The sequence below is a fragment of the Eumetopias jubatus genome, unplaced genomic scaffold (assembly GCF_037043125.1).
Source record: "Eumetopias jubatus isolate StellerSeaLion01/CBP00866 unplaced genomic scaffold, mEumJub1_p1.0 scaffold_1, whole genome shotgun sequence".
In the NCBI taxonomy this organism is placed as follows: Eukaryota; Metazoa; Chordata; class Mammalia; order Carnivora; family Otariidae; genus Eumetopias; species Eumetopias jubatus.
The window spans coordinates 87,182,612-87,254,700 of NW_028274807.1; positions in this window are offsets into that span (position 1 = coordinate 87,182,612).

Genomic DNA, 72,089 nt, shown 5'->3' on the forward strand with positions numbered 1-72,089 from the left:
CCCTCCTGGCCTCAGTATGTCACTTTGCACGTCTCCAGCCCTCCTCATGCCTTCTCATTTCTCCTGAAAAGAATCAGGAGTTCCTATGCTGCCCAAACTCTAGAGCTGCTGGCCAAATACTGTAGCCATTAACCACATATGGCTTTGTACTTCAAATGCGGCTAGTCCAAATAGAGATCTCAAAGATGTTGTAAAAAAAATTATAATGTGGCTCACATGATATTTCTATTGGTTGGCTCTAGAGCTCTGATAATCAAAGCATGCTCCAGACCAGCAGCGTCAACATCTAAGCAGCCTCTTAGAAATAAAGACATTAGGGCTTCCTGTATGCTTCCTCTAATGGGCGTTTTAACCAGATCTCCAGGTAAAGCTCTGATCTAGAGCAGTGCTGCTTAATCTGAGGTCTGGAAACTCCACGCTGATCCCTGAATAGTCCGTTACCAATTCCTGACAAAATAAGTACAGAAATCAAGAGTACTGTTTACAAATTTTTATAGCAATTTGACGTTCCTATACAGAATGTGTGATCAGTGAAGATTTTTAATTTCATTTTTCTAGAAATTCAGTTCTATCAAATGTTATCCAAGTCTGTGTCCATTGTGAAGCATTGCTCTAGAGGACACATTTAAAATTCTCCCAAGAAATTTCTCACATTCTGTAAGACAGCATCTACCCCGCCAGCAAACACCTCTCTTTTATCTTTTCTTGAAAGGTGTTTCTTGCAGTCTCCTTCCTTGACGTGAGGTGAGGTCACATTGCTGCTTACCCTCCCATTCCACAGTGCTCTCTGTTGCTGCAAATTTCCTTCAAGAAATTATCCTCTAATGAACCTCCAGGCTGTTAAAAGCATTCTATGAAGTGACAGTACTTGACAACTGGGCCACCTCTCAGCACATCTAATAAGGACCAAATCTAGTACATCTCTTAGAATGTGGAACAACAGTCACTACTTGCCTTCAGTTTTGGACCTTAGCCCAAATTCCAAAGCGCTAGGAAAATTCCCATCCCACATCCTATCAAAGCCAAGACTCCCAAATTCTCTGGGGAACTTATTTTGGGCTTTGGCAATCTCTATTTTCATTTTTGTTTTCTTTTCCCCTATTGAAATCTTCCAATTTCCTCATATTGGTTGAAGTAGTCATGACAATTGATCCTGTATTGAAAGTTTTAGATGGAGTAATATACAATCTTTTGAAAATATTATACCCTATGTTTCTTTTAAAATCAAAGGAAAATCTTAGAGCCATGCCCAACACATTCTATTAAGATACAGATACACTTAATTTTGTGCATATCACATGTTCTTGGCAAATAGACATTTTAAATCTTTTTTGGTCAATTTACTGTCTATAAACAGTTCGCTTAAAGAGATCTTGTGGCTTATTTTGTAAAACAAAGGCTCCTTTGTTAAATGAAGAATCATTTCCAAATTTTCCATTTTAACCACATAAAAACGTATGTCTATATACCAAGTTCATCTAAAGAAAAATGTACCTGAATTTTCATTTATATCTATTTCAATATTTTATTAATACATTTTTTAATATTTAGTGGAAACCAAATTTAAAAAAAAAACTGAAAATTCCATAATTTCCTTATGGCTTTTTTAGAGCTTTGCTTCTTGCCATGACACTTTCAATACATTCATAAGTATAAGCAATTCAATTTTTAAAAATTCAGTGGGTATTTGTAGAGTTTTTAATATGCACTATGCACTCTACTACACCCTAAAGGTACAAAAATGAATAAAATATGGTCCTTCCCTTGTGGCACTTAGAGCATAATAGATGAGATGGACTCCTACACAGACAACGTCAGGGGCCATAAGGCAGCATGATGTGTAGGGTTCTCTGGGGGGGCGGGGGAGAGAGGGGAAAGGAAACCCTTTCTGAGGAAGAAGATGCCTGAACTCAAAATAGATGGAGCCAAAATAGGTTTTTCAGGTAAAGACAAAGTTTGAAACATTCAGGGCAGAGGGTACTGCATGATCACATACACAAAACTCATGAAACAGAGCACAAAAGTTTTAGAGTTAAGTGGGATAAGCTGAGGTTGGAGAACAGACACCAGGAACTAGAGACCCCTGACTTACACCCAGGAGCATGAAAGGGACTCAACGGGTGTCACAGGCCAGGGAAGCGGCTCGAGCCCCAAACATTATAGTTTCCAGTCTCTTTTTTGGTCTCATTTTGCAATAATTTCTCTTTTGCGGGGGGAGGGAGGAAAATAAAATTTGTTTATTAAGGGTCTTAGAAGAATGAAATAAGATTATGCATATTAAAAATAAATGTTTAGCTTAGTATCTAGCACATAGTAAGGATCCAATATAAAATAACAGTATATCATTTTTAAAAAGTATCAAAACTATAGTTATTTTAATATGCTCATTAATATTCCTATTATATATCCACATATTTAATACATATATAATTTTACAAATAGTGTATGTTAGTTTTACAAATATTACTATTTGCATATAAGTATACAATAGATGGTTCTTTTCTATTTCAAATTAAATACTTTTTTAATTTAAATTCAATTAATTAACATATAATGTATTATTGGTTTCAGAGGTAGAGTTCAGTGATTCATCAGTCCTTTATAACACCCAGTGCTCATTACATCATGTGCCCTCCTTAATGCCCATCACCCAGTTTCCCCAGCCCCCACCCCCTCCCCTCCAGCAACCCTCAGTTTGTTCCCTATGATTAAGAGTTTCTTATGGTTTGTCTCCCTCTGATTTCATCTTGTTTTACTACTCAGCCATCAAAAAAAAAAAAAAGAAAGAAAGAAAGAAAGAAAGAAAGAAAGAAAGAAAGAAAGAAAGAAAGAAATCTTGCCATTTGCAATGACGTGGATGAAACTAGAGGGTATTATGCTAAGCTAAATAAGTCAATCAGAGAAAGACATGTATCATATGATCTCACTCATGTGGAATTTAAGAAACAAAACAGAGGATCATAGGGGAAGTGAGAAAAAATAAAGCAATGATTTCTGTAGAAGATCTTTCATATCAACCTTTGGTGAGTTCAAAGTCACATTTGAAAATCAGAGAGAATGACTGTGCTGGTAAAATAAGTGATAAATAAAAAATAGAAGCAGTAATATTTTCTAGCTTCATTCATTGATAATGATAATTGCTTTAACTGATTTTGGCACTTGGCATTTTTTTTTAAGATTTTATTTATATATTTGACAGAGAAAGACACAGCGAGAGAGGGAACACAAGCAGGGGGAGTGGGAGAGGGAGAAGCAGGCTCCCCAGCAGGCTCCCCGATGTGGGACTCGATCCCAAGACCCCAGGACCATGACCTGAGCCAAAGGCAGATGCTTAACGACTGAGCCACCCAGGCGCCCCAGCACTTGGCATTTTTAAAGACCCTTTCCCAAGTAGTATTTCATTTTCTAGAGCAACTTTATGACATACACAAAGTGGGCTTCATTCTTTCTCCGAGGAAATCAAAACCAGGAGGGTTAGGCAGAGCAGTTGTAACTGGCAGAGGAAGAAGTGGGGACCAGGATCGTAAGCATTGTCAAATTCTTTGCTCTTTTCCTTCACCACGAGACAGAATTTATGCTAATGAAATTCCTTGTCAAGTTTAAGAATGGTCATTGATCATGAATACTATAGGTAACATTAATCTACTGCACAGGTAATTTTTTGTAAATTTTTCTAAACTGTTTGCCAAGCTTTCTATGTAGATGGCACCATTGGCAATGACTAAATACTAATTATTGAGCACCAAGAAGTGGTTCATTTTTAATATTTTTTTCCATTGTAAGCATTTTAATCTACACATTTTCTGTAAGAACCAACATAGCTGCATCTCACAAATTTTGATGTGTGATGCTTTTCATTATCACTTAGTTTAACATATTGTCTGATTTCTCTGGTGAGTACGTCTTTGATCCATGGATTATTTGGGATTAGTTTGTTTAATTTCCAAATATATGAAAGTTTACTTGATTCCTAATTTAGTTACATTGGTCAGGGAAACATATGCTGTACACTTTTAGTCATCTGAAATTGAGATTTATATTAAGTTCCAGAAGATGATCTAGGTGCATATACCGTGAGTACTTGAAAGGAATGTGTATTCTGCAATTATTGAGTGTAGTGTTCTGCAAGTAGTCATTAGGTTCAGGTGGCTGATGATGTTCAGAACCGTATCTACATTCTTTTTTTTTTAAGATTTTATTTATTCATTTGAAACAGAGAGATACAGAGAGGGAAAGAGCATGAGCGGGGGGGGGGGGCAGAGGGAGAGGGAGAAGCAGACTCCCCAATAAGCAGGGAGCCCGATGCTGGGCTTGACGCGGGTCTCAATCCCAGGACCTGGAGATTATGACCTAAGGTGAAGGCAGACGCTTAACCAACTGAGCCACCTGGGCACCCCTGTATCTATATTCTTGTTGGATTTTGTTGTCTTTCACTCTCAATCACTGAGAGAAGACTTCTATCTAAATATCTAACTGAAATTACAGATTTGTCTATTTTCCCCTAACTTCATGTATTTTAAGTGCTCTGATTAGATAGATGCCTATACATTTAAGATTTCTATGACTTACTGGTGAAGTGGTCCTTTTATCATTCAAAAGGACTCTCTTGGGGCGTGGGTGGCACAGTCAGTTAAGTGTCTGACTTTGGCTGAGGTCATGATCTCGGGGTCCTGGGATCGAGCCCCGAGTCAGGCTCCCTACTTAGTGGGGAGTCTGCCTCTCCCTCTCCCTCTGCCCCTCCCCCTGCTTGTGCTCACGCTCTCTCTTTCTCAAATAAATAAATAAAATCTTAAAAAAAAAAAAGGTACTCTCTTTACATCTGGTAATGCTCCTGACCTGAAGGTACACTTTGTCTGATATTAAGGTAGCCACACCAGCTTTCTTAAGCTTTTGGCATGGTTTCTCTTTGGCCATCCTCTTATTCTCAACCTGTATCATTGCGCTGAAAGGGCATCTGTTGACTTCCAGATTCTACTCAAGATGCAGAGTTGGAAGGAGTGATGCTCCCAGTCTTACTATAGCAACAACAGCAACAACAAACAGGACAAATTTATACTTTTGAACACTAGTCATTCAATCTCATGGATCTGGTTTGTTTTCCCTTCACCTGGAAGAACTTCCTTTAGTATTTTTTATAGCTTAGTTCTACTGTTGACTAGTTCTCTCACCTTTTGTTTGGTGAAAATGCCTTGTAATGCAGGTCTGCTAAAGATGAATGCTCTCAACCCTTACTTATGTGAAAATGTCATAATTTCACCTTCATTTTTGAAAGATACTAGTTGTCTGTTGCTACCATAACAAATTACCACAAACTTTGTGGCTTAAAACAACAAAAAATTATTATTTTGCAGTTCAGAAGTCCAGTGTGGATCTCACTGGGCTAAAATCAAGGTCTCAGTAGGGCTGTGTTCCTTCTGGAAGCTCTGGGAGAGAAGCCACATCCTTGCCTTTTCAAACTTCTAAAGGTTGTCTGCATTCCTTGGCTCATAACCATCTTCAAATCCATCAATGTACATCTCTCTGATGTGTCTTCCAGAGTTCTATCTCTCTCTGGCCACAGGTGAGGAAAATTCTCTGCTTTTAAAAATTATAATTATATTTGATTATATGGGATCGTAGATGACCCACTTAGATACCCCCCCCCATCTCAAAGTCTGTAACTTTAATCACATCTGCAAAGTCCATTTTGTCATGTAAGACAACATATTCAGGTATGGACATTTCTCTGTATCCAGGCCTCCACTATTCTGATGAAAAAGCAGCTACCATTTTTATCAATGTTCCCAGTACCAATATTATTTTTTCTCTTTAACTTTGATTTTCATCCGTTTGCATAATATAGCTTTGGTGTGGTTTTGTTTGTAGAGATCCTCTTAGGATTTGTTCAGCTTCTCAGATTTGTAAATTGATGTGTTCCTTGAAATTGAGGGATTTTTGGCCATCACTTCTTCAAACATGTTTTTTTTACTCAGCTCTCTTTCCATTCTTTCTCTGGGATTCACTATATATGAGATCAGTCACTGAGACCACCACTCTACTTGGCTCCAGCTCCCCGCTCGGTGGCAAGAAAGTATACCCAACCAAGGAAGCTGGGTCCATGATCAGGCTGACTTCTTAGGGCCTGTAGTCCTCTACTGACTATTTTTTATGCCTAGAAAAAGTTGTCTCATGCATTTTGTTCAGTTTTATAGTTGTTTTTAGCAAGAGATCTAGATTTACAAGTTACTCTCTCGTGGATGGAAATAGAAGTTGCCAAGAGTAGTTTGCAATGAACAATTCTACACCCTGATTTTAGGGTCAGAATAGAAAATCTTTTTTTTAACATTGTTACCTTTGGTTCAATTCACCCAAGCAATCTCTTCATTTTGTAACACTGACAGGAAATGCTATAGATAAGTGTAAATTGAAAATTAGCCTAAATATAGTAAATTCGTTGCAATGATATATGAAATTTGTGTGTATATTTTATCCAACTCCATCAAAATTATTGTGCTTCTTTGTATCTCAAAAGGCATTTTTACCAAAAATCTCTTATAAGCAAATTTAGAGACAGCCAAATTTTTGGTTCATCTCATCTATAATTTATATTTAATGCTGCCAACCTAGTAACCTACCTTTTATTTCTCGCTTTAACCAAAAAGACAAATAAAATGCAATATCTGACTTTCAGAGAGCTTGTGGATGCAGTTTAAAAGGTTTTATTAAAGGCAATCAACAATGCAAAATAGATCCATCTAATTTATTAAACACTGCGCTACTCTCCAGCTCAACACTGTGACCTTTGACTCAATGTGCAATGTGTGAGCACCTATTTTTCCTGAGACATAATTCTAGGGGCTATGGTATAAACACGACTGGGTTTCTACCTCAGCAAAAGCATAGTCTTTGGAAGCAAATCTTAGTCGGGATACTGGTTCCATTATCCAATACAACCTAGTAATGTAACTTCCTTCAGCTTCCACGTTCACATCTGTGATATTTTTACCAAAACACAACTCCCCTGTATGGTTATTGTACAGTTTAAACATAGTGACTTCTGCACCATGTCTGGCATAGAACAGATGTTCTTAAAGTGTTAACTCGTCCTCCACCCTGCTGTCTTCTCACCTCTACTCCCTTCCTAGCCACAATCCCATAGAAGATGTGGTTAGCATAGTGAATGCCATTCCATTCTTTGTTGAGTCCTCATATTCCTTTTAAATAGTTCTTGGGCCACTGTCAAAGAATGAAGGTGCTATTTCAAACTTTTATCTCTTTTATATACTGTGGGTTAGTGTAAAAGTTCCTTTGAGAAATAGGTCCCGTTCTTTTCTTCCTCTCTCCTTACTTCCCTCCCTCCCTCCCTTCCTTCCTTTCTTTGAAAAACGGATTCAGAGAAAAAATCAGTCTTACATCCTTTCCTCACTATTATCCACTTCTTTTTTAGCAGCAAGTATTTGCAAGAAATTTAGAGATAAGGGGAAATAACCTTCCTCCTGTTTCCTCCATTACAATCTCTAACCTCTGCCTCCCTCATGGCTAAGTGGGCTCCTCAAATCGTCCTGCTACCATAGATGATGCATAGAGGCTCCACTTGGCTCTACTTGGAGTAAATGAAGGAGTAAAAAATTACTTTGAGAAGAGGAAGGTAAGTGATAAGACTATATTATTCAGCATTAACGATAAGTTCAATATAATTTTATAATTGTATTTAAAGGTATCCATAGATGCCATGTTGGGAGAGGGCTACAGTAAAAATGACTGAAAAAATATAGAAAGCTTCATTATCGCCACTGAACAAATGGGAAATTGAGGTTTAGTGGCATCAACTGCATAAAGAAAAGAGAAAATAGAGGAAGGAAGGCAGCTTTGCTCTCTCACAACTAAGAGATCTTTGGCATATCCTGCAAAATATATGTTAATCAACTGAAGCATTTTCAATGTATTATCAATACCAAGAAACTGTGAGAAATAAGTACATCTCAGGAGTACTTTTACTTTCATCATATTTTAAATATTTATCATGAGACTGCAGTAAGTACAGATTCTTCATTCAGTCTCTCTAGAATGAGAATTTTTCATAAAAATCTTACCTTTAAATTCTTATTTAAAACAGCAACAGTATTTTTTGGTATTTCTCTTGAGCTATTTTTCTTTTATTTCTCCATGTTACTCATAGACTTTTAAGAAAAACAAATTTAAACACAAGTCCCTAATTTACCAAAGCAGGTAAAGAATACAAAGTATATTTTCAAAATGACAACAACCAACCAAGAAACCTCAGTTAATGCTTAGACAGTGTTTATAGACTAAGAGGAAATGCTGCCTTTGGCATGAAGAGGAGTTTTTAACATGATCCATTTTCAGTGAAGGTACATAACTGAAGTTTAGGTCCAAGTTTATTGTAGTTTGTTATCTTTTTAATTAGGTAATTTTAAGTTTATAGTTTTGAATCATCAGGAAAAAAATTGCAACATAATCTGTTTAGAGCCAAGGCATGCTGCTGACACATTCAAAAAGTCCTGAACCTTCATAAATAAACACTGCCAGTGTTTATTTCAAAACATCTGAGAATAAGGGAAATACAGTGACTCTCTGAATATTTCAATTTGGAACTGTTTGTGCTGATTCATCATTATCTGTGGATCCCTTCTGAGATACAATGGAGTGTGTTCAGTACCTGCCAAATATACAGATATGAGTAATTCTGGAAGGAGGATCATATTATAAAACTTATTTTTTTTTCCTACCTAAAACACTGCCAAAAAAATCTGGAAAAATAATTTTCTCCATAATTGCATATAGTGGCTTTTACTTTCAGTGCTCATATAAAAAACCTTTTCAAAGAGAAAAATTATTTAAATTGAATCTGGAATCTTGCTTCATTTCTTTTATATTTAAAGAGAAGAGATTTTCTGAAACTTGCCAAGACTTTATAAATTGGGTTTATAAGACTATTTCTCTCTACCTTCATAGAAACTGATTCATTGGTTTTCACCAAGTAAATGGAAGTGATGATTTTGAATTCAGAGGCCAAATCGCTGGACATACCTTAGACTAGGTAAAAAGGAAAATAGCAACATTTTTCTGTTAATTATGTGTTATTTCACAGGCATAGATTATTAAAGTTTCAAAGTTTGTCAATCCATAATAACATAAAATATTTTGACACTTAAGCATGTGTGCATAGTCTCACAAGTATTGTTAGTGTTATCTCTTAACGCTTAATCAAATATTATGTCCATGTCCAGAACTAAACAGAAAATAACCCTCCACACCCTGAATTTTTCCCTCTTAAGCTCTCCAAAGTTATATGCGCTGTGCTCAGGGTTTGAGGCTTGAAAGTAGCTTGTGTGACTCTCATTTTCCTCATTTAATCCAGTCTGTCCATGAGTATTTATTACCCAAGTAATATGTAATAGATACCATACTAGGCCCTGGGGTTGGAGACTGGGATATAACGACTGTCATCAAGCTTGTTATTATCTAGCATACAAACAGACACATAGAGAAATAAATTAAATGTACATAATAAATGTACAAGACACAATGGGGACCCAAAGGAAAGGCATTTTTGTTGGTACCATCATTGACTCTAAATATGGAAGTCTAGGTCTTCTTTTTCATAATTACTTTTGAAAAAGCTCTCTTTTTTCTCAGTCTTAAAAAGATGACTTAAGTAAGAAATCATTTTAAAATAGGACAAACTGTAACAAACTTATATTAAAATTTTAGTGTCAACTCATCCAAAAATCACACCATTTACTACTTCTATTTTATGCAAAAATAACACACATTTTACAAAATATAAATTTATAAACATGTTTTTCATTTTTATAGTATAAGATGGAATTGTTTAGGGCCCATCCCACAAGTTAGAGTCAAGAAATTTGTCCATAAGAAATGACACATGAGCTCTGTCGAGCAGTTTGAAGAGAGAGCCTAGAATAGCATTCGAGCAGAGAGAAAAGAGTGATAAAAATTAACGAATCAAAATATATATTCAGTTCACATAACTACAAATTGAATTTTCCTTTTTGCTAGCTAATGTTCCTCACACCAGATAATAACTTTTTGTGAAAAGTGTTAGACTGTCCTTCCATTTTCCTACTTCATCTCAATTCATGGCTAAAGGGAAAAATAAAAGAAAAAAATCATGCCATGGCATGACTCTTCAGATGTTAATTAAAAATCTTCAGTTGTGAAACTTTTTTTTCTGTCCAAACATAATATTTTTTCCTTGGAGTCCTTCTTTGATGCTTAGTTCCCACTTCTTTGATTAGAGTAACAGGTACATAGTCTTGAGCACATCAAAACAAACATCCTTCCCTGTAGAATAGCTACAGTTAAAACCACTAATACCAAGTGTTCTCAAGAATGGAAATCATCTGGAACATTCTTATATTGTGGTGGAAGTGTAAAATAGTGCAACCACTTGGAAAATGATTTGATAGTTTCCTAAAAATTTAAACACACCTTATGACCCAGCAATTCTATTCTTATACGTACAATCAAGAGAAATTAATGTTTATGTCCATTAAAAAAAACTTTTTCTTAGAATGTTTATACATACAGCTTTCTTCATAGCCAAAACTGGAAAAATCTAAATCTCCTTCACGAACTGGAGAATGACTAAGTATCATATATATCCACACAATGGAATACCATCAGCTTATTCTTTTTTTTTTTTTTAAGATTTTATTTATTTGACAGAGAGAGACACAGCGAGAGAGGGAACACAAGCAGGGGGAGCGGGAGAGGGAGAAGCAGGCTTCCTGCGGAGCAGGGAGCCCGATGCAGGGAGGGAGGCTCGATCCCAGGACCCTGGGATCGTGACCTGAGCCGAAGGCAAACGTTTAACGACTGAGCCACTCAGGTGACCCCCCCATCAGCTTAATTCTTAAACAAATTGAAAAGAAAAAACTACTAAGGCACCAATATAGATATCCTCAAAAGTGCTAAGTTGAGTGAAAGAAATCAGAAGAAAATCATATACTGCATTAAATCATTTAGTTGAAGTAGAGATAAAACTAATCTATGGGGATAGCAGAAAGAATAGCAGTTTCCTCTGTGCTGGTACCTTGCCTGCAAAGGGGCATGGTGGGACTTGCTGGGGTGATGGAAATGATTTGTATCTTTACCCGAAATGGTTACAGGAGGATATAGATATGTTATAAATCATCAACTTGTAATTTAAGATGTGAGCATTTTACTGTAGTAAATTATACTTTAATAAAGTGCTATTAAATCTAAAATAATATTCTCTATTAACCTCTCTGTTTAAGAGTCTGGTGATGGCAAAATTCCTAAATATTTTTAGAGTATAACTTTTATATTTAAAAGTATCTTAAAACATAAGAACAATGCATGACTAAAATTTTAATCAAAGAACAAAAATCTCTTCATGTCAGGCCAATCCCATGACCCAACTGGAAGGGCCTAACTATGGCTATTTCCTCCTTTAAAGTAGATGGTTGAAACTGGCAAAAGAATCGGTGTTGACATTAAGTTAAATATTAGGTTACCTGTTCAAATCAGACCTTGTTAAGAAAAGCAACCCAAGATATCCAAGAAGAAATATCTGAGCCTTGCACAATAATCGGAAGAGGCCGGTGCTGGCACTCAGATGTGGCCCTAAAGGACTCAGACGAGAAAGATGACCGGCACCAAAATTTCTAGATCATCTATCCACTTTGCCTGAAAGAAGGCTTGGTTGAGGGAAGAAGCCATACTTATTTGAGCAGAAGCTAACGGACTGCCAGTGACCTTAAAGAAGCAAGACTGAAAGGCTAGGGACAAGGTTTATCTCCCCATTAAATAAACTTTACCACTGGATACGGTAGTCCACATAGCACCCCAGGGCAATTCCTACATTTCATCTGTGAAGCCCAATACAACCCTACTATCCCCTGAAAATTCAGGTCTATTGTCCTAAGCAACAATGAAAACTCTTTCCTCCTTCCTCTTTTTTTTTTTTTTTTTTCCCCTACTTTGAACAGTGGCCTGGGAAGCAGGAGGCCAAGAGAGAAGCTCATCTTCACATGAGTGGAGTCTTATTTCTGATTCCTGGTGGCTGCACTCTTTCATTGGGTACAAAGACCATTAAAATAAAGAACCCTGGGGTCACAGGGCTAGAAAAAATAATTGGCAGTCGGTTTTAGGTGTTATCAGCAAACACATCATTCCTTCCTCTAGTCCTTGTTACCCAATCTGTCCTTTCTAATGACTGGGGGAAAGCACCCATACCCCCACCACCTTGGGTTCAGTCAAAGGAATGGCAGAACATGTCTAAGACTAGGGCAATGGAAAATGCAGCCAAGACCCCACTTCTGTATCTTTTCTGTGCCCTGCATTCCCTTCCGCCATGTTTTTCCATCACAGTCACACTGTGAAGCAACGGTTTATTCCCCCAGCTATTATCACACAAATAAACCTTGGAGATACTGGGAAGAAGCAGAGGATCCTCAGTCTCTCTGCCCAGAGGAATCTGGGATAAAGCCAAGAAGAAAAGGACAGTAAAAGTAGAAGTCCACATGGCATGCTGATGTCCACCACCTGACTTTTCAGAGGAGGGAAGAATTGGGGATTCAATATTAAGCCCCTAGATTAGAGGAATAAAGTAGAAAATAATTGGCAGCAGTTCAGGTAAGGGATTGACAGAAAACCCTGCAGAGAAACATCCTGCCCCAGAAACCAAAAGTAGGGGATATGATTCAAAGTATCTAGCAGCTAGGGCATCAGAATGAGTGTGATGGAAAGACAGCATGGTCCAAAAGGTAAGCTTGCCCTTGCCCTGTGATGACTGTCCAGGGAATTCCATCAGAATCATTTCACATGATCCACCCTCAGATCCCACTCTCGCTATGCCAGCAACGTGCAGGGAAATTGACTCTGGCCTCTACTGCTGACTCTACGATGAAGAGCTCTCTGTGTTAATACATAGAACTCTCTGCTCTGAGCTAGCTTTTCATGTTCCCTCTGCTGGAATGCTCTTCCCCCAAATATCCACATGACTCATCCCTTCACTCCTTGAGTCTCTTCTCAAATGTCTCATTTCCAGGAATGTCTGCACTAACTACCCTACTTAAATTTGGAAATACCCAGCCCTTACAGAAACACACACTAAGCACCCATGACCTACCTCCCTCTCTTCCATTGTGCTTCCCTGCCCTGACATAGTCTAGCGGACTGTGGAATTCACTTAACTCATCATCTTGTTTACTTTCTGTCTCCCTCTACTAGAATGTAATCCTCATCTGCTTTTTTCACTGATGTACTCTTAGTCCCTGTAACTGAGCCTAGGACACAGCCAATGCTCAACAAATAATTTGTTGAATTATTTGGTGAATAAATAAATGAATACCGTAGGCTGTCAGCTCTGAGGTTACAGGGACTAATATGCATTCATCTTTGCCTTTCCTGCAATCAACACCATACTTGGCACATGCCAGACTCTCAATAAATGCTTGTTAAATGAGTGAACATATGAAAAAATTAATTCTAAATTGAAACATCTGAATTTGTATCCCGGGATGGAGTGGAGATTCCTGTACAGGATAGGTGGCAAATCAAAGGAAGGGGAATATGATATTACGAGAATAGTAGTAGTAGTAATGGGAAAAATCATAGTATCAGCCTGTTAGTGGTAATATCAATCTGTCAAGTATGTTGTTTGGTAGAGATTATATCTGGTCCTCCCAATCACCCCACAAGGGAAGTATTACTCTCTTCATCTTTGAGATATGGCTATTAGGGCTCAGAGTCTTTTACCAACTGTTTCACAGAGAAGGTAAAGACAGCTGGGATTTAAATCTGGGACTGGCTGAACTGACCCTAAAGCCAAGGCACCATTCCGGATAATGCACATTTTGCTCCTCAACTACAGAAACTAAACAATGGTTTTCTTCCCATCACAGGTATGCTGATATAGGAGATTTAACAATGCAGACAGCTTTTACTACCAGATTTTAAAGCTGACCAGGACTTTTGGAACACGGGCTAGCCCCATATGAAAGTATTGCTGTTTTGAAAAGCTAAGTGACATAAACATGACATTGAGAACTGAGGGGAGTTGAACTCCATGTGGCAATTCAAGAAAAGCTTCCTGGAGGGAAGAGGTAGCTAGGAAATATTCAAAAGAATGTAAGAGATGCGGAAGGGAAAAGGCAGTGCATCACCAGAAAAAGAAAAAAAAAAAAAAAAACAGACTATAGAGAACAACAGTATTTAACTAACTGAAATGCAGTGCTTTTGCACTTTTTAATTTATCCATTCACCTACCATATGGAAGTGCAATTTCTATGCGCAAGATACTTTTTCTTGGCACTGAACACACAGCACAATGGTCACAAACTCTCTTCTTTCATTGAGCTTCCATTCAGGTGTGGAGGGGGAAGCAAAATCAAATTGAGATGAAATATATGGCATATTAGTTGGAGTTAATGCTAAATATAAAAATAAAGCAGAGAAAAGAGGTTAGGAGTGTCGGGGGTTGTAATTTAACAGGGTGCTATTTTAATACCATTTGAAGGTCTCAAAGAAATTGTTACATTTAGGGCAAAATTGTCAGATTTCTGTAAGACAATTCAACCTTGAGCACTGTTTGGCTGTTTAAGATTTTCTAGTTCTTCAATTGAAGCTGGCAGTTTCAAGAGGGCAACGCACCCTGTCTCTGTACTTGAGGCTCTCCACCAATTGCTCTGGATCGAGAATAATAGCAGAGCTCCAGCCAGTTTTCAGTCTGGTGAGAATCTTGGGAAAAGAGATTTTTAAAAATATTATGCCCCACGGAGTCCCCACAGTTGGTGAAAAATAACAGTGTCTCACTAGGCTGGCCAAAATTCTTGCCTGACCACTGATTTCCGCTGTGGTTGCAGAGCACAGGCCTGCGTTAGGGAAAGAAGGAAAGAAGTGAAATAAAATGCAGATGGTGCACAAAGAACTTCATCATACTTGATAGGTCATTTCTAGAGAATTACATGATTAAGGAACGTGGGAGAGCAGAGTAGCAGATGTATAAGGACTTGAGAAAAACATTTTGTGTGGGGCTTTAAAATTACTTAGGAGCTTAATAAAAATTGACATCTGTATGGACACTATCTCATGGTTGAAAAACCAGCTGAAAGATTGAAAATCCTGTAAACAAATGAAAATAAATGGCTTGCAGCTCACACTGGGAGGGGCTTTGGGGTTGGCATTTGAAGAACTCTTAGTTAGCATGAGAGCTCATGACGAAGATACTACGCTGGATAAATAGACTGGGAATGAAAAGTGCAAATGAACTACACTGGCTGGAGTCATTGGAAAGGTAGGGACTCTTATACCGTGGCGTTGTTTGTATTCAGATTTAGAAAAGGCCTGCTTCTGAACATCTGTTTTTTCAGAAAATAGAGCAGTGTCATTTTGGCTGGGAGAGCCAGGAGAGCACAGCCATGACCATCTTCAAGAGTGGCTGGTGCAGGACGGGAGATGCAGGGCTCTGTGTTCCATTAGGCACACTGATGATGAAGAAGGAAACAATCCACGGACACTTAAAAGATGTAAATTCCAGGCAGAGTGTAAAATGATGTATCCCAATACCCCAAGGCAGAGTCACACAAGAAAATTCAAGAAAGGATAATTACAGCCAAATTCTTTCTTTCAAAAATCAAGAACTCGGTCAGTCAGTTAGACTAGGAAATGCTTCTTTTAGACTTCATATTCCTATTTCAAGACCCAGTTCAAGTGTCACCACGTTTTTTGGCTTTCTTTGACTTCTCTCCCACACCTCCAAGGCAGAACTAGTCACTCCCTGGCTCCTCTTCCACAGCCTTTAAGAAATGCTTTCACTGTAGCACTAACCACACTGTATTTTAGTGATGCTTTGATCTCTACTTAGTAGGATATGAGCTTCTTAAGGACTGGGTTTGTGTCTGATATTTTTCACCTCCAGCACCTAGAATATTGACTGGTCTATTAAATGGTTAGTGAAGTGAATGGCACACCCTTACACGTTTACCTGGGATTTGATTATCCCAAGTGATCACTTGTTACCTTGACAAAGCCACACTGCATTCCAAAACGAGAGCGAGTATGTTATGTAATGATATGAAAAGATGACTGATGTGTTCATTTTAAGAGAAAAGGCCAAGGTGCCAAGCAGTGTCTATGACTTGCTACCTTCTATGTAGAATGAAAGAAAAATAAGGATATATTCCTGTTTGCTATTATATTCCTAAGTGACATCTGAAAGGATACTTAAAAGGCTAATGACTGGTTCCCCTTGGGAGAGACTGTGTAATAGTATGATGGAGACAAAGATAAACACACAGTTTTTTACTGTATACATTTTTATATTGTTTTGACTTCTTAAACATTCATTCACTAAGCATCCACTATTAAAACATTTAAAAATTTTTCTTCAAAACTAATCACATGGAGAATGAGCAATAGCAACAGTAATAACAAGAAAGCTGACAGGGCTCCATGGCTAATTAGTTAAAGCAGAAAGTTACTGCCATGTATTGGTTGGTTGGTTGGTTTTAACAAATGAACTCAATTCCAGTTGTGGGCCAAAGTGTTGTTGAAGAAATTAAAGGAATTTTTTTAAAGATTTTTATTTATTTATTTGAGAGAGAGAGAGAGATCGAGTACACAAGCAGGAGGACCGGCAAACAGAGGGAGAAGCACACTCCCTGCTGAGCAGGGAGCCCAATACGGGACTCGATCTCAGGACCCTGGGATTATGACCTGAGCCGAAGGTAGGTGCTTAACTGCCACCCAAGTGTCCCGAAATTAAAGGAATTTTTTTTTATTTTTCTCATGCAAGTCATGGTAATCACAATTCTTTTGGAAAGCTTGCTGGATAAAGGTGGCACTTCACTCTGCTTTTGCTAATTGCACTACTAGGGCAGCATGCCTTAAGGATTCTCCATCTGTCACATGGAGCCCAAGACAATTCCTTAACATATTGTTAGAAAATCAATATTTTAAATAATAAGACTTGGTCTGTCCTTGAAGTAGTGCTGGGTCCCTAAAATAGACTTACATGAAGTCTTCATTTGTCTAAACTAATTCATGATTGCTTTCCTGACATTACTTTCAAACATAAACTATCACATTAAATATACATATATATAAATGCAAAATGTGTTATATATATATATGCATCTTGGACATATGTCAAAGTATAATTTTCAAGGAGTTATCAAACATAATTCCTACAAATATAAAATAAGCATGTGTTAAACAGTTATTCAACTCATTAATGAGAGAATGAACTGGATAGTAAAGATGGTTCAAAGGAGAAGTAAAGAACAGGGATTAGAGCGTGGGAGAAAAAAAATCTTTGAATAATATGGGTTTAGATACATAAATAAGATGGTTACACAAATAAGATGTTTAATAAATCCTATCAAGCAATAAAACCATAACCTTTAGTGTCATCTTTTCTACCAGGCAGAAATCATTTGTATCTCTACCAGATAAAAATCTACCAACAAAAAGGCAACTTCACAGAAAATAGACTTCTAGTCAATTATTAGATAGAGTCAAACAAAAGTATATTCCCCTGAATGATCAAATAATCGTCAGGTGGTCCTGCTAAACTACACTCTGATATGACAATGAAAGGGCATACCATCATCTCTTTGCCTTACTTCCAAGTTAGGTAATGTTTCTTAATACATGTTAGTGAAAGAATGGTATGAACTAAAGCTCCTGTCTTTGTCACCAGGCCTGGGAACAATGGGGTAGTAGATACTTTAAGAGTAGGCCTTTTCCAATAGGATTCTGAACATATGAGTTAAAGAGAGTGAAAGAATTATTAATTAATCTATTTTACAGCTAATATGTTGAGGATGAAGACAATGTTGATACCACTAATAAAGATGATAATAAATTTGACTTCAAGCAGAAGTAAAATACATCCATAATCTTACATTTATTCCCTGAGATGAGGAAACATCCTCACTCACAAAACTACGAGTGGTAGAAGAGCATTTTATATTTATGCAAACCGAGGATGCAGCTGTAATACATGAAAATATCTCCACAAACCAATTAACAAGGAAACTTGTCTTTCTGTGTTAATTGGGAAGCTAGAAGCTTTGTTGCTTCAGAGTAAAGCAAAGGGTTTATCACTAGAAGGCACATTTTTGATGCATTCAACCCAGCCAGCCAGACCTCCAAATTGTAAACAAAATAGTCATACGGTAAACGGCAAAGGCTCAGCCAGAGCTCTTCAGGAAAAATAAAGGTCCACAGAGAGACCAAAAATACAGAGTTCATGTTGACAAAAAGACAATTTTTTGAAGAACAGTGCAATCTATATTTTTCCAGAAACTAATGTAAGACGTAATCTCAAGTATCACTAAGTAAAACTGGCTAATTTTTATAGTAATAAATTAGTCTAGGAAAATTCTTAGAAATAAGAATCAAACCAGCAATTCATAAGCAACCTTTTTACCCTTGAAATCCATGGGCTAAGCCCAGAGTAAGAACAATTCCATTTATCTTTGTCCAAGACACTACTGACTTTTCTACATCTTTTTCTTTTTGCTTTGTATAATATCCTAAGGAATTTTAAGTTGGAAAGTTTACAGTTGGCATAAACATTTTTATGCTTCCCCATAGGAATATCAGAGACGTTCTGCTTATATAGGAAATTTGCCCTTAATAAAAGAAGAAGAAAAAGAGCCGCTGGTTATCCAAATATTTCTCTTATAATGGCCAGATGATTTGAAAAGGGAAAATGTTGTGAAGAGAAACACATGCAATTTGAATTATTTGAAAGCTCTACAACTACTATAGGAAGAAAAAAATCTGGCCCAGATAGAAGGGTCTCCAATACTATTTAGTATTTTCGTACTTATCCATTAAAAAGGGAGGTACTTTTGGGGGGGCGGGGAGGGTGGAATAGGAACTGGAAAAAAAGACCACTTAACATCTTCAAAGTCATGTCATCATTCTTTATATTTTCTGTGCCCGAGGCAGGCTTCTTCTTTGTTCTTTTCTCAATTGGTCTCTTAATAAAGCCTGAGGAAAGACTATACTTCTCTATGAAGATAAGGCTGTTAATTAACTAGATTTGCCAAATAAGATTGGGAAAGTAAAGTATTAAGTAGCAAATTTAAATGCTGCAAAGTCATAACTGTGATAGAAATGAGGGAAATTTCAGTGTTAGAACCATCTTTAATGCTTCAACTTCTACGTGGGTAAAGCTCCAAGGACGTTTTAACATCGGATTGCTCGCAATCCAAACCTCGGCTTTGGGGTCTCCTTATGGTCATGGTAGACAACTACATTTTTATTTATTTATTTTTAATTCCTGAAAGATGTCTCCATATCTGGTCTTGATTTAAAAACAAAACACAAACTAAAACTCCTCTCTGAAGGGAGACTATAAAGGACCTAGGAATGTTACATAATAATGCCAGGGAATCGGGATTGTCCCTATTGCACTGATCTCACTGGACGTGGAAAGCCTTGCAGGAGGTAAACCCTGGTTTGAGATGAAGCAGAAGGAGAAAAGGAAAACTCCCCAAAAGAACTTTTATTCACAGAGGCAGATGGGGCTACGGTTTCCCTCTGGCAGATCCCATTCTCAAAGATGCAGCCTGGAGCTCAAAAGCTACCAAGGAAGTCTACAATAGAGGCAGAAAAGGCACACCTCAATGGAGAACTCGGGAGGAGAAAGTGTAGAAACTCATCAAAAAGGAAAATTCTATAAAAACACAGGAAAGTTTTCACCTAAAATGGAGTCTTCATACATGTAAATAAGTACATTCAAACTAAGAGGTGGTCCTCAAAGTGCAAGCCACATGGAGAGGAAAGTGGTTTCCTGGTCATGCGAATGAAGTTCTCAGATGTGGCTTGTGACCTTGAAGACGAGAAATTGCAAGTGTCCTAGACCATTAGAAGTCTAAAATAGTGTTGTACGTCACGGGAGAGAAAAGGTTCCCAAATATATAAGGGATTTGATGTACTCTTCAAACTCCCAGACAGAGTAATTTTATCATTCTTATCTTAGTCTTCACCTCTGAAATTTCATTCCCTTTATCCTATGTAATGGTCCAGCACACTGTAGCGTTCAGTTAGAGGCAGTGTGGTTGGGTTATCAAGTCAAAGAAAAAAAGACAGAGGTCAGATTCTTGTTCTGACTCCAGTTTTCCAAGTAACGTCAGGAAACCAAATCTTAAGCACTTAACTTCTTTTCCATATCCTAGTCTTCTCCCATTTCCGTAAGTGGTCCACCTCTTAAACAAGTATGCTGAATCCTTAATTGAAAGACTAAGCAAATGGAAAAGATGGATTTAAAATTGTTTTCAGAACCACTAAGGTTTGCTAAAGCGAAAAATCTATGACAAACACACTGGAAAAGATTCTAAAACAAAATCAGATCAAGGATTTTCGCCTTATTGAATCCCGCATCTTGGAAAAACTGAGATTCCAGAGTTGTTCTTTACATGGAAAGAATGATCTTAGATACTCTTGTATAAATGCTATTCATGATTTCTTAAGAAGAAGGAAAAGAATTTACTCTGGCATTTTGGTTTTTCATATCTAAGTCTTCTTAGCCTGAAAGAAGCCTTTGAGAGAAGTGCTATTTACTGTGTACCAGGGGGCCGGAATTTGCCTGCTGTAAGGAATTGCTCGGGTGTGGGCATAATTTGTGAATGAAGAAAAATATATAACTAAATATATAAAATAATCAAGTTTTTCAGGTTCCTTCAGCTTTTGAACAGAAGGAAAATGTTTCTTATATAGTTGCAAATTAAATAATTTTACCAAAGTTTTATCTAAACATAAAGATTGACTGAAAAAACAAAAGGAGGAGGAGGAAGAAGGTGGGGGCGGGGGAGAGGGGAAAGAGAAGTTGGGGGAGGAAACAGGAGGAGGGATCCAAAGCTTTATATTTTCAAAACAGACTGTGATTGAAGTCCAATTTTCCTTTCCTAACCCAGTTTGCTTTGACACGGATACAAACAACCGATATAACCTGAGGGTGAGAGCATGTAGTTTAAACATTGTTAATGAAGTGTATCAATATCTTCCTCTCATAAATCAGCCTTGGTTGATGGGGAAAAGTGGGGCATGCAGTTATATCTGAAATGGCACATATTTGGTACATGCAAAGGCGGAAAGGAAACTACAATTTATGGAGCACTTAGTTGGGGCAAGGTCCCTTACACCGGAGACAGGATTTACCCTTACACTAATCTTTGAGGCAGGGGTTTTGTCCCGTTTTTGAGTAGGAGGATACAGAAGCTCCAGAACGGTGATTCCCCAAGGTTTCGTGGCCAGTAGAGGCAAAGTCACAATTCAAATCCAATTTGGCTTGACGCCAGATCTTCCTCTCTTTTGCTGATGATCTGCTGCCTCCATGGACCCAACTGGCTCCCTGTGGGCATTTGACTTCATCCAAGGTTTGATAAAATCAGCCTTTTTCTACTGGCGGCATAACCAAAAGAATTCTTATCAAATTTCAAAATACCAAAAGTCTAATAAAATACTAAGAAGTCTTATAAAATTCTTATAAAATAGAAGTCCTTCATGTGAAGGAGTCACACACATGACGGGTCCTTGGTTCCCGACAGTCTCCTATGCTGATAGAAATGCCTACCTACAAGGATGCTTGCTTCTCATTCTGACACATATAAAGCCTTCGTTACATTAAAGGTAAACTTTCAAGTCAAAGATCTGGTCCTGTGAACAATATAGCCTTATATACTTTAGTGTTTTTCACACAAAACATAACCTTCAAATATTCTAAGTAATATATGATTTATAATCTTTTGTGCTCCCCAAGCAAACTGCCAACCAAATGGCTTGGTAAATGCCACCAGAATGGTCTTTCCTGTCCTGCCTATATTGCTTATTCTTTTCCTTTCCAAGTTAATTCAATCTGCTGACACTTCTTAGAAGGTTGGAAGAGTGTAGGTTACTGTAACTCAAAATCGAATGAGAAACAAATATAACTCATCAGGAATAGTCTATCTTGAAAGACCAAAGAGAATCTGCATGAAATGTGAATATTTCTGAAGAGCAAGAAGAAGAAATATTGATTCCACCCTAATATACAGGACTTACGGAGAAAAAACAAGACAGCATGCACCCACCCCAAAAAAGAGAAGAAGAAAAAGCTGTGGCTTATTTAACTTCAAAACCAGAATGACGGCTACTTCCTAGAAGGGGATGAAATCAGTCTCTCTCACTTAGCATTACCACCCATAGTGCCTGGTGCCTGGTGCCTGGACCAGCAGTCTCAGCATCACTGTGGGATGACAGATCATCATACTGACCCCACCACTGACATGCTGAATCAGAATCTGTGTACTGAGAAGTCCTCTCCTCCCTGTTGACTCATATGCACAGTCATATACATAGTGATCTATTGAACTTCGGCATAGAAGAGAAGTACTCCTTTTCTTAGAGATGATACTAGAAATAATAATCCCACTAAAAATAATAATATAATAACAGGAATAATTATAGAATAAAATATAAATAATTTCAGTACAGTAATAATTCTACTAAAGTTATATCTACATATAAAGACTGATCTTTAAAAAACTGGAGAGGATTTTAAACTTTTTTTTTTTTTCAAAATAAGCTGTGTGATTGATTTCAGATTTTTCTTTTCTAAACTGTTTTGTTGACATTGATGTAACCAAAGTTTGAGTGAATACATTTCCCCATGTGTAGATAGGGATAATAGTGCCCACCTCACAGAACTGTGTTGAGAATTAAATAAGGTGTGAACAGTGCCCAGCAGAGGGCAGGTAGTCAAAAAAATAGTAGCACTCTTAGTAACCATCATTACTAAATTTTGTGCCAGAGCCCAAGTAGGTTAACTGGCCAGTTTAACTGACCTCCCACTCAATTTTATTTTCTCCTCTGTTTTCTGTTTGTTTTTAGAGATGTGTGGATCTATAATCACAGCAAAACTTGATTTTATATTCCTTAAATTTCTAGATATGTAAATGATGAATCCAGATAAAGGAAATTCTCCAAATATGCCAGACACTAGAATATTGAGTCTACATTCTCCTGTAGCTCAAAAATAAACAGTACAGTATTTACCAGCACTATTATAATTAGAATAGGAAATGCTTCACTTAGACTTCTCACGACAAAGACTTCCATCAGGTAACCATTCCCTTAGCATTCTCTCTCATGTGACAAACCCACCACAATCTATATCCATCACCATGGTTGCCGTTTCTAATCCTACCCGCAGAACCGTGAGCTGTATAATTACCACTATGCCATATTAGCATCTGTGGGTTCCCTCGATACTAATGGGATGCAAAAGGTGACACGTGTATGGATTGTGTCAAGTTGTCACACTGCACAAAAACCTGGTCCTAATCCCACAGGCTGCAATATCCACCTAATGATACACTCATGTCACAGAAGTACATAAATAGCATTCTGCTGCCTGTTAAGGCTTCCTGGCAGTAGGATGAGCTCAGGGGGATATGTGTGAATGAGTGATCACATGTCATACGAGATGATTAAAAATGAGTAGGTCCCTTTTAGAGATTAGTGATTGTTAAATTATTTCATTCACTTGCTATTCATGATGAATAATAAATCACTCTCAGTGTCTGCTGTTCTATTCATTTATTACATAGGGATGTTTAGAAGCTAATTACTCAGAGATATCCACCCCCCAGCACAAAGGGAGTGAGGGGTTGGGGAGTTCCAGCTCTGATTGCATTTTTTTTTAATGCTGGGCCTGACATTTAGCCAGATTTTTTTTAGGGTTACCCATCGTTATATCCATTTCCTAGTTTTCTTGTAGACTTTTGCTCAGTATGTCCTAATGTTTTAAAGGCTGTTGGGGACTCCTTGAAGGTCAAAAAGTCCCTTGCACTAACCTAGTACTTCCTAGAACTGTATAAATTGTTTTTTCTTTTTTGTTCTTTTTTGGTAGGTGTCTGGGGGACTCATTTCCTTATTGAGCATTTGCTAAACTCCTCACAGATTGTGCAACAGACTCAACCCCTTCCCTCTAAGCTTGCAATTAATCAATTCCTTCAGCCAGTGTTTACTGAGCACCTATTACATGCTCAACACTTTAATAAAGATTGCGAAAAAGAAAAAGATAAGCCATGTTCTTGGCTCTAAAACAGCCTAAGATCAAATCAGGGAGACAACTGATATACGTAAGTGATAAAAGATTCAATAAATATCTATTTCACATGAATCTTGGACTACGCACTGTGTTAGGCACTTCTGCAAACATAACGTCATCTAATTAATCATGATGTTTTGAGATGAGTTTTCTCACCATTACAGAGATGAAGAAATTGAAGCTCAGAGATGAGACTTGCTTGTGTTTGAACAGCTGCTTGGTAGATCTGAGACCCAAACCTCTCTGACTTCCAAGCCCGGTACACTTTCCAAGACCCCGTATGTTCCAAACACAATATGTGGGTAAGTAAGTGCTAATTTGTGAGGCAATTTGAGTATTGTAGTTCAGAGAGAAGAGCCAAGAGTTATCAAATAAGCCTTCACAGAGATGGGGCCTTCACAGAGTGAGACTTTGGAAGGTAAAAATGATGCAAGTGGCGGAGGAGAAAAGAAACAACAGAAGCAAAAACCCAGAGATCAAAATGAGAAAGGGACATAGGAGGGGCCGTTCCAAACCGAACTTGAGCAGACCATATAAATTGTGGAGGGGATTGATTGATGAGGTTTCCCATTCAAAAGTAAGCCAGTGCATGTCACACAACAGAGAAGAGAGCTACTGGAGAGTAGTCTTTCCTTGACCAAATTTCTGTCAGGTTCCTCTGCACTGCCTTCTCAACCGGGCCTCAACTGTGGCCTATGAGAATAACACAAATAAGTTTGTCTACCCCACACGCTAAGAGACTTAAACGAGCACTGGGTGACTTCTATCAGCCCAAGGCCTCGTCCCTAGGATGACCACAGTCCTTAAGTGTGGCTGAGAAAGCTCAAGCTGCCACAAGAATTTACTGTTTGTTTCTGTCAAAAACCTAACAATAGGCCCCTAATCTCCCTTTTTTTAGAGCATTTTCTTTAGAAAACTTACAATTATAAATCCTTTCTCTGTCCCTTTGAGATATATCTTCTACAACCCAGGAAAATGGCTCTCAAGTGAGCCATCCCTTTGAAATGTAATCATCAAGAAAAGTAGGGTCCCTGCTGCCCAGTCTCTGTGGGAGGGTAGGAGCCCAACTTGGATTAAGCACCAGTCAGCAAACACGGATGGCCTAATCACACTGACCATTACCACCCCCAACATCCTTCAATACTTTTCTTTAGTACATGCCAGCATTTAAAAACCTTTTGTTTCAATGGAGAAGAGTTCAGTGTGTACTGGAGTCTGTCTCCCCTCCTGAACTAGACTGCAGAAACTCTGTCTTGCCATTTTTAACAAACATTCAGCTCTATTCCTCTTTGACAGTATTGGGCAGGAGAAAGACAATAAAAGCAACGTTCAGCTTAGCAGCAAGAAGTAGAACAGTCACTTCCCCTCTTAAAATCCTCCAGTGGGTCCTTATCACCTCCAGGTTAAAGCCCAAAGAATTGAGCATGGCACACAAAGTCCTTCAGGTCCAGACTTCTGCCTGCCATTCCAGACTCATCTTTTACCTCTCCTTAACCAATACCCAGCTATCATGCAAGCTTGTCCTTCCTGACCATATCAGTTTCTCATCTCCATAATTTTTCAAAGGCTAGTCCCTTTGCCTGGAATAGTGGGAAAAATAGGCAGCGCTATTGAGCATTTAAGGTATTGTAGGCTCCGCCCTAAGAAATTCTATTCATTAGCCATTAATCCTCACAATTTTATAAGCTAGATGACCTCCTTTTGCACAGGAAGCGATGAGGTGCAATGAGTTGAGGTAAGTTGCTTAAGGTCATTCAGAACTGATGGTTCTACCACAATAGACATCGCAGTGCATATTACCAAGGGTAGGATATTTAAAATCTTATTTTATCTTATATACCATCTTAGTTGGTGCTCGGTCTGTTTAGACATTTGTTAAATTAATAACTATTTTACAATTTGGTATTAATTTCATTGCCTTTCTTTATGGTATTTATCTCCTTCACCTAACTTCCTATTCCACAGCAATATTAGTGCCACATATTTTCTAGAGTCCCAGTGAGTTAAGTTGCCTAAAGTCATTCAGAACAGCAAAGCAGCATTTAACTCAGGGAATCTCAGTTGCGCTACTGACTCAGCTTTAACCCAAGACCAACTACACCAACCGTTTCCTCTCCTCCTCCAGTTTTTTCCCTACTTTGTTCCCACAGCAAAATTCTAGGCATACTGTAAAACCCAGCTCAAGATTCTCCCCCACTTGAAATAGGCCCAATCCCTCTCCCCCCCTGCTTGTGTAACACTCTGCGTCTTCCATGGGTATAGCCATTGTCATATTGCAGAGAGTGTTTTTTATGCATTTGTGTCTCTACCACCTTGAAGGTGGAATGTCTGGTTCATTGTCATCCCAAGCCCAGTACTTGCCACAAAACACAGCCTCAGCTAAAGCCAACTGTACAAATGCTTGAAAGTAGAGACAGACAAGCAGGAAACAGGTAGTTGGAAACGTTGTAGTAGTGAGGGCCTAGGTTAGTACTGGAAGATTTGCTGATTTGTTACATAGGATTATAAAGAAGAGGAATAAAAAAATGATCTATTCAATATATATTAATTGAAGCTTTTCTGTGGACCTAGCTAGCACAGTGGTGAGCACTTGGATGACACTGAAGCTTCCAGTATGGCGACCGGGAAAACAAAGACCATTGGCAGGAACAGGGAAATCCTTCTAGAGGAGCAATTTTGTTGGAGACATATAGCAGAGAAAAGAATTGTTTAAATTGATGATTTATAAAATCTTTTGAGATGAACACAACTGCATTTTTCTGTTCTGTTTTGATTTTTGGTTTATTTCTTCCAACAAGAAGGAAGAGAGGTATTCGTCAATTACAGAAGAAAAGTTCATTTCAGCTGGGTTGATCTTCTGTAGGTGGCAACGTAGGAGAGTGGTTTTGAATGAGCCTCGGTTCAGTGTCTGTGTAATCAAGATTGAGTGTTATTAGTGTTCCAGGGTTCTCACCATAAAACCCAAATTGTTTGCGATTTTGCATAAATTTACATGTCAAATTAGGGGAGTTTTAACCCACGTATGTAGGAGGAAGGGAGAAGAAATTAATACAGTTTGTATAATTATATTCAAACCCAAATTAAGAGACTGTTTTGCATATCATATGCAGAGCCGATTAGTAAATCTATCAATTTAATCAAGCCCTAGGTGAAGGACAGTGAGCTCTAGTCAGTGGTGTGCTGGCAAATGTTTTAACAACTAGCTCTTCGGGAGAAAAACAGTCACGATAGGTAGGATTTGCCGATTTCTGTGGTGAAAATATTCGCACACCATGGACAATTTCAAGCTACCAATCTGGTATAAAGGAACACTGAGTGGGAAAGAGATGTGTGCGTTTGGCTTTCAGGAGCCAATGTACATGGGTTCCAGCATACCATAGGCTTCATCTGAAGATTCAAACTTCACACATTTCCCTTATTGAGCTTCTAAACTTAAGAGCTTCTTCTAAAAGATGGACTCTCTAACAGGTGAAAGCAACGTCAATAACTGTGAGAAGTGGTATAGCTAAACAGTGAGCCATATGTCTCTTGAATTTGGGGGAACTTACGGCTTCTTTAGGGACGAACCAGAGCCCAAAAGTACAGAAAAGCAATGATAGTCCCTCATGGAACGGTGTGTGAATGGAGGAACCCTTGTTGACATGTTGAGGACTGAATAATTCCACTGTTGGAACCATCCCCTTGAGCCCACCATTCCTCTGTAGTTCTAAATACAGGCCAGGTGTAACATAGATGCCCAGGTTACTATGTGAGAGAAAGCAAGTACCTGAGAGCACTATAATTACCTGCTTATATGTTTGCCTCTCCTAAATCTTGAACCCCCAAGAGTATCAGCCACGTCTTAATTAGCATTGTATCCCCACTGAGTCCCTGAAACACAGTGGATTCTGGATTAATGCATATAGTGAATGAGGAAATGAGTAAACTTACAGGGAAAATGTTAGGACACTGGCACTGCTTACTTAACCAGTGCACTTTGAGGATGACACAATGACAGATGGAAAGCTTTTTGAAAAATGAAAGAATTAAACAAAAGCTAGATATTATCATTTATTATATCTCAAAAGAATCTGCTATAAACTAATTAGAGCAATATGGGGTTTTCCAGTCAAAGTTATTGACAATAAACTCCTGTAGATATAGAAGCCTCCTGGTCATGTGGTAAATGCCTTGAGGTACTGCCTTCTAAATTATTGTCAAAACATGATAGATTGCCAGGTTCAAAAGCTCACTGGGTAAAGTACCTCAGCCTCTGAGAAAATAAGAAACTTTGTGATGGTGTTCTAAGATCCATATTCTGACATAACTCTCCTAGAATGGGTCACTTGTTAAATGTTTCTGCTTAGATTATTTTCCAGCTATTTCTTTTGAGCTTCTACTGAATATATACTAAGGTCTACTGCATTCATTTTATCAAACAGCAGAATTTCTGGACTGTTGACCATGATTGGTTGGTTAGTCATGTATTATGTCAAAGATTTTCAAAAACTGGGCATAGAGCAGGTCAGAATGATCCGGGAAACTTTTTCACACTATACATATTACCCAGAAATTCCAAAAGGCCCACAATGTGATGTGTCCTTTTCCTCCCTACAGGCTGAAAAAAAATCATTGTTTCAGTGGGATCCCTCATCTGTGATGGGGTGAAAAAATCAAGAGACTGAGGACCACAGATCTGAAATAATTTGAGGTTAGTGTTTACAGAATGGGTTCATACATAAACTAGAATATTAGAGCTAAAAGGGATCTTTAAGAAGATATGAAGCCTCCTTTACCTATGGGTAACTGAGGCCCAGAGAGGTCAGGCTGTCAGCCCAGGTTCAATGCTGACAGTTACAGGGTTAGTGTTTATATCTGTTTATACCCGCACTCTCACTGATAGTTCTACCACAATAGACATCACAGTGCATATTACCAAGGGTATGATATTTAAAATCTTATTTTATCTTATATACCATCTTAGTTGGTGCTCAGTCTGTTTACACATTTGTTAAATTAATAACTATTTTATAATTTGGTATTAATTTCATTGCCTTTCTTTATGGTATTTATCTCCTCAACCTAACTCCCTATTCCACAGCAATATTAGTGCCACATATTTTATAGAGTCCCAACCTACTATCATTATTCAGTGAGTGGTAGCATATTGTATCTATTAAGAACAGTGTTATTTGCTGAAGATACAGTACCACACTGGACAGACAATGCCCCTATCTTAACAGAATTTACAATCTAGTGGAGTGGCCACAGAAATAAACAGATAATTATAACACAGAGTATAAGTGTTATAATGGGGGAACTACAGATTTCTGTGGGAATTCAGGAAAGGGTTAGTGTATTTATTACCTCTGTTTTAATACAAATTATTCCAAAACTTAGTGGCACAAAAGAACAAATATTTATTATCTCATAAATTATTTGGATCAGTAACCCAGGCATGACTTACCTAGTTACCTCTGACTCACAATCTCTCATAAGGCCACAGCCACGCTGTCAGCTAGGGCTGAAGTCTAATTTGAAGGCTTAATTCGGGATGTGGTATCATCTGTTGCCAAACTCACTTATGTGACTTTTTGTAGGTCTCAAAAGATTTTTTTTCCAAGCTCACTGACATGGTTGCTGGCAGGCTTCAGTTCCTTACCATGTGGGCTTCTCTATAGATATTTGAGGGTCTCTGGCAATTGATGGTCCAAGAGAGAGAATCAGAGACTGAGAAAAGAGTGCTGGAGACAAAAGTCAGTCTTTTTGTAACCTACTCTTGGAAGTGACATCTTAGGGTGAAAATGCACACCCTTCTGCTGCATTCTATTCATTACAAGTGAGTAAGTTCCAGCTCATACCAAAGGAAAAAGACTGCACAGGGGCATGAATACCAGGAAGTAGAGACCACTGGGGCCAACTTAAAGACTCCCTGCCACAGACACCTTAAATGGGCAGGGTTTGGGAGTATATGTCAAAGGATCTCCTTGTTCCCCAGTCCTGAGAAAGTGGCATCTGAATGAACTTGAAAGAGTGAAGGCTGAGCAGGAGAGGCCAGGCTGGAGATGTTGCATGCATGCTTGAATGTGTGCATATATATGAACACTCACTCAAGGGGGTAAGGGAGCTCTCCTGGAAAAAGGATAGTCTGTACAAAAAAGTAATGGTGAGAGCAAGCAAGTTTAGTGTTCTTGGAGCACAGAGGTGTAACTGGAGGGGGACAGTGATAAAGGATGAACTGTTTGGACAGGCAAGCCAAAGGATGGGTTATGACCTCATCCACTTGCTTTCCTTTGTCCCCTGTGATTTCCACTGTTTTTATCATTAGGTAATGATAAACTATTGAAAGATGTTTCAGTCAAGATGTTTCTAAGTGCAAGTAAGACAATCTCCAACTCAAACTGACTTAGCCAGTAAGGAAACATATTAGCTTGCATAGGACTAGAAGATTCCTAAGGATGACTGACTCAGTAGCTCAAGAAGAGTCTCTCCTATTTATCCACTCTGCCTTCCTGAGCACTGACTTCATTCTCATGGTGTGACTTCACAGACAACAATGTTCCATGAAGGAAGAGAGACATTCTTCCCATATTTCCTATTTGAGATGGAGAAAATCTTTTCAAGAAGTTCCCTAGATTTTCTCCTCTCACCTCTCATGGCCAGGATTAGGTCATAGTCCGATTCCTGAGTGAGTCAGTAGCAAGGGGGAAAGGAATTACTTTGATTGGCTTGGACTAATCAACTGGGATGGGATGATGTGGCACGTCAGCCACAAGCACCCACTAGAGACAGCTACATACTTAAGACTAGATTGGTTTAGCCCTTCAAAGAATTATTTTCACTGTTTGTGCTCTAGCTTCCATGCCCTGGACTCTAATTGAAGACAGTTCAAGCACCAGCCACATAAAATATGCTTCTACTACAATTAACTATAAAACTGCTTTAAAAAAAGATTTTATTTCTTTATTTGACAGAGAGAGACACAGTGAGAGAGGGAACACAAGCACGGGTAGTGGGAGAGGGAGAAGCAGGCTTCCTGCAGAGCAGAGAGCCCAGTGTGGGGCTCGATCCCAGGACCCTGGGACCATGACCTGAGCCGAAGGCAGACGCTTAACGACTGAGCCACCGAGGTGCCCCAAAACTGCTTTTGAAGGCATTTTTTTCCCTTATATCATTTGAGGTCTTTTGTGGAAAGGCTTGCATAAGAAACACCTTCCAAAATTAAAGTTGAAAAAAAAAATTCTGAGGATAGTATGCATCTTCCTTCCTGAGAACAAGAAATATGGAGCTGACCATGCTTCCCTTTCTACAGTGGCTGCCGGGAAACTCCAAGTGAGAGCTGGAACCACGGACCTCTATCAACAATTGTAAATTACCAAGGAATTTACTTCCTGCCTGTTTTCTTGGGCTTCATTTTCTTTCTGTATCTCTGCAACCCAGACATCAGCTGATGCCTCCAAGCCTCTGGCTCAGAATCGTCCTTTTCACCCTCTGTTTCCAAGGCTCATTTCCCTCACTGGTTGCCACCAGAAACACAATAGTAAGCATTTGGGGAAACTTCTGACCAGAGAATTCCACAGGAAGATGGAGCAAGCAGGAAAACCAAGGTCAGACAACACGCATCACTTAGGAATTGCACCCACTTGTTCCCATCTCAACCTCTCCCGTCTCCTTAGGAATAACACAGATTTCTGTTCTTGGCCTGCGCATGGCAGTTCAGGAATCATCTTTGGTTATTTCGGTATGCCTTTGGGATTTCTCTTTCTGCTGTGGGCAGGTCGTCAATGTACTCCAAACACAGTCCTCCCCCAAGAAAAAGCCTGGTAGATAACATTTTTTCCATCTTCTTATACCTATGTATGTTATTAACCAGTTGTGTGTGTCTTCCTTTTTAAATCACCCAAAATCCTTTTTGGAAAAGGCAAATTATAAATAAGTTTAGTAAAGCTATCTAAGCAATATTTTAAAGGGCATCATTGGCTCCAAAAAATGAAATGCTTGAAATTACAAAAACGGTGTATTTAACCAAAATGTTCGTACATGATCTGTGTGGCTGTGTCACATGTGGGTCTCATTTTCTTATCCTTCTCCTAATGTTTACCTCCAAGATGGGACATCAATTGAATAAATCACTAGACATTTCTGAATCCAAAACACACCTCTCAAGTATTTAGGGATCACAGTTTCAATAAATATTTTTACGTTAAAAACATATTGTAATCTCTTTGAAACATCACATACTTCACTCTGCTACCATACAGCACGACAGTCAAGAAAGACTCCTTGACATGATATTGAATAGTTATGCAATCCCACCGGGGTAGAAAGAGAGGTTTTTAAAGACGCTGAAAAGGATACCTAACCCAAAACAATATTCTTGAATTATTCATTTTGCCACAATGCAGTTGGAAACTGATCCCCACAGGTCTCCTTTCCACTGTGCTCCAACCCCCTTCATTGTTCCTTTGGAGACTTCAGCTCAAGTCCTCGCTATTCACAAACCTTTTCTGGAACTCAGCATGAGTATGCAAAGCCATCAATAATTTATTTTTTTCCACTTTGGGTGATGATAATGTTACTGTATCAGCACAAAAATGATCCAGGTGAATAATGCTAACAATAAGAGCGCTACCTTAGATGTCCCGAACACATTTCCTCCCCAGAGTGCAGAATGTTCTTCTATCTATTGGCTCATTTGTCCTTTCAAAAGAGGCAGATACTGTTATATTATTAAGTTAGTAGAGAAGCGTAAAGGCTTAAGCCACAGTCATCAGCAGAAAAGGTAGGATTAAATAAGAAAATGCATAAGGTCTAACTTAATAATCACCATACACTGAAAACAGAAGTTATGTTTTCACCTTCTTCTGAAAATCCTCAGTTGCACAGTGGAAAAAATCAATAAATACAATAAATTAAGATTGGCATGCACTTTACACTTTACCAATGCTCCCTGTATACTACCATTTCTAATTCTCATTACTGGCCTGGGCAGGGATATTTTTATCTCCATTTTCTAGATGAAATTGAGGCTCAGAGAGGTGAATTTACTTGTCTGAGGTTGGGGAACTGGCAAGTGGTGAAGCCAAGACTCAAGTCAAAATCTTCCGACTCTAAATCAATTCTCTTGTTGTTACACTTCTGACTAGCAGTTGATAAGAGGTAATTTTATCCACATTTCAAATCAGACAGGAACCCATAGGGCTTCATATTGTTGTATAGGATAAGAAGATGGAAAATAATTCACTCAGACCAGAAAGGCTTTAGGCTCAACTGGAAACATGAAAACAAATACTACAACAAGCCCTGGTTTTATTCAAAATAAACATATGATATACACACACATACACATAATAACATCAGACTTAATCGACCCTGAAAACATCTCTAAGTCTCTTCTCTGCTCAGGAGTGGTGAGTCCGACTCCCAGAAAAAGAAGACAGGCCATTTAGAGGGCTAGAAAGAAATGTAAATCAGGTGTAAGCATGATTTTGCTATATAACAATTTAAGCTGAGACATACTACCAAAATGCTAAATATTAAACTATGCTAGGAATGAGCAGGTTCAGCGTGGTTTGCTATTTGAGACGGTTAAAGGGGAGGCAAGTTTTAACATTAGCACCATTAAAGCTATAAGGAAAAGGAATTAGTACAAGCCGTCCAGCTGATGGACGTTTCAGGATGGACATATAATGACAGATCTGTGCTCACACTGGGGAGCTGGAGGCAAGACACTGAGGTCGAAAGGGCAGGCCAGGAAGGCCTCTCCTCAACTGCTCACAGGAACGATACTGACAACCGTCCACTGGGTGCCTTCTGGAGCCAGGCTTGTCCTAGATCCTTAATGCTAGTCACCTTCTCCTTTCCTCATAAGCCTGGAGAAATTACCTCGCTTTGCTGCTGAGAAAACTGAGGATCAGAGAAGCAAATTCTTCCCAAGTCCCAAGCAGCTGAGCTGGGGAATTTCAACGTAAGGTTGGGTCTCCTCCTCGCCACACCCCTCTGGCCAGATGAGTCAGGGTTATTCCACCGAGCAGTATAACACACCAACTGAAAGGGTCAGGGTGAAGCGAGGTGGCAAAAGGGAAGAGAAAGGGTCCATGAGGGCTCTCGCTACTCCCTGATCCCCCACACCCTCAGTCACACACACTTGCCCTCCTCCATGCGCCTCCCCTCCCCCCGTCCTGAGGGAGATGAGTAAACAAGATGGTCGAGCCCCCGCCTGGCTCTCTCTAACAATCATTATTCATGAGTGGCCAGGGAGAGGAGACTGTGACTCGAGCCCGGGTCACAGCAAGGTGGCTTTCCAGGGGACCACCTTGGCAGGCATCACCCAAAACCTTGAACTGTGGCCTCGCAAGCTTCCAGGCACATGTGGAATGCATTATGTTTCTAATCACAACATTGCCAAAGCTGTGTTCACATAAGGAGCTCGTGAGAGAAACTATCCAAATTAGGAAACCAACGTGGGCACAACAGATTCGGCCTTCCACCTCTCCTGCGCGCTGCCAACATATTTCTCCTCTTGCCTGATACTGCCTGTTAAGCATCCTGTTAACTGACAGAATTTCACAAGGCAACCTCTGTTTGGGGAGAACTCGTACCAGGTTTATTTATAATTGCCCTATTTCCACGCATCAAACTTCTTATTTTCACTGCTGCTTTTGTTATTGGGAAATATTCACCTTCCCTCCCCAAAAGACTCTGGTCCTCTGGTCTTTATTTTCTAGAAAGATCACCAGGCTCCTGAATCTCAGGATCTGACTGGCTGACTATCAGAGTCACCGCCACTTCCGCTGGTCTTAAAATAGATATTTAAGTACCCTCACTCTTTACCAATACCTCCAACTGCAGCTTCAAATCTCTGAACTTGGGATGAAGAGGATTCCTTTCCCAGACATAGCTCATGCACCTTCAACAGAGGTCCTAGGCTGGGGATCTACCTCAGTATCATGCTTCGTGCCTCAAACCCCAAGCCTCACCCAAGTTCCTAATTTACCTCCCAAGGCTAGGGCACCTCCTTAATGAAAAGACATCCAAGTCAATAGTAATAAACACTTTCATTATCTCTGTTATTTCCCACAAAAACCCTATGGGGAAGGTACTGTTATTTTAACTTTCCAGTTGAGAAAACAAAGCCACAGAGAGATTACAAAACTTATTTAAAATCACATAGCTAGTAAATAACCAGATTTGGAACCACAAGAGCCAGGGTTGGATCTCTCCCTCTCTCAAGTTTTTGTTTGTAAATAATTTCAAACTTACAAAAAATGATCAAGAATAGGAATAGTACAAAAACACAGATGTATTCTTTACCCAGATTCTCCTATTGTTAATAGTTACCTTTGTTTGCTTTGTTTGCACTCCTGCTTGCTGGTTCTCTCATCTCCTTACATATAAATAATGTTTTAAATATTATGTACAACAGACATTATATATGGTATTTTCTTCCACAACCACTTGAGAGAAAGTTGAATACATCACGCCCCTTTGCCCTTAAATGATTCAGTGCGTATTTCCTAAGAACAGGGATATTCTCTTACAGAACCACAGCACAGGTCTCTCATTCAGTAAATTAACATTAATATAAAATTTTAATCTAATCTATATAATCCAATTTTTGGATTATATTGACCTAAAATGTCTTTTATTGTGTGTTCCCCCCCCCGCCCCCGTCTAGTACAGGATTCAGTCTAGGATGGGGTTTGCATGTGCTCATTGTGTTACTTTAATCTCTTAATCTGAAACATTTCCACAGCTTCTGTCTTTTAGGACATTCACATTTTGAAGAACAGAGTTCCTTCCTCTCTTTTTCTAGCAGAAAATACGTGATTTAAGGTTTGTCTGATGTGTTCTTATAATTACATTTACATTACACATTTCTGGTCAGAATATTCAGAAGTGTTATGTTCTCATGGTATTACATTCTGAAAGTATACAATGTTTATTTGCTCTTCATTGGTGATTTCAGTTTGTTTACCTAATCAAGGTGTTATCTGATTTCTACACCATATAGTTAACAATTATTCCCCTTGACACTAATAAGCAGTCTGTAGGGAGTCAGTTTAAGAACACGAAAATATGCTGTTCCTCATCAAAATACCCCCTCCCTGGATTTAGCATTCATTGATGATTTTTGCCTGAACCATTCTTGACTAAGATGTTTATAAATGATGCCTCCACATTTACCAGTCAACTCTCGGCATTCTGCACTAAGTAAGAGCTCTCCCTTTTCTTCTGTCTATTTACTTATCTATTTATTATCAGTATAGTTTCATGGGCTTCTATTTTCTTTACTGGTTTTATATTCATACTCTCCTTATTCACTTTGATATTCAAATTGTTCCATCTCTGAGTAGTAGAAGTCACTTCAGGCTTTCTCTTATCCTTATGACATATTCTCATCCTTTTTTAAACATTCCCTTATTTTCTAGCATAACAGGATGTTCCAGGATCCTCCAGAACTTTCTACGCCCCAGTCTCACATTCATCCATTTCCCGGAGACATCTTTGGTTCTTCTAGTAAACAATGGTATTAGGGACCAAAATCTGAGCATTGGGCGTGCTCATTGCTACTGGGGTCTTTTCACTTCTAGTTCTTTCAGCAGACAGAGCTGGAAAATATATGCACGTGTATACACAACACACAGATATTCACATATATACAAACACATACATACATACATGAGCACATGTGCATGCATACACACATATAAATATTTTGAAAATAATGAGTTCACACTGATGCCTCCAATTTGGAGCACACTTTCTTAATCACTGCACAGTTTTTGTCCTTTGCTTCCACAAGCAAAGTAGAATCCAAAGTGGCTTAGAGAATATTGCCTCTATTAAGACAGCTTTTACATCTCCTGCTTAAAATTTCACCCCTGTTCTGGGGGCAACATTGTGTGTCCTTAAAAATTCAATTTTGTCATTGGTCCATATCTGAACTCTTTCTCCTTGCAAGACTACAGTGGGGACTTGTGAGGGGTGAAGGCTTGAGTCTCTCCTGGAATTCAGAATCTGTGACTACCACCAGTTTATATACTTTGAAGTCATTCACAAAAAATACATCAAATCCTAAGATAGCAGCCAGTCTGTCCACCATAGACAACTCCAGTTCTGAAAGAAAAGTGAAGCCATGTAGGCAAAGACTCTTCCAGGTGGGGATGAAAGGATGTGGTGGCAAAGGAGGATGGGGTACCTTAAATCTTTAGATGATGACATGGATGAGCAGGTAGGCAGTCCCTAGAGATGGATACAAGGTAGCTCAGTGACTCTGTTCCCAGATTTCCCTAGAAGGAAAAAAATAACTATATTCAGGGGCACCTGGGTGGTTCAGTTGGTTAAGCATCCGACTCTTGGTCTCAGCTCAGGTTATGATCTCAGAGTCCTGGGACTGAGCTCCACGTCTGGCTCTGTGATCAGCAGGGAGTCTGCTGGAGATTCTCTCTCTCTCCCTCTGCCCCCTCCCCCCCAAAAAAATTTTAAAAAATAATTTAAAAAGTAACTATATTCAAAAATAGGCAGTCACTGAACAATATGGCAGCCCCCCGGCCCATCAATGCAAACCCACAACAGAGCCTAGAACTAAATGCAATGAACCAGCCTCAAGAGTGATGGCCTAGTACCATGGGTTGTACTCAGGTACAACATACGCCTTCAGAAGAGTCCTTCTTACCACTACTCATTGGCTTTGGCTTTCCTTTATGGTAGTTGTGTTGAGGCAGCAGTATATAATACAGTATATAACCTATACAACCAAACAGAACTGAGTTCTAGTTTTAGGTCTGTTACATTAATAAGTGTGTGGTCTTGGATTATAATAACCTCTCTGGAGCCTCAACTTCTTTATTTATAACATGAAAATACTGCAAGATTATAAAGTGAATTTGAGGTAATAAACATAAAACCGTAGCATGTAGGTCTTAGATAAATGCAGACTCTCTTAAGAACAATGCAGAGGTTCATAATACCTTATGTACGCTAAAACCTTACATATTTCCCTATGAAAAATATTCCAAGGTACCTTACAGAAGGGCCTAGAGCCTGATATCATGAGAGAACTTAGCTGGACCAAATTCATAACTATTCTTTTTAAGTTATCTCCCAGTGTGGATTAACTAATAGCTAAGAACACTTTCCTATGTTAATCAGCTAAATTTTACAGCAACGTAATTGTTTGGGATCATGTCACTTGTTACTGAATTTTTAGGTGCTTTCATAACTGAAAACATACCATCTCTTGGGCCAACGTTATCCTGAGAACACCTGCAATATTGCGCTTTCTTTGGAACTTAAATGGCCAGATATGGTGTGGTCGAGGGCTGAAATGAAATACAAACAGTCCCTTGCTGAGGTATGCTCTGAGTAGACTGCTCTCATAGGCAGTGTTCTCCTTCAAAGCGTCTGCCTTCCTCCAGCTTCCCATGCCGATGGTCGCATGGGAACACATGGATCCACAAAACACCATCATGCCTGGCTCCCTGAGGATAACTGGCAGGTAAAATGTCACTTCCGTTCTTTTCCTACTCAGTAACTCAAAGGCCAGGGAGGCTGATGGATATTGCTATGGCAGATTCATATGGGAACAGACATCTAGCAATACCACCCAGGAAGGGACTGTCTCAAGCCTACAGTCTCAAAACCTTTCTGTTCTCCAAGCACAGTTGCCCTAAGCCAAATGCCTTTGCAAGCTAATAGGACAATTACATCCATCACCCAAGTATAGGACAATGGGGGTGGAAAGGACTATGTGAACAGGGAGAGCATGTCCCAGCTAAAGGTCTTGACATCAGGTTGTTTTTTAAACACCGTACTGGCCCAAACCAATGAATTAGTTTGTTTGTGACTTCTGCCCTTACCTGATGCTTGTTCTTTGTAGGCTTTAATCTGAAGAAGAGGACATGCCAGAAAAGTAAGAGATGGGGTCCTACTCTTGGCTCTGCTACCACAAAGCTCAGAAAACTTTGGAAGTCGCGTGACTTCTCCTGGCCCTGTTTCCTCATAAGGAAAGTGAAGCCTCCACTTGATGTGAAGCCTCACGTGAACATGAAGGTCCTCCACCACTTCTTGAGGCTCAGATTCCAGACTGGTTCCAACCCACATTCCCAGTGTCTCTGCCTACCCAGAGGCTAACCCAGGTTCAAGGGGACCTGAAGTTTATACAACCTGGGGGGACTTCTTTAAGAAGAATAATACAAAAGTATAAATATAGAAGGAGGTCAACAGTGAATATTTACTTAAAATGAGAAAACATAAAATCATTAACTTTTAAAAGCCAACAAATACCAAAAATATTACAAAACCCAGAGGAAAAAAATAACATAAGATTTGTTCATTATCCGCTTGACAAACCTCTGTAAATGCTTTTATTCTACATGTTTTGGCTGCATAATCTTTGATTGTCTCTTCCTATGACCAAATTCTGCAATAACCTTTTCAATAGACTAGAAAGATAATTCAGTTTTTCCTGTAATGCAGTTGATCAGAATTTATTATTAATGATAATTTAGAAAATTTCTTTCAGCCTTACAACTCGTTATTGGCAATGTCGTGCATTTTTAATATTTTTGTCAAATTTGGGAAAATCCTTTATCAAGTGTCTTTTGTATGCGAACTGTACAATTTCAAACGTTTATGTTTCCTTGAGCAGAGACTAAGCTGAAATATTCTTTCAACTGATGTCACTCATTCCCCAAGCCTTAAGGGACCTCTGCTCTTATCGCTTCCCACCAGGTACCCTACAGCCCCACCTTCAGGCACAGGGAACTTCTCACAGGTCCTCAACACAGGACAACCTTCTACAACTCTGTGGTTTTGCAAATGCTGATCCCTCATTTTGAATTGCTCCACCCCCCTCCCCATCCCTCTTATTTAAGATGCAAACAGATTCAACCACCCCTCCTCTGCGCTATCCCTGCCTTTTGCTCACACTACTAGAAAAGAATCCTTCCCGTGTTATAGTTCCCTGTCCATTTATTTGTCTGCCTTCCCCGATAGACTTAGATTCCCCTGAGAGAAAGCAATGGCTCTTTCCATCTGCCTAGCATAAGGTCTAGCTCAGAAATGATGCTCAATAGATGTGTCATAAATAAAAACTGTCCCACAACACAGACTGCAAGAAGTGCCACAACTGTTTACCTTTCTAAAACAAACCTTACTCTGCTCTAATTTCTCAATTGTCAATTGGTAATAAAAACAGCAGAATCATTTACTGGGGTATCTTCCTCCCCTCTTGGGCTCAGGCAGTCCATGACAATGAGAGGCTTGCCCTCAGGCCATTAGTCAGCATCGGTTACCTGGACACTGTTTCTCTTCCTGCTACTCTAGGAGGTGATAGAGCTGTGGTCCTCCCAACTCATTTTTGGCTCTTAAGGACCCCTTTACCCCACTTCCAAGGTGGCAGCATTGGGGGCAACCACCCAAATCACCCAGGAGACCATTCTCCTCCTAAGGTGTTATCACCTCAGGAAGGTGTAAATGTGAGCAGGGGACAAGTCAATACCAAGGCAGACTATTTCAGACTCATTTTCTTCAAGGCCTAGAAAGAACCCCAAAAAGGCTGAGTAAAGATGTCATCGAACTGGTGCATCCCCACCAGCCTTAGAGGAAAAAGGAGATCAGGAAAAGAAAAAAAGAAGAGAGAAAGGAGGGGAAGGGAGGGGAAGGGAGGGGAAGGGAGGGGAAGGGAGGGGAAGGGAGGGGAAGGGAGGGGAAGGGAGGGGAAAAGATTTCCCTGGGCAAAGAAGCCTAGAAACTGGAGAACAAGGCAGTCTTGTTACCCTTCCTCTATGGGTGAAGGACACAATTACTTCTTTGTTCATTTTCTAATGAGTGCTCAAGCAAGAAAATAATAATAATAATTTAAAAAGGCACAGGTTAATCTCTACATTAACTCATTAATACATTAGCCTGCCACAAATGTTTTTTGATCAAATCAATCAATGAATGACTTCTCATGGTTAGTTCATTATCATGAATCTGTTGTTTTTTTTTTTTTAAACTACATAAATATCATTCAGGGAAACATAAACAGTGTCACTCCCCTCACACCTACAAAGTTATATAGGTAAGAAACATGGTTAGAGCCCTTCCCTTCCTGCACTGGGGAAACATACAAGACTTGTTTGTTTTGACTACAATGATAGAATTTCCTCACCTGCTTCAAAAACAGGCTTTCTGTTGATTCTGCATTTTTAGAAAGTGGTTAAGGCAGGTGAGATCTTGCATTGGGCTTCTACCAGTAAACTTCATACCACTGCTATATTACATGGGAAAAAACAAAATAGAGCAAAATCGTGTTTCCCTTAGAGAAATTCTTTGAGAGAGGCTGGATTACAATGCCTTAACATCTTTTATCAAAGGACAACAGCAGATCTGCAGAGCAAAGTGCACCCCTGACTTAAGGTATTCTTCCAAGTAAGGTTGATGTTTGTAGTCTAAGGAAGCAATGGGGATTTCACTACCTCACTTCATCTGGTCATTAACTTATGCAGCAGAACAAAATGGCCCACCAACCTCTTTTCTAGTTAGCAGGACTTATTTAAATTCCTTTCCCTCCCCCCCCACCCTCCTTTTTATAACCAGAGGCAAATTACCAGTATTGATAAACCATTAGAAAATAAAATAAGAGACAATTTTATTGACAGCTAAATGAAGTAATGCCTGGGTTGTGTTGGTTTTAAGCAATTGAGCTTTTTGTATTCATTAAAACTCTGCAAGCAGCATGTGTTAAATTTTTGATATATGCAGTGTGCACTGAAATCTTTATCTACATTAACTGAGACACCAATTTGCACCTCTGTTGCACTCTAATAGTCTGATTTATTGTGGTTTTCCAAGGCCTATTAATGAAAGAGCTTGGAGTTTTTTAGTGGACTGGATCAATTTTATTTTTGGATGAGGCAGAGCTTGTCAAGGTCCATGCCTCTCGTTTTCTCTTTTGTCAGTGCGGATGGATAGTGCAAGCTCTCGTGTTGTGTGTGGCAGGCAGCCGGACGCTCGACAGACTGGCATGCAAAGCAGGGACCACTTGGGCATCTGCACACACTCAGCAAGGGGAGTGCCAAAGAAGTGCCATGGGCTTCCCCAACTGGCTTCAAGGGGGAGAACTGCCTACAAGAAATGTTTACAAAAAGAAATACAAATAAAAAACAAAACAAAACCCACCAAAGGTGACAATAACCACCAATCTAGAGTGGCCATGTTTACTCTTCACCAGTATTAGCAAGTTCTTGGCCCACCTACTTGGATGGTTTCTTATTATCTTACTCCCCTATTTGAACTTAAGTTTCTGATGGGTGGGAGAGCGGGGAAGGTTGGCAATCTAGTTTTGTTCATTCGTGTATCCAAAGCACCTAGAATAGAGGCCAAGTTCATTAATATTATCAGTGGACAGACTTCCACACAAAAAGGAGAAATGAAAAAATTCCTTAAGTTATGACTTTTTTAACCAATGTTTGTTACCATTAGTGTCAGAGGATCTTTCAGAATCTGATGAAAGCTATGATCTCTCTCCAGAAAGACACTTGGTTGTTCATGAACATTAAATGTTGCATACAATCTCAGACTTCCCTAAAATCCCATGGGTAGGCTTCAGGGAAAGGTGCCTTCTGGTCCACACGGTGCAAAGAAACAAGACTGTTTAATTACTAGAGCTGGGAGAAGCAGACAGGGACTGGGGGGGGGGGGGTGGGGGAGAAGAAGCTGATCCAATTGGATTAGATGATCTTTTGCTTACTGTTCCTAGAAATCCTAACTTAGCCAAGCAAACCATCCAAGAATTAATTTGATGTACTAATCACTGTTCACAGCCCAGAAAATATTAAACAGATAATGAGCAAATTTTTTAAAAGCCACCTAAAATTGTCTTCCTTTCTCTTCCAAATTTGTTCGTTGATTTGTTCCCTAGGGTGACTGAATTACAGAGTTCTTCTTTAGTGTAGCTTAGTCTTTATAGAGCGACTTTCGAATATTCAGGAGCTTTTCCTATCCTGAAGCTGACTGATCTAGAATTAAATTATCCCATCATTTTGTTCTCTTGGAATAGAATCCCAAGGACCTCAGACTGTTCAGCTGAGTCTGAGGAATCACAGGAGGAACCAGCAGGTGCCCTTCCTACGGGATGAAGACGGTGCTGCTGGATTAGGGCTCTTTACGTTGCTCTTGTTATTTTCAAAGCATTTCTCAGCAAATCCATCAACTGATCAGACCTATTGATTCCTGTACAAACACTGATGTCAGCATTCTCATATCACATACTGTAAAGTTAGGTTTATTTGTGGTATATAGTTTCAGTCACCAGTAGCCTGAAAGACTGCATATTACCCCACATAGCACTCTGAGATGATTATGGTCTTGTTTCATCTTGTGCCAGAAAATCTGATATAGAATAAAAAGTTTCAATCAGGATTATGAAACAGAGTTTATCATGAAATCCTGATACTTTGGCAGAATTCTGACAAGAAATACACTGACCACAAATTTAGGAGAAAATTTAATTCAGAAATTAATACAAAAAAGTGGTGATGATGTCTAAGATGTGGTATAGTTTGAAGTGAAACATACCAAAATATCGAAGATCAAGTATGTGGAGACTTGAGTTCATGGATATGATCATTCTTGTGTTTCTATGTCATGAATATAGTAAAAAGTGAAGTAGCCAAAAAATCCACACAACCCCTCAAAAAAGAGAAATTAACACATTCTTTAGGAGACTCTGAATGTTACTTCTATAACCAGAGGGATTTTTTCAGAGTCTGGAAAATGAGGTGGTAAAATTTAGCTTTGCCACCTGACTAGGTAAACCTGGCTAGTTGCCTCATCACTTTGGTCTTTGGTTTCTTTGCCTTTACAGGGATAATAATAGCCACCTTTAAGGCAGTGAGAAGGGTTAAACAGGATTATGTCTGTTAGGCACTCAGGGCAGGGCCCAGTAGCACCAAATATGCATTCGGTAAACAGAAGTTGCCTTCTTAGAATCACCAAGTGCCCAAGGAAGGGTTGAATAAGAGAAAGTAAAAGGAGACCACAGGCAGGTCAGGGAGACTGGCAGGACACTGGTGGACTATCCAGTCTTCAGCATCAAATGAACTGTTAGCAGAAAATGCAGAGATTTGTCTTTCAAGGCTGTCTCTTTTCAGGTACTAGGGGGAGGAGCAAATGTGGCATCTGTTAAAAGATGGGGGCAGTGGAAAGGAAGACAGCAGTCCTGATTTATGACGGAAGAGGCGGAAGAGCTGAGGGACACTTAAAAATTAAAATAAAAATGAAGGTCCTACCTATTTGGCAATAATAAAATTTAGATAAGTCACCTCTGAAGGAAAGACAGGTACTATTAAAGCCAACAGAGCTATCAATACGTGTTCTCAAAAGGACAAACTGCAGGAAATGCTTACAGTGAATGAAAATACATCCAATTCACAACAAAAGAAATACTGTGGGCTCAAAGCGAGAAACTATTCTTGGTTTGAATTTTTTTTTTAACACTAAATTTAACCAACTGGAATTCTTTTTTAAAATAGAATTCTAAATTCTATTCAACCTTTTCAAATGACAAATTTGTATTTACTGAGAAATGTGCACTTTATCACAGGGATGAAATTCCCAGTCCCCCTCTTAGTTACTCTTGAAGAAGCAAGGCCCACATCATGGCAAGTATTCTCAGGCATGAATGACTGGGGCAGGCACAGGTTGAAGAGCGGGAAATGTTTCTTCTCCCAACAGGTAATGCCCATGGTGAATCTTCTCTGGGGGAGGCCACTAATCTTATCTATGAGGATAAAACACGTCAAGAGAAAAGGCATAGTTGTAGAAAAAATGACTGGTATAATTAATGTTATTGTTCAGGAAGGACTTAGTTATCAAAGGATAGAAGAGTCAGCAGCAAGTTTAAGCAATGAAATAATGTGCCATGGGCGGTTTCTCAAATTCTTGCTTACTTTAGGAAATTATGATGGGCTAATCAAAGAGCACCCTGATCCTATTATAGTCAGAGAGAATAAAGGGAGTACTGTAGGACAAAAGAACCCAAATAATTCATTTCTAAGACAACTGCTAACTCTGTTGCTAAGAGTATCAGCAGGTTAATTAAGAAATCTGCTAGTGATGAGGCTGGCACATTTTCATTTCCAGAAGATACTGCTCGTTAGCACATGAGCATAACTAATGGTTGTTGAATAGTGACATGCCTTTGCAGAAGGGAGGGTGTAGAGATGTCTTCTTAGCTCACAGACAAGTCTCCCCTTGCTCGCCCTACCCACCATACTAGCAAGAAAGAAACCCTGTCACTACTTGCATCAATTCCTACCTAGGAAGAGACCAGATCAAGAACTCAGATCCCATGAATATTAACATATTCTCTCCTTTTTTCTTTAGGGAGCTAAAAAGAAAGCTACTGACTGTAGAATTTTCATAAATTGCATGCTATATCATCATGGAAACTTTTGATTGCAGGAACAGAAAGCCCCAATTAAACAATAAAAAATTTAGTATTGATTTTGTCAAAGGTAAGATACCAATTATAACACAAACCATTATTTTATGAAGCACAAAGAAAAAAACAGAACACCTTCAGTTAGCATTGACACAGTGTCCTCTAATGATTTACAATTTTATATCTATTGAAAAAAATTGTAAAAGTGACATATTTTGTCATATATCATATATACTAAATATCGTATCAGAAATATATGCAACCACAAATCACATACATTGACGTATAGTCTTCATTACTTTTTATATTCAGAACCATCACTTTCCATATTGTTTTCTAACCAATGTTGTCCTCTGTGACATCAAAAGTGTTGGTGATGCATCATTCCTTAAAAGATTGCTCTCTACTGCCTCTTGAATTTTCTTCCAAGCACTGACAGTCATCATGGAAATGTTGATGATGATGCTTCCTTTATGTTTCCACAAGTTGTCAATGGAAAGTGTTCAGACAGAAAACAAGATCCCTAACTCTAATGTCCTTTAATGGTTTGTTGACTGAGCTGTTGAGGGGCTGCAGTTGTCAGTCACGTCACTGGGCATCACAATCAAATTGACTCATGCACAGGCAGCAACAACGATGTCAGGACCGCCCCTAGCCAGCAGTGACTGTAAGATATTATCATGGCAAAATACATTCTGATTTCAGAGATGGTGAACTATGAAAATAAAGTGAAACCTAGGATCAACAAAATGGATTATCCCACCTTCACAAGAAATCTGAAACTATGATGGCTGAAGGGCACATTGATTCAGTGGCTTGATGATATCATCAGGGACCAATGTTCTTTCCACCTTTCTACTCCACCATTTTCAGTGTAGTATCTTGTGCTCAGTTCACTGCCTTCATGGATCTAGAGGATGTTAGAGTTTCAGGAGTCATATGCAGACCTGATAGCCAGAGGAAGAATGAGGAGTGTTTGCTTCTAAGGGTCTCGTTTTACCAGTAAACAAGATAATCCCTTGGGAGAATACTCTATAGTCATTCAGGAAGTAAAAGAATGAACACCATTGTTGAGCTCTATCCATTGTTACTTTGCAGGAACTGGGGTCTAATGCTAACAGATCTTTGTCAAAGGTATCAGAAAGGTGGATTTTTCTGTGGAATATTCTGATTTTTAAAACCTATCTCCAATCCATGTTTCCAGACCATACTATGTAGCCTGCATACAACATAGAAACTAACAGAGCATCAGTCCCAAGATGTTCTACTGGACCTTAGGATTGGGGGGAAAAACTAAACTACAACTCACGTAGCCATACTGGAAAGGTAGTTGTGTGCATCTGAAGGACCAGGTACTGCCAGCAGAAATGACACAAATAGGGCATAGATACCTCCACCTCGGAGAAACAGAACCCATTTCACTGGATCTATTCCTTTACCAATGGGCAGACTGCTCCAAGTTGGTTCACCTGATGAAAATCTCTTGAGGCTTCCCTTAGAAGTTCTAACTTGGCATGGAGTCTTTGATGGCACCACAAGAAACACTAGATGTCATTCCAGTGAATGACTCAAACCCCAAACCTTACTTCAGCTTGGTGACGCCTCCTCCATTGCCTCCCTTTAATCCCATGGCATCCCACCCACCTTTTCCCAAACAATGGTCCTACTCCACACTCCGTATTAGCCCCCGTCTTCATCTACTTGTCACTCTGTGGCTACAACCCCTTATCATTTGTCCTTTTACTTGCTCCTAATTTATTTGGGCCAATAGTTGTGAACTTTGCCTCCCATTTGCTTTAACCATTCCATCATGCTCATTTTTCCTATAGTATCTCAGACTAGGTATCTGTCCATTCCCTGCAGAACTTCATCTGTCTTCAGATGAAGACATGGCTACATAACCTTTGCTACAAATGGCAAAATCTTGACAAACTTCATAAGCCAAAATGAGCAGCTATGGGTTTCTGGTCTAGAGCCACGATTCTTAGATGTGTGAGAGGCAGAGGGAGAAATATTCTTCTCAAGCATGACTTCCTTCCCACCTTCCTCTTTCCAATATGCTCCCTAACTCCATTTCTTCCTTCTAAAGAATTTTTGTATTTTAAATATCTAAATTATACAAGAAATTTAGGCTACTGTAAAAAATAAATAAGAATGAAAACCAAGATCACAAAACAAAATTGGTGGGAGGGAGTACACCAAAATGTATGCAGTGATATTTTTGTGGTGCTGGAAACAAGTGATCTTGGTTTTCATTCTTATATCTATGAAACTTCACCTATAAAAATTATACCATTATTAATTATATGTAGCATTCAGTTAAAGTAAGAATACATATTCTGCCCTTCTAGACTATAATTAAAGGCAGAAACATTTTTAGTCATTTTATACCATCCCAGTTCTTCTCAGAGACACTCCATAGAAATTTACCAATGTGAATATTTCAAAATATAAAAACCCAGAAGCAATCAAGTAACTTCCTTCCTTATTGATTTTTAATGCTATGTAATATTAGTTAACATAAATTAAATCTCTTATCTGCTCAGATTTGAATAGAAGACTCCATTTCACCCTAAAAGATTTATTTCTCTGTAAATTAGAATACCATCTGGGGGCATTTAACAGCTCCAGGATTTCAGCCCCTTCATAAGTGTCAAGGCAGAACCTAGCATACAGTAGGTGCTTCAAACATGCTTGTCTCTGCCACTCTCTGTTGCTACAGACTGCTACTTCCCGAGGCAAGAATATCTTGATTTTGAAGTGTCTTCAAGATTTGTGCTCTTGTTACTTAATTAGACTCTCCCTGACTCTCAGTGGGAAAAAGAAAAGTGATTTTTGAATCCATGTGTCCATCGAATGAAAAGATATTTAAAACTTGCAGTACTTTCTAACAATAAACTCCCAAAGCAGAAGGAAAAAAGTTTATCTTCTCAAAAAAAGATAGCCTCCCAACGCACACATATGCACACACACACACACACACACACACACATTCTCTCTCTCTCTCTCTCTCTCTCTCTCTCTCTCCTGGTAGAAGGCATTGTCATAGCCTGTGTGTTTGCATTTTATCTCTCATGTTGAAATAGCCACTGAAAATAAATTATTTCAAATAATGCTTAACATTGTAAAACCAAGTTTCTAGAACTCATTTTTGAAAATTCATCTAAATGGAAATTAATTCGATTTTAAAAACAAATTAAAATCATTTTCACCTCGGCATCCTTGTTTGGATTTTCATGAGAGTTCTTAGTTTTAAATTTCTTAGTCATAGATTTCTCCCCAAGACCTATAAATTTACATACGGTTAGTTTCCCTCACATAGATCAAATGATGATCAGTGATAAAGAGATTAGTAAACTGGGCTGATCATGTCCCTCCCCCGAACCTTGTTCTCATCCTCACGGACTGTTTGCCTCCTAGTTTGTTTAGCTACTGTGTACGCTCTCCATTAAAACATACTAGCCTACAGAAATACCTTGGCTACATCTGACAAAGAGGCAACATGCATTTATTTGATCTGTTAATCCCAAAGCTAACATTTGAGGGTAGTGGGGGTTTAATCAAACCTTCAGTAGGCCCGGTAGCCAGCGCAGTGTGAGCTATCCTTTCTGAGCCCTAAAGGCCAGCCCTGCTTTGCAGCTGCTACAGTTTCATGGGACCATCGCATTTTAGAACTGGAAGGGACCTTAGATCATTTGTGACTTGACCTTCTAGCCCCTTTAAAATGGCTGCTCAAAAAACATTGTACTCTGCAACTTCTCTGCCACTAAAACCTACGCTCTTTAAAAGAAATGAAACATCTGTTCTAGATGCTTTTATGGGGCAGTTTGTTAAAGGGTTGTTTGGCGGAGTGTTTTTAAGTTCATGAAGTTTTTGAGTCTTCTAACAAGCACTGGTCAAGAAACTATTTTGTGCAAGTGAGGACACTTGGAGGAGAGGCAGAAGTAAAGGAAACCAACTTTTTTGAATGCCCACTAGATGCCAGGTGACTTACTTGCATCAGCTCTTTGACATTGGCCTTCAAAGATAGCTATTGTTTCCATTTCACAGATGAAGAAACTAAGACCCAAAGAGTTTAAAAGCAAATTGCTCAGTGTCTCAGTTAGTGAATGACAAAGCTGAGATTTAAACCTATGTCTGTCAAGACCCATATATGGCCGACATTCTCTTATATCACATTATTCCCCTTGAGTTGTATTCAAATATCTAAATAGCAATGCACATCATGAGACTCCAGCTGGCTACATAGGCATGGTAGACATTTTCCCTCCAGTGAGCCTTCAGAGCAGTTTGTTCAAATCGCAGGGAAAGGGATTCACATTTCTTCTGTTTGGCTGTATGATCATTACAATAGAATGTGCTTTCAACAATGTTTCCTTTATATCAGATAGCAATGCTTACCCCTTTAGAAGCTGTCTAATGATGCTTGTTATTGAAGACTCTACTTGCAAATTCTAGGAATACAAGGAACAAGGTAAACCAAGGGCATGTGCTGAGTTTATAAAGAGTTTCCTGGTAACTAGGCCTTGATGGCTGGAGGGCTTTCAAGCCACCCAAAACACAGAAACAGATCTTCCCTTGAGGTTCAAGATAACTCTGAAATTAGCACCATTACCACATCCTGGCCATTCCTCAGCTCCAATTTACATGAAGGACAAAAAGAGTGATATTCCCCTCTCCCCATACTTCAACCTGCTTTAAAAAAAAAAAAAAAAAAAAAGCAAAATGAATGGAATTCCCCCTTTCTGGACACAGAATCCAGAAACAAATAATAAATCTTTGCATTCCCTTAGAGTACTCTGCCAGACTGATGATTACTCCCAACTTTGTTTGAATTGCATTCTACCTCATTTGTTTTTGACCCACTTCTCCCTCAAATTGACACAAGCAAGATGACAAGTTTAGGTGCACAAGGCTGCTTGAGAAATATGAAAAGAATTCAACCCAGATGTTGAAAATACATAGCTGGTCTCCAAGGGAATATTGAAAATCAAAAGTTAGCAATAAGGTTGATGTCACTGGGTATGGATTTTGTTCCAAATCAGATAAGCATTTTAATCTCAATATTTCTTTAAGCTTACTGCTCTACTAAGATGGAGTCAGGCCTCATGGCTCCTAGTACCATGGTTCTTAATAGCAAGGGCTCTGTAACACTCACAAGTGATTGTGTTCTATCAATGAAAAGGGATTGTAGCTACCAAGAAAAAGAGCTCCTGTTTAATTACCTTTTTAGTCATGGGCACCTCCCATTCTCTGCCCTGTGGTAGAGAAGCACTTGGTTCTTCTGGGCTAAGCACCTGACTCTGTGATCATCTCAAACCTTCACTGATTATTTTCTCATTCTCTTGGACCCCTCCTTTCTTTGCCCACATGTCACCCTTGGTTCTGTTTCAACTCCTACCTAGAAAGATGAATGTCTGCCCTTGTCACTGAGCGAGAGGCCACATGAAACACATAGCAGTTTCTACTTCTGGGATTCTGTGCTGTCTCTGAAGGGTTTACTTTCTTTTACGTAGGTGGGTAACTTACTGCTCTTAGGATTACTTACCCTACTTTTCTCTTATCCTTCTAATTGCTTTCTCAATACACCCAGCCAAAGTCAGATCACATTATTAAAGAATCTGGGATGTGTAGCTGGTAAACAGCAATTTATTTTTCTCACCCTTTGGAAGTGTGTCTTCTTGATGATTTTCACTCAGTGACCCAAATCATAAATGTTCCCGTTATGCAATGGATGAAACAAATAGAGAAGTTTCTTCCTCAGGTAGACCACAGAGCTCACACAGAAGCAGACATGGTCTTAATCAGACGTAGTCAGCTTATGTTTCTACTTAACTAGAAATGATGAAGCAGAGAAATACAAGTAAAACTGTATAGGATGCCAGATAAGAAAAACCATTAATTAGAGGAAGGGAGTGAATTTCCTTCTAAACATGCTTGTTAAACCATGTGGACTCTAAAATGGAAACACAACCCTAGAACATGGAAATATTCACATTTGTGGTTTTATTAACATATTTAGATTTTTTAAACAGCAGGCTGTTTTTTGAAAGTTCGTGACTCAGCAAAACAGGGATGCATTTGACCGACTACTTTTTCCTCCTCCAATTGAAACCCATTGGTATTCTGAGGGAAATTTAATCTGTACATTTATGATTAATTTGTGCTTAACTTGTCAAAATGTTAAGAGCTGCTTGAAATAAAAGAAGATTTTGGATTCTGATGCTTATATAATTTTTATCCTTAGAATCAAAAAGCTGTGCTTTTGCAGAGCATCAACAATCTGATATTCTATAGGCATATGCATGAGATATGTGAAATTGCAGGGCTCAAGTAAATCATAGGTATATTGCTATTACTTTGAATTTCAATATGCACATATATAAGTAATATAAGTAAGTCTTAAGCTTAATTTTCTTTAAGCAAACCATATAATTTAAATGATGATTTATTTTAAATGAAGTTCCTATTTATTCCTTTCTTTGAATGGTCACAATGCAATATTGTTCAAGTTGTGTACTGCACAATTCTGGTAAGCACCTGTCTCAAAAACAGTGCAATCTTCATAGTAATTCTATTTTTCTGTTTTCATTTTTTTAAAAGATTTATTTATTTATCTGAGAGAGAAAGTGTGGGGGTGAGGGGCAGAGGAAGAGAGAGAGTCTTTTAAGCAGACTCCATGCTGAGTGTGGAGCCCAATACAGGGCTCAATCTCATGACCCTGAGATCATGACCTGAACCAAAATTAAGAGTTGGAAACTAACCGACTGAGCCACGAGGTACCCCCTGTTTTTCTGTATTCTTAAATTTTGTTTTCCTTTTTTCAATTCAAAATTCAGGCAAGAACATCATCTGGGAACATCACCAAGCTGCAATATCTTTATTGACTAAACCAAAAATTCTATCATGACTTGCCAAATTTGCAAGGACTTGCAGGGGCTTCATGCATGTTAATTTAAGATACTTTGTGCCCGGTAAGTTTATAATCAGGCCTTGGGTTTAATTCCATATTGAGTTAATTATGTCTATATGTCTTTGGAAAAGTTCCTTTACTTCTTGGAAACTTTGTATCTTCAGAAGCAAAATTGGGATAACTCTATGTCCCTCAGAGAATGCCAATGTGGAGCTAACCAATATACCATGGCAGGGCCATCTTGAATATTCAGTGTGAATGGCCCACAGAGTAAATCAACAGGGGCGGTGAGTCTCTGTTTGGAATTTTCAGGCAGAAGGGGAGAATGGTATTGCTATATACAAGCCTTTCTCAAGAAACAAGAAAGGTCTCAAATACACAACCCTACACCTAAAGGAGCTGGAGAAAGAACAGCAAATAAAGCCTAAACCCAGCAGGAGAAGAGAAATAATAAAGAGCAGAGCAGAAATCAATGAAATAGAAACCAAAAGAACAGTAGAACAGATCAACAAAACTAGGAGCTGGTTCTTTGAAAGAATTAACAAGATTGATAAACCCCTGGCCAGACTTATCAAAAAGAAAAGAGAAAGGACCCAAATAAATAAAATCATGAATGACAGAGGGCAGATCACAACCAACACCAAAGAAATACAAACAATTAGAAGAACGTATTATGATCAACTATATGCCAGCAGATTAGACAATCTGGACAAAATGGATGCATTCCTAGAGATGTATAAACTACCAAAATTGAACCAGGAAGAAATAGAAAATCTGAACAGACCCATAACCACGAAGGAAACTGAAGCAGTCATCAAAAATCTCCCAAGAAATAAGAGCCCAGGGCCAGATGGCATCCCAAGGGAATTCTACCCAACATTTAAAGAAGAATTAATACCTATTCTTCTGAAACTGTTCTAAAAAATAGAAATGGAAGGAAAACTTCCAAACTCGTTTTATGAGGCCACCCTTACCTTGATCCCAAAACCAGACAAAGACCCCATCAAAAAGGAAAATTACAGACCAATATCCCTGATGAATATGGATGCAAAAATTCTCACCAAGATACTAGCCAATAGGATCCAACAGTACATTAAAAGGATTATTCACTATGACCAAGTGGGATTTATTCCTGGGCTGCAAGTTTGGTTCAACATCCACAATCAATCAATGCGATACAATACATTAATAAAAGAAAGAACAAGAACCATATGATCCTCTCAATAGATGCAGAAAAAGCATTTGACAAAGTAAAGCATCCTTTCTTGATTACAACTCTTCACAGTGTAGGGATAGAGGGAGCATACCTCAATATCATAAAAGCCATCTATGAAAAACCCACAGCCAATATCATTCTCAATGGGGAAGAACTGAGAGCTTTCCCCCTAAGGTCAGGAACATGGCAGGGATGTCCACTATCACCACTGCTATTCAACATAGTACTAGAAGTCCCAGCCACAGCAATCAGACAACAAAAAGAAATAAAAGGCATCCGAATCGGCAAAGAAGAAGTCAAACTCTCATGTGGAAAACCCAAAAGACTCCACCCCAAAACTGCTAGAACTCATACAGGAGTTCAGTAAAATGGCAGGATATAAAATCAATGCACAGAAATCAGTTGCATTTCTATACACCAACAAGACAGAAGAAAGGAAATTAAGGAGTCAATCCCATTTACAACTGCACCCAAAACCATAAGATACCTAGGAATAAATATAACCAAAAAGGCAAAGAATCTGTATTCAGAAAACTATAGAATACTCACGAAAGAAATTGAGGAAGACACAAAGAAATGGAAAAATGTTCCTTGGTCATGGACTGGAAGAACAAATATTGTGAAAATGTCTATGTTACCTAGAGCAATCTACACATTTAATGCAATCCCTATCAAAATACCATCAACTTTTTTCAAAGAAATGGAACAAATAATCCTAAAATTTGTATGGAACCAGAAAAGACCCCAAATAGCCAGAGGAATGTTGAAAAAGAAAAGCAAAGCTGGTGGTATCACAATTCCAGACTTCCAGCTCTATTACAAAGCTGTCATCATCAAGACAGTATGGTACTGGCACAAAAACAGACACATAGATCAGTGGAACAGAATAGAGAGCCCAGAAATGGACCCTCAACTCTATGGTCAACTCATCTTTGACAAAGCAGGAAAGAATGTCCAATGGAAAAAAGACAGTCTCTTCAACAAATAGTGTTGGGAAAATTGGACAGCCACATGCAGAAGAATGAATCTGGACCATTTCCTTACACCACACACAAAAATAGACTCAAAATGATGGAAAGACCTCAATATGAGACAGGAATCCATCAAAACCCTAAAGAAGAACACAGGGAGCAACCTCTTCGACCTCAGCCACAGCAACTTCTTCCTAGAAACATCGCCAAAGGCAAGGGAAGCAAGGGCAAAAATGAATTATTGGGACTTCATCAGGATAAAAAGCTTTTGCACAGCAAAGGAAATAATCAGCAAAACCAAAAGACAACCAACAGAATGGGAGAAGATATTTGCAAATGACATATAAGATAAAGGGTTAGTATCCAAAATTTATAAAGAACTTACCAAACTCAACACCCAACGAACAAACAATCCAATCAAGAAAAGGGCAGAAGACATGAACAGACATTTCTGCAAAGAAGACATCCAAAAGCCAAAAGACACATGAAAAAGTGCTCAACATCGCTCGGCATCAGGGAAATCCAAATTAAAACCTCAGGGAGATACCACCTCATACCAGTCAGAATGGCTAAGATTAACTGCTCAGGAAACGACAGATGTTAGCGAGGATGTGGAGAAAGGGGAACCCTCCTACACTGTTGGTGGGAATGCAAGCTGGTGTAGCCACTCTGGAAAACAGTATGAAGGTTCCTCAAAAATTTGAAAATAGAGCTACTCTACAACCCAGCAATTGCACTACTGGGTATTTACCCCATAGTGATCCGAAGGGGCACATGCACCCTAATGTTTATAGCAGCAATGTCCAAAATAGTCAAATTATGGAAAGAGCCTAGATGTCCATCAACAGATGAATGGATAAAGAAGATGTGGTGTATATATATACAATGGAATATTATACAGCCATCAAAAAATGAAATCTTGCCATTTGCATTGACATGGATAGAACTAGAGGGTACTATGCTAAGCGAAATAAGTCAGAGAAAAACAAGTATCATATGATCTCACTGATATGAGGAATTTGAGAAACAAGACAGAGGATCATAGGGGAAGGGAGGGAAAAATGAAACAAGATGAAACCAGAGAGGGAGACAAACCATGAGAGACTATTAATCTCAGGAAAGAAACAGGATTGCTGGAGTGGTGGGGGGTGGGAGGGATGGGGTGGCTGGGTGATGGACATTGGGGAGGGTACGTGCTATGGTGAGTGCTGTGAATTGTGTAAGACTGATGAATCACAGACCTGTACCCCTGAAACAAATAATACATTATATGTTAATAAAAATTTTTTGAAAAATTAAATGTGAAAAAAAAAAAGTAGTTCCAGGTTCTTGTGGGAGAAATGGGAGCTGTGAATGCTAAGAGTGCAAAGGGTTTTCCTTTTACAATGAGACCTAGCTGACTTGGATGGGCAATGCCCAACTTTTAAAAGAACTGAATGGGGAGTGACAGTTTTAAAAGATAAAGATTAAAATGTACATGATGTACCCAGCATAGTGTCTGAACCTAATATAAGAGCAACAGATGTTAGTTCCCGTTAGCCCTTCCTAGGACATGGATTCACTTCATCAGGGCAAAGAAAGCATTAGGGCAGACCTAATTCAGTACTCCCACTTGTGAAACATGGGAGATACTTGGTGGTGGTGGTGTTTTTAACCTGTCCTCCATTCTTTCATTTTGAAATCTGCCTTTCCCTACTTTATGCAAGTTTGGAGGGGCTCACAATCATGGGTTCCTGCATCAAAAACCACAGGTGAAGACATGTGATCCAAGTTGTTCAGAGTCTAACAATGGACACATCCCAAACCAGGCCAGGGTATTTTTTTTTTTTTTTTAGGAATTAACTGGATGCTGAAAGAGAAAGGATCTTTCTTCTGAGATTAGAAGCTGAAAACCCCACTTAAACCAGAAGTTGTTGGGAACTGAAACAAAGAAAAAAAGTTAGTCGATCAAAAAAAGAGACAGGTATTTCCTGGATCCTACTGTGCCCGAAGCCCTAGACTTTTCAGTCACATAAGACAATTAGTTCTTTTCTTTTGCTGAAGTTAATTCAAGTGGGATTTATATCCCTACAACCGAAAGACCTGACCACTTTGTGGGGATTATACTTGGTGATTAAACTTTGAGGTAGAATATATAAGAAAACATGTCATATTCCTCCTTTTCACTATAGATTTTAAACTATTTATAAAAATTAAAATAATGAAAATTAAATCGGACATTTCTGTACTTAAACCCATTATTGGGATAATTTTTAGGTGTCCCCCATACAATAATCCTTCTGTCCTGGTAGGAAAATGAGGGCACTGGTAGAATGGTCAGCCAGTGAGAATACACGGGTTGATGTGGGCCCAGGAACTGTCTGTTCCCAGACAATGAAGCAGGCATGCAGAGTAGAGCGTCAATCTTATAATAGGGCAGCAGGGCCTCCCATGATCAATGAGCAAAGTAAGGGTCCAAAGGACTTGTCCTAACCAAAAAGAAGGCAGAGACCTATTTCTAGAGGTTGGGCATGGAGTCAGGAAATGACAAAACCAAGTCAGGGAGGTGGGAGGAGCTAGCAGATTGTGTAGGTGTAGCAAGAGGGGCAGTATGAGATAAAGCTACATCATTGCTGGATCTCTACGCTCTCCAAGGTACTACACGGATTAAGGACGTGGAGTTGAAAAGCCATGGCAAGAACAGGTATCATCTACAGGCTCTCTGTGGCTAAGTAGGCTGTAATTGCAGCTTAACCACACAGATGGAACAAAGAGTTATAGGGAATAAACAGTCCTCCATTTACTGATTTATTTATCACCACATCATTTTTAGTCTCATCAATCATATATCAAGCATTTGCCACATATGTAGTGTGGTACTAGTGACAGAGATGGAGAAAAATGCAGGAAGTGGTCTTTGCCCCCTAGCAGCGGGGTCCTAACTGGGGCTATCTGGATGTCTATGCAGATAACTGGCATGTAATGCAGTGTGTGGTGGTTAAATATCACACCAAATGTTTGGACAGTGAAGCTGTGAAATTTTTAGGGAGGTAGACATTATTCTTGGGTGATCAGAAGAGGCTTCTTAGAAGTGGGGGGATAAAGCTGGGTGGGTAGTCACTGTGGCAAAGGGGGTCACATGGGTTTAAAAAGCAGATTAGTCTCTACCGCTAATTCGGTATGAGGCTTTGGGCAAGGTCTTAGCTTCTCTGAATCTCATTTTTCCTCCTTTGCAAATGGAAAATAACATTGCAAATACCCAGGGTTAAGGGCAAGATGAAATAAGGTAAATAGTTCTGGGCTCCAACAGCCTTAAAGCAGTCTGCACACCCAGGAGTAGCCTTGGGAGGAGCAAAATGAGCAGGTGAAGCAAGAAGTGACCTTGGGCCTGGGAGTAAGAGACTGGGTGGGAAGGTCAACAACCTTTCCCATTTCACCTTTTTTTTTTTTTAATCTGGTAAGACTTATGTGGTACTGAGGACCACATCACATACCCTTCCCCATCCTGTAATGGCCCCACGCTGGCAATAAAACAGCAATCATCCTTCAAGAACTGAGATGTCACTCCAAGGAAAATGGGGGCAGAAACACTGAATTAACTGAGATTGAGTTCCTGGCATCAGGCAGGGGCTCAAAATAGGAAGGAAGCTATTTTAGAATGTGAAGGTTATATTGCTTGGACAATGGAGTTTATGAATTATAATTTACACCAACAAATTATGTCAAACACTCACAGGCAATCAACATATATTTGTTCTCTTCCCATTTTCCCATTCCCCAACATTTCTGAGAATGGTCAGGACTCTGAATAGAACTCTGAAAGCAGAGCTATCAGGTACAGAGGATTTTTACAGATCTGCCTTTGTGTCTGTAAAAATTACTCAAAGTACATGTTTCTCTGATCGCAGGACAGTCATTTGCCTGCCACACAGAAAGGACATCACATTTAAAAAATCATTTCTATCTCCATCTATGGCTTCTCATACTGGAGAAGTTGACAAAATTGTGACTCATCTGGGACCAATTTTTGGAAGGTGTGAAAACGGAACCAAGTGTCCACTTATCCACAAGTAGAGTATATGTCCTCCAGGGAAGAGAGAATTTCTTTCTCTGGTGACATTTAAGAAAATGCCAGGGACAGCTATCATTCAGTGTGGGTTGGCTGCAGAGCCGCCCCAAGGCGGTGTCACTGTTGCTGAGAGCAGGGACAGAGACAGCTCCCAGGGATCAAAGAAATAGGTCAGGGTTGACAGCAGCAGCTGGTTAGCTCTGCCTTCCCCGCACCCCCTCCCCCAGTGCCCTTCCGGTTCCCCAACCTTCGCTCTGGTTCCCTGGACAGCAACACCATCTCCTCTCCCTGCCTTTCACTTCCTCGATCCCTCACTCCAGGTGACAGGAACACAAATCTCAAATGCCTCCCCAAATAGAAAAGCTAAGAAAACTTTCCAGGCTGATAGAGAGTAGGAACATTAAGGCTTTCTCCTGACTTCCCCGAGCTTAATTTTTTTTTAACTCTAGACACCAAGATTTTGTATTAAACTGTAGGCAATATGAGTCTGCATTGCTTTCTTGAGCTTCATTTAAGTAGACAGGTAAGAAATGTTAGTGTAATTCTGAAAATATGTTAACTACTTATTTATCCATCATCATCTCAAATGAAATGTAGATCAGTTAATTTTATGGATAATTGATCTCTACCCTTTAAGCATGAACACTTCTTTTTCATCTAAAATGTATTCCATAATTCATTATAATTCTATAATTCACTTGATAAATACACCCTGGTAAGAATTATTACCTCACTTCTTGGTTAGTCAGGGTCATTGAGCTGGACCTAGGCAGCTGAGTTTTGCTGAACTAATTTCATATAATCAAGGAAGGCTCGACCACAGACCCCCACATAATATCTTCAGACCTTTGCACAGGTCTAACTGGTGATGCATCTTTCTGTCATGTCCCATGCAATTCAATCTCACACAGAAGCACTGCCAGGTTTCTCCCTGATTATAAACTATGCTCCATTCCTGGGGAATAGTAGAAGAGCAAAATCTGGGGCAAAACAGCCTAACTCAGCAAGGAATGGAGGGAGCTCTTGGGAAGAGGTGAGAAGAACATACTTGAAGTTTGGAAAATAACATACAAGGTCACTTTTGCTCTGGAGGCTTCTTAAAAAGGGCAGCATGGTTTTTGACCCTGACATTAACATTCTCTTTGTCTTTCACGCAGGCTGTTGATCTGCAGTGTTGAGTCCTCCAGAGTTTCCCTCCATCCTCACTGCTTCCAGCCTGATGTCAGCCTCATGTCCTCTGTGCTGGAGAATGAGGGAGGGGAGCTGGAGAAGCTCTCCCACTCCCCATACACCCACACGCGTGTCCCCCCACCCCGCGCGTCCCCCCCCGCCCCCCGCATCCCAGCTTGTTCACTGCAGTCCTGAGTTGGCCTGCCCTTCTGATCCTGTGTGCCAGAGGCTGGCTGGGCACTTCTGTCCTCTCATATCCAAAGGCACATGGCCTTTGAGAGAATTATTTTTCCCCCTCACCACGCCAAAGAATATTGCATTTGTTTATCCAGTCACAGCTGTGTTCAAGGTAATGTTTCTGGAGAAACAAAACAAATCTATTCTCAACCCTATAGCCAGAGTGGCTTTTTGGTGTTGTTGTTTTTTTTTTAAGTTTTTATTTAAATTCCAATTAGTTAACATAACGTGTAATATTAGTTCAAGGTGTACAATATAGTGACTCAACACTTCTATACAACACTTGGTGCTCATCACAAGGAGTGCTGTTTTTAACATGTAAATCTGATCATGTAGCTCCCTGCCAGCCCCTTTTTTGCTGTCCTTATAATCAAGTTCAAAGTTCTCAACAGGCCCCACACCAGGTCTCAAGGAAACTGCTGGCCCTCCTCTTCGGCCTCCTCACCCCTCAGCCCCAGTCCTCTCCGAGCTCAGCAGCCGTGGGGTGCCCAGTCCAGGCCTGCCCACTTCCGACTCAGGGCATGTCACCCAGAGTCCTTGTACTTGCTCATGCTGCACCTTCCTTGATATAACAAGAAAGAACAAAAATAAAACACTCATCCTTCGGAGCTCAGCTTAGGTGTCAGATCCTCAGAGAAACCTTTATTGACACCCCCATAAAAGACTAAGTCCCCTTGGGGTAGCTACACAGGCACTCCTCTGCCTCAAAATCCAGCACTCTTGCAATCACTCACTAGATGTTCGTCTTTTCTCACTAAACTCCATGGGAGCAGAGACAGGGCCAGAGGCAGGCTTTGTGGTCTCTGAACTACCCTGGGGGAAGGGACTGGGTCTTGGAGAAAAACCATAAAAAAAGATCTTAGTTTGCAGATTTTACCAAAAAAAACATATGCTTGATCATGTGAACACTTTTCCAAAAGCCTCTCCTAGGGCCTGCAAAGGGCCATTCTTGTGAGGGGGCCTGAAGCTTAAGCTGCTTTAGCTGCACGGGGACTCTGTTCTGGGCAAGGATTATATCCCAGCTTTGCTCCTGGCACCTGACACAGCTTTATTTGGGTGACTATTGTGTATTCGTTCTCTAATCACTGAATGAGGAAAAATTAGAAAATCTATATTTTTCAAATATTAAACCAGTATATATATCCTGGTAGGACCATGCAGACCTACTATGAGTAAAAGAAGTAACTGGCTCTTTGAGGGCTGAGCAGAACTTGGATGAAAAGAAGACACCAACCCTTTCTCTTGACGAGGGCCATCAGAGAAGTGGGTTCTGGCCATACCAGTTACAGGCTGATTCTGCTCTCTAGCCCTGACTCCATGGGGAGACATCTGAATCTCTTATCATGACACTCTTTATCAGGGATCCTTGATGAACCCACATTGCTTGTAAAACTGGGAACATTTCTTTCTGTGTTCATGTCTCTGGCTTTCATCATATTCTCAGAGTGATAGGAGACCGCCCAGACTATGAACTGTTACTGTCCAGGAAGATGAGGAATCAACAGAAATATCGTTAACAGCTCAGACAGCTCAGGGGTCATATCCCAGCCTCGCTTCTGAGAAGAGGATCTTCACAGTTTATTCACCCTCTTCAAGTTGACTCAATTGTGTAATGGAGCTACCAGTGATTATTCACAAGGGGACTGTAAAAACACAGATATATGTACACACTCATAATATGTGTTGCCTAGCCCTGTTCCTATCTCATAGTGCACATTCAATACATACTTGTTCTCTTCCCTTCTAAATAAATAGTTTTTCATTGTTTAGCATAATCCCTGTACCGGAGGTTAAAACATTAAAGAATAATGTCTTCATTCACTCATTCATTCATTTGTAGGATTTATTCAACATCTACTATGTGCCAGACACTGTGCTAGGTAAGGCTGGGACTCAAAGATCAATAAAAGGACTAGAAGGATAGAAGGCAAATCAAATAGACTAAAAAGAAAAAAAAAATCAAGAAGTAGTTTTGAAAATTGCCCACTTCGTGATGAATATATGGTCTCTCTTGGAAATGAGCCTCTTTGGCTGTCTACATGATTCCAAAATATCTGGACAAAAATGGAAAAATATAGTCATTCATGTGGCTTTTTACGTAGAAGAGAGCAATCATCCAGATGTTTCCAAATATTCATGTGTCTACTGTTATCTAGACAGTAGTTGGAGTACTGAAATTTTCATTCTCAATGAGATGGCGTTGCTTTAGGTACACACAGGTTTGTCAGTTTCATGTTACAAACCAACAAATATCCTGTGTCTGACACAGGCCAAGTGCAACTTGTGCTTGCAAAGCAAAAAGAAACCAAAAAAAAAAAAAAAAGGTAATGAGACATTATGGAAACAAGTGGGTCTTAAAGCCAATATAAAATTATTCAGATGTAGTCTCTTAGTCCTTCTGTCCTTCTCTCTCTCTCTCTGACATACACACAAATTAACCCTGCTTACCTCCCTCTGCCCCCACTCCAGGCCTCCCCCCAGTCAGCTCCTACACCATTCCCAGACCAGCAAGGCTTCTCAAGGGCTGCCCGGTGTCCCTCCACCCACGCTCACACCTAGAGGGGCCAAATAAAATGCAAGATTTTAAATCTGAATTTCAGACAGACAAGAAGTAAATATTTAAGTGTAAGTATGCCCAGATGTTGCATGGGACCTACGTATACTAAAATTCTTTGTTTACCTCAAATTCTAACTTAACTGAACATCTTGTATTTTCATTTGTTAAATCTGGCAACCCCGCCCCATCCCTTCCTAGAGTTTTGTCCCATGACCAAGTAATGCCACTCGCATGCCTTTGGGCCTTGGTTCCATTTCTACCCTGGCATGTTCCAGTTCCAGGGATGGTGCTTCTTCTCTGGAACCCACTCAAAACCCCTGCTCTACTAAGTCCTACCTTCAGAACACCACCGCCGCAATTACCCACCACAGTGCTCTGCTGGGCCTGCCCCACACCTAGTTTTTCTTTCTCGGACCCCCAGAGCTCTTGATTGCTAGTCTCCTCTCTGCTGGTGATCCCTTCTCTTCCTGGCTCCCCTCCTACCTGATGAGCCTATGACAGAAACTTGACCTTGTACAAGCCTGCCCTGAGGCTTCTCTGACTCACTACAAATAAATTTCCAGCCCCACCCCCACCCCATGATGCATCTCCAACAGGACAGCACAGTTATATTCGCACTAGCCAAGATAAGGATTGGTTGCATTCACAAGTTAAAATGAGCATCAGAAGGCCAAACAGTGCAGTCAAGAAGAGACTACTTATCTCTTAAGAAGAAATATAACTAAAGGGGAAAATATCTAATAAACCAATAAACGAATTAATAGGTGCACAAAATATAATTTATCTCAGAGCCTGCAATTCAACCACATAAGCACTCATAATATCAAAGCTTTTTTATTTCCTCTGAATTTATCAAGGTCTTATTTAATTGCTATAAACACCTAAAGACATGAGCAAATTAACACATAAAATTGCAGGACTTTAGCTGATACATATTCATGAATGCATGTTGTTGTGATCAGGCAAATAATGACCTGAGACATTGATAAATTTGATAGATGCAAAAGAAAAACCCAGCACACTGTTAGAATTCTCTACAGATCACCGAGTGGAATCTTCGATAAGCCCTACTCTGAGAGACCATTCATAACAATGATTGTATTTCTGTAATTCTTCCAGGACAGAAATCAGCAAATGTTTAATCAGTGGGCTTCATAAAAATACTGGCCCCCACACACTCGAATGCTAGATCAGTGCTAAAGAATCTGGCTTCTTGGAAGGCTAATCCCAGGCCCTGTTGCTCATAATCAGTTTCACATTCTTACTGACGTTCTTGCTTCCATATCTACTGCCACTCAGAAAGAACTGACAGTTTTCCAAGCATTTGTGGGAATCTCAAGTTACAGCTGTTCCAGGGTCTTCAGAATGAATGTCTTTTATTTGGATGAAAATATACAGCATGTGTTGGCTCACTCAGAGTTGCTGTGGCATAGTTATTTTTGAATCCCCAGCCTGCTAACCCCTCTCTCATGAGAACCCATCCATACATAGCTCCTATACATTAAATTCTTTGCTCTCACCCAAGCAGGCAGTGCCCCTGTGAGCTGGAAACTGCACTTAGTCTGAACATAGCAGGACTGGTCCTGACAAAAGGATCTGAGCAAATGCCTAGGGCAGATAATGAGGCTGAGAGGCCAAGGCACAGACCGTGACAGGTCCTGAAAATGGTTCCCAAGAAAAGGGCACAATGACACAGCACACAGATAGGAACACTAATTGATTTCAGCTGATCCCAGAGTAAACCTCAGAATCCTTCTCAACGCATTTCTAGTCAGCCATTTCCAAACAACCCAGAGCAGGAAGCAGTTCAAAGTTATTTGCCGCCCCTGCTCAAACTGAGGTCAACAAGCAAGTTGAGACCTAGAATAGAATTATAACAGCATTGACTTCAAAATAATATGTTTTAAATATTTACTATATTACAGAAACTATGGCATATCTACCTATCTGTAATAATAATAGTAAACTCATTTATTCCTCACATTTGCCTTATGAGGTAGGTGCTAACACTGTCCCAATTTTGTAATAACTTGCTTAAAGTCACATATGACAAGGTTAAAGATCAGTATTCAAATATAGGCCTCTCTCCCTTTTCATCCTGTATTCTTAGCCATTGTGCTGACAGCTGGACTACCATTAAGTGGAAAGAAATCGACAGCTGCTTATGTTGTGTCACTTCAAGGGATAATGGGAAAATCCTCTCTGCTCACATCTTCAAGCTCCCCCTCCCAACACAGATCTGTGGGCTTTAAGCAGGAGGGAACAACTGGTAGAGTGGAGAGAGCATGAAATGCAGAGTCCCAGCCCGGCTGCTCCCTACCATGCTGACCTTGGGTAAGTAGCTTAGCCTCCCTGGGGATGATTATGACGACTGCTACCCCACAAGACTGTATGAGCAATAAATGAAATATGTAGAGAAGCACATTTTAAAAGTGGAATGGGCATGCAAGGGTTAGTTGCTATGATTAAGATGCAGAACTAGATAAAGCACGTGACTCCTCCCAGAAGTATGTGCATTCAGACGATGGTATTTACAGAGAGATTCTGAGTGAAGTCGGGAGAGGGGCGGTGATGGAACTCTGGGGGATGGAGTACAGGGCGGTCACAAGGAAGAGGCATAAGGATGCCTGACATAGCTGGGGGTAGAGAGGAGGCTAGGGCTCCTACTTTCCACTTGGAACCTTGGGCAGACATGTGGCTAGACCCATCATCCCCAGATACTTAGACTGGATTCACATACTACCTTTATCGGAAAATTCCCCACTATCAGACACTTTCCATTTAGCCCTCATAAAATACAGACAGGATAATTTGAGAGTAGTTATTATCCATGGGGCTGAGGACACAGCACAGGATCCTTTAGGAAGCACCTCACAGGCTGAGGGGGAGCCAAGGCTAAGAACAAGAGTAAGTACTCCAGTCCCCAGAGCTTGGTCACTGTAGACCAGCAAAGGAAAATCTTGAAGTTCTCCCTTGTTCGTAACAGCACTTGCCTGTTAAACCGAAGGTCACCCCATGGAGTCTAATCTCCATTTTTAGATAAAGTCAGTCTAATCCTTCAGCAAGTCGGTAGAGCCCGATGTGGGGGCACCTACATTTCAGCCTGCTGTAGTCCGCTGGCATTTCATCTCTGGGTGCAGGTCCTGCAACTTTCTGGGGGGAGCTTTGGTTATTTGGACAATCATCAAGTATAAGAGATGACCATATAGCCACCTTGGGGGCCTCTCCTATTTGTCTGGATCATTCACAGAGCCTTATTTAGTATCTATTCCTTGAGGTGAATCCAGTTGAACAGGATAGGATGGAACTGCACTGAGTTGAGCTGAATCTGAATCAGTTGATCTGGTTGCCTTTTCTAACCTCAAACAAGGTAAGGTGAGGAAACAAACTACTATTTCCTTTTAGCCAGTGTCTCAGACCAGCCCTACCTTGGTGTGAATGAGGCACACAACTGTTGAGTTGCTGGGACTCATCTTTGATACCACTTCCCCTCCATCATCGTCACCTCCGATCCAACCCATCACTGAATCCTGTTCATTTTGATATCATGCTCACCTTAGGGAAGTGTTCACTTCTCTCCACCTTGGCCACCACAGCCCCTGCCCAAAGCACTACCATCCCTCACCCTGATGACTCGTGCAGCTTACTGAATAGTGTCCATGTATCTGTTCTTTTCCCACTCCCCCCCCTAGTTCCCACTCCAAAGCTAAAGTAGTCACACACACACACACACACACACACACACACACACACAGGGCAGCAAAACACCAAATATGAGCATGTTTTTCCCCTGGTAAAACCCACAAGGTCTTTCCTGTGCCATTAGGATGAAGATAAGAATCCTCAGTTCAGGGGTTCCAGGGTGGCTCAGTCTGTTGAGCTTCCACCTCTTGATTTTGGCTCAGGTCATGATCTCAGGGTCATGAGATCAAACCCCTTGTTATGTTCAGTGGGTTGTCTGCTTGAGATTCTTTCTCTCTCCTTCTCCCTCTGCCCCTCTTCCCACTCACACCTGCTCTCTCTCTCTCTCTCTCTCTCTCTCTCTCTCTCAAATAAATAAATCTTAAAAAAACAAACAACAAAAAAAAGAATCCTCGGTACAGCTTATGAACACAGCCTGGACCCTCTCCCAGCTGCTCAGACTACTCTGGCCACCAGGCTCTATAGGCCTCCTCAGCCATTCCGGCCATGCAGTTCCTCAAATGCTCCACACTCCCTCAGATTTTTGAGCCTTTGCACACATTGTGCTGTCAGTCTGAAATGCTCTCCATCTGCACCCTCCCCTTGCCTCCCACTTTCCTATACCTGATATCAATAAACCCATTCTTCTTTCATGCTACAGAAGGTCTTAGAGCTACCCACTCTCCCATAATACTCTTCCCTTCCTTCATAACACATACCAGACTTTGTAGGTATACAGATGTGAGATTTTTATTAATGCCATTTTCCCACTAAGCAATAATCACCATGAAAGCAGGGACCGTCGATTTTTTGCTTACCAATATCTCCTCAGGGCCTAGTATGGGGCTCTGGCATATGATTAGGGAACAACAGCCCTTTGTTATTGAATGTTGAGTGGATGGACACCACCATCTCTTCAAATTGCCAAGGATGACTCAGGGAGCAGGGCAATGATGAGCTGTGACCCATGCACCTGTCACTCCACTCCTCTTCCCATTTGGAGCTTATTCATTTCCGCTTCAGAAATTTCGGGTTTACAATTTACAGTGACATTTCGAAGGCAACAACGTTGTACGTCATAGAAATACTCAGTATGACTATTGACAAGCTTTTATTATTGCATGGCATATTTTAGAATAGTTCATTACTTCCAGGGCATTGTTTAGAACAGTTCCTGTCATACAACCATTAAATGCTGACCCTGGGGGCATGTCAGGGGTCAGTCTGTAGCCATGACATCAGCTGGCTCTCATAGCAGACCAGAAAGGAGGCTACCTCGCTCTGCTTAAATGCCTCCTGCAATGGGGGAGGGGCTCACCACCTCTATTCCACTGCGGGGAGCAGCTGCTCTTGTTAGAAAGTTTTGCCTTATGTTGTGCTGAAATCGGCCTCACTGTAACCCCTCCCCCATGTTCTTGAGCCCACATACCAAATAACCCTAAATGCTCATCCACATGACAACCCATCCATTACTTGAGGACCACTGACAAGCCACATCTGAAGATTTCTATATTTTATGCTTTCTCCAGCCTTGATTTTTTATTTATAGACCACATCTTGCTATTTTATTGAATGCATTCTTGTAAGTTGCCTTGAATCCTGTGTGGAATAAGGCTCCATATAAATAAATCCTTGTGTCTTTCCTCTAGGCAACAACTCGAGTTCCCCACCTGACAATCTCCCCACCAACTATGCATTATTACCTGAGATGTAGCCTCTGATCATTCTGACACTAGACTAGGGAACAGCCTAGGACTATCCCCAACCTCGGTCTGCACCTTAGACAGTTCCTGCCAAGTTCATCGGGGGTCTTTGGGCACAGCGTATTAGGACAACAGGCAGAGTTTGGGAACAGGAGAGCAGACCCATCATTGCTCATTTGGCCAAACAGTTATTAGCGATATGCCAAGGTTTTAGAAGCCCCCAAATCACCCACCCCTGACATGAGATGATACCTAGCCTCCTGCATGAACTAGCAGACTGAGGCCACAGGACCCGAACACCCTCCCTCCCCTCCACACTCATAGTCCCCTCCCGCCCTGTCCTCTTTCACTGCTCTCTGTAGGCACTTGCTTTAAAAAGCTGGTCTCTCTACTCTAAAGGAACCCATTCATTTCCACGCTGTGGTCCTCCTCCGACAAAAATCTCTGCTACATGAGTCCTTCTATCTTTCCTGGACAGTTAGCACCTTCCCTTCTGCACACAAAATGCTCAGGTCATCCCTAGGCTAAAAATTACTAACAATGATATATTTAATATCCTATCTTAGCCCCGCACGGACATCCCAGCTTTTTCTGTGCAAGCATGAGGTTTTCTGTGCAAACCTTTGGGAAAACAAAAACAAAAACACTGCTCTTACGTTAGAGTAGATCCAGGCTTTGTGAGGCCTGAAGAATATACAATTTGGGGGCAGGTGGGTCATTAAGAATTCGAAACTATAAATAAAAAATTAGGTACAAAAGTGAATAACTAAAACAAGGAAAAACTGTAATAACTTACAAATACTACAGATATCTAGGAAATAATGTCATTTTTTTAATTAACTGCCAGCCTCTATAACATTTCCCTCTACATTTTTTCTTTACCTGTATTCTCTGAAAGTGCTTCTTTATTTGGCAAGGATTCAACCTGTCTTCCTGTGTAATTAATCAAAACACGTGTTTATCATTTATAGTTCAGAAAATTTTTAGCCTTCTATGTCATTGTTGGTAATAGTTCAGTCTGTAAGATTTTTTTCTCAAATTTGTAAAAACCTCTTATGAAGTTTCTGTTATATGTGAACTGAAAGTTTTCCAAACATCTCAAGTTTTTTTGCACTGTGACTAATCTTAAATCTTCTTTGAACTGACAACGCCCATTAACCAGTGTGCCATTGATGTCTCATCACAGTGGTATATCACAAATTGTTGGTTATCTTATCTGATAGGAGAGAATTTGCATTTTGACTGGGCTCCGACAAGAACCGGCTCCTCTTCTTGCAATATTATAGATCTCCTCCCTGGAAGGATGTTCCACATGCTAGCTTCTGGCTCTGTACGTTTCACACCTTTTCTCTTCCACTATCCACATTGTTCCTTAAGCCAGATTTCCAAAGACACGTTCACACTAGGTGTCATTGACTGTGTGTCCATGCCGGGTGAGCAGGCCCAGCAGGTGGGGAGAGAATCCGTGGAACCAGGAGCAGTCACTTAACTGTGCGTTAAGACATGCGAGCCACACAACCCCCTTAAGCCCTAAGCAGTTCCTTTTGCTGATGCTCGAATGCCATTCATCCTCAGAGAAACCACGAGTGAAGGAGAGCCTGAATGGGAAGAGATGGTAGTCTTCACTGACTGCAGTTAAATGTTGCTATAGAGTGAATCTTTGTGTTCCTCCAAAATTCATGTGTTGAAACCCCAATGTAATGGTATTTGGAAACGGATCCTTTGGGAAGTAATTAGGGCTAGGTTAGGTCATGACGGTGGGGCCCTCCCAATGGAATTAATGCTCCTATGAAAGAGTCTCTCCCCCACCTTGTGAAGACATAGAGAAGACACTGTCTGCAACCAGGAACTAGGCTCTCAACAGACATGCACCACATTGTCACCCTGATGTCAGACTTCCCAGCCTTCAGAACTGTGAGAAATTTCTCTTGTTTAAGCCACCCAGTCTGTGGAATTTGGTTAAAGCGGCCTGAACAAACGAAGTCAAATATCTTACGTTTGTAAGTTTCACATAACCCCGGGAAGGCATTGCTAGAGTCCATCTGAGGTCCTGGGAAAAGTCTGGGCAAGTGAGGAGGCAGAAACTCAAGCCTCACTTGCTTCCTGGTACATCTGCCTTAGCTGTTAAAGTATCCTCAAGAATGCCCAAGATACGCCTTCCTTGTCACTTAACCCCTTGAGGGAGTTGGCTTCTACCCTCCCTTCTCGTAACTCAGCAAGGCACAGCTAACCACCCAGAGCAGTATCTTTTCCTCAGTCTTTATTCTTCTCAACCCTCGGTCTCCTTTCTCTGAACCAAGCTACTCCCTCGCCTCTCACCGAGCACTTTCACGACTCATTCACCTCCCATCTCTCTTGCCCGCCCTCCCATCTCCCCTCTGTTCTCCCCAACTGGACTGGCAGTGCCTTCCCCAGTCCTGCTCCTGAATCCTCCTCCCTTCTCTCTGAGGAGCACTCCTGCTTGGAAAGCTCACTCACAGACTTCCATTTTCACCACGGCGTGTCCAGTCTCCTCTCTAGAGAGGAACTTTCTCTCTAGAGCCAGTTTCACTGTTTGCCAACATCTCCCCAACAGTTTAATCCCGGGTCTTTCCCCCACTTAGCTCCTCCTTCTTGGCCCCACCGTGTCTATTAATGCTGAGAGATCCCCACTGACGCCTGTTTCACCCTTGACCACTATATATCCCCTTTTCCCTCCTTCCCTACTGCCGTTGCCCTCCTTCCAGCCTTAGCATCTCTTAACTACGGTCAAAGCCAGAGAATGCTACAACCTAGTGCTTTCCCCTCCCTCCACTCAGTTTTCTCCTTCTCGTCAGAACTGCCACATGCCTTTTATTTCTGATAGAATTTATTAATATTTCATACTTGCATTTATATGGCAATAACTAACACACATAAAGTGTTTACAATATGCTAATCGTTTCCCATTATCTCATTTAAGACTCATACCCACTCTCATATTATTATGATGATGATCATTGTTTCTAGTTTTAATGAGGAACCTGAGCCTTAGCAAAAAAATGAGTGACTTGCTCAAAGTCATATAGAAAGTGGCACAGCCAGAATGTAGATGCAGTTCTCAGGCTACAAATAACCGTAAGCTCAATCACCAACAATGATGCACTTGCCATGTGCTCTATAAACCTTGCATTACCCTGTGGGGTTATAGGGTTATCATCTCCTTCTTATGATAGTGAAAACTTTAAAAGGTCCCCAAACTTCATGTTACCTTCCTAAGGTCTCCTAACTGGCAATGCCAAAGTTACTACTGGTGCATGGGCCAGTTTGGCTACAGAGTCTATGCAGGTGACCATGTCACCACGCTGCCTCCCTCTCTGCTGACTTTAGCTTTATTGTCTTGGCCTTTCTATCATACAGTAGCCTCCCTGGAGGCAGGGACAACTCCTTATTCATTCTTTTCATACTAAAGATAATTTTTTTAATTTCAAAATGATTTTAAAATTACAGAAAAGTTGCAAATACAGTACAATTTTTTTTTTCCTGAACCACTTCAGAGTCAGTTACCAACATGTTGTCCTATAGCCCCTTAATATTTTTTTCTCTTTTTTGAAGATTTATTTATTTATTTGAGAGAGAGGGAGCACAAGCAGGAGGGTCAGAGGGAGAGGGAGAAAGAGTCTCAAAGCAGATTCTGTGCTGAGCATGGAGCCCAATGCAGGGCTCAATCCCAGGACCCTGAGACAATAACCTGAGCCAAAACCAAGAGTCAGAAGCTTAACTGACAGCACCAGCCAGGCACCCCAACCCCTTATCAATTTAGTGTAAATTCCCCCCAAAGACATTCCTCTATGTAACTACAATAAAATCATCAAAATAAGAAAATTAACATTGATACATCATTACCATCTAATCTCAGAGCCCATTTGATTTTTTACCGATTGCCCCACTAATGTTCTTTATAGCAAAAGGATTCAGCAGAGACTTAAACATTTAGTTCTCTGTGTCTTTAGTCCCCTTCAGTCTGAAATAGCTCCTCAATCTTTCTTCAACATCCACGTCCTTGACATTTTTGAAAATTGCAGGTCAGTTATATGGAGAATGTGCCTCCATTTGAATCTACCTG